The sequence below is a fragment of the Cornus florida genome, unplaced genomic scaffold (assembly GCF_030987335.1).
Source record: "Cornus florida cultivar Cherokee Brave unplaced genomic scaffold, ASM3098733v1 CherokeeBrave_3.0.0_Hap2_Chr06, whole genome shotgun sequence".
Lineage (NCBI taxonomy): Eukaryota > Viridiplantae > Streptophyta > Magnoliopsida > Cornales > Cornaceae > Cornus > Cornus florida.
This window is the reverse complement of record NW_026775576.1, coordinates 99,931,572-100,003,660: the sequence shown is the minus strand read 5'-3', so window position 1 is coordinate 100,003,660 and position 72,089 is coordinate 99,931,572. Positions and strand designations below refer to the sequence as shown.

At 35.6% G+C, this 72,089-nt stretch overlaps 3 protein-coding genes across 8 annotated transcripts in view; 1 reads left to right on the top strand and 2 right to left on the bottom strand.

The window, feature by feature from the left end:
* Positions 1–3,747, bottom strand: part of LOC132313318 (chlorophyll synthase, chloroplastic) — an 8,073-nt gene extending 4,326 nt beyond the window's left edge. For 2 of the 3 annotated variants that reach the window (XR_009483411.1, XM_059812032.1), the window contains exons 1-11: positions 3,579–3,747; positions 3,412–3,456; positions 2,996–3,087; positions 2,655–2,742; positions 2,055–2,140; positions 1,872–1,958; positions 1,705–1,770; positions 1,538–1,621; positions 1,373–1,434; positions 242–317; positions 94–156 (exon numbers count right to left, since the gene is read on the bottom strand). Coding sequence is in view for 2 of the 3 variants with exons in the window: in XM_059812032.1 (XP_059668015.1) it covers positions 94–156; positions 242–317; positions 1,373–1,434; positions 1,538–1,621; positions 1,705–1,770; positions 1,872–1,958; positions 2,055–2,140; positions 2,655–2,742; positions 2,996–3,087; positions 3,412–3,456; positions 3,579–3,681 (852 nt within the window). In the remaining variant the exon portion in view is untranslated. The remainder of the gene's footprint in view (positions 1–93; positions 157–241; positions 318–1,372; positions 1,435–1,537; positions 1,622–1,704; positions 1,771–1,871; positions 1,959–2,054; positions 2,141–2,654; positions 2,743–2,995; positions 3,088–3,411; positions 3,457–3,578) is intronic. The other variant, XM_059812033.1, reaches the window with a different exon arrangement.
* Positions 3,748–28,547: 24,800 nt separating this feature from the next.
* On the top strand, positions 28,548–43,209 carry LOC132313316 (AMP deaminase). 2 transcript variants are annotated; one of them, XR_009483410.1, is made up of 20 exons: positions 28,548–29,171; positions 31,498–31,679; positions 31,923–32,103; positions 33,536–33,714; positions 33,827–33,878; positions 33,985–34,112; positions 34,247–34,426; positions 34,686–34,753; positions 34,882–35,024; positions 35,733–35,794; positions 36,975–37,088; positions 38,684–38,824; positions 39,830–39,982; positions 40,665–40,718; positions 40,791–40,901; positions 40,983–41,156; positions 41,267–41,347; positions 42,081–42,179; positions 42,594–42,716; positions 42,810–43,209. XR_009483410.1 is itself a non-coding variant. In XM_059812027.1 (19 exons), exons 1-19 carry the CDS (start codon positions 28,805–28,807, stop codon positions 42,657–42,659), a joined length of 2,535 nt encoding a protein of 844 aa, XP_059668010.1. In that variant the 5' UTR covers positions 28,548–28,804; the 3' UTR covers positions 42,660–43,209. The 2 variants fall into 2 exon arrangements, 1 of the variants encoding a protein (XP_059668010.1); XM_059812027.1 differs by having other exon boundaries at positions 42,594–43,209.
* Positions 43,210–43,962: 753 nt separating this feature from the next.
* Positions 43,963–68,806, bottom strand: LOC132313317 (protein SCO1 homolog 1, mitochondrial). 3 transcript variants are annotated; one of them, XM_059812030.1, is made up of 9 exons: positions 68,679–68,806; positions 68,363–68,482; positions 49,582–49,781; positions 49,288–49,482; positions 48,929–49,019; positions 47,106–47,318; positions 45,729–45,818; positions 45,481–45,613; positions 43,963–44,431 (listed from the first exon to the last, which is right to left on the bottom strand). In XM_059812030.1, exons 3-9 carry the CDS (start codon positions 49,741–49,743, stop codon positions 44,314–44,316), a joined length of 1,002 nt encoding a protein of 333 aa, XP_059668013.1. In that variant the 5' UTR covers positions 49,744–49,781; positions 68,363–68,482; positions 68,679–68,806; the 3' UTR covers positions 43,963–44,313. The 3 variants fall into 3 exon arrangements, with proteins under 3 accessions (XP_059668013.1, XP_059668011.1, XP_059668014.1); XM_059812028.1 differs by having other exon boundaries at positions 49,582–49,776; XM_059812031.1 differs by lacking the exon at positions 49,582–49,781.
* Between the last annotated feature and the right edge of the window lie 3,283 nt (positions 68,807–72,089).

Sequence of the window (72,089 nt, the reverse complement as noted above, 5' to 3'; positions counted from 1 at the left end):
AGCAATATCATACAAAGGTTACAACAATTTACAGGGAAATTTACAGATGGTAAAAGATTCATATAGTATCCCAAAAAAATTAATGGAGAAAACCTGAAGTCCAAGTGCTCTATCCCCTTCAACACTTTTAAAGTCATTTACGATGGCGATACCCAGCTTAAATGTGAAAAAATATATATATAAATTAGTCTGGTTCATGTCATGTAAAATGTATGCAAAGATGCATGTCCAAAATGCATACCCCGGCTATGCTGTACAAGAGAGTGAGAACAATTATGTCAGGCGTAAGAGTCCCAAACAAAGCTTGACCAGCCCACCTATCATTAAAAATTGAAGCAGGACTTTTTACAACAGAGTGAAGAACCATTTAGAACTTCTTGCATTAAATAGCATAATGCAGCCAAAAAGAAGTACATTAAACCCATGAGATTTTCTTAGTACCCTCGGATTAATAGATAAAAAAGGCATCATCCACTACTGGTCCCACTAACGTAGGGTGCTGGAGACTGGGTATAGACCTATTTTGTGGTATGCCGCATTATTAGCATAAAGTGGTTCAAGTGGCAAACCTCAAACTTGAATCTGAACATTTATGCTTGATTGCTTGGCAGCTCAAGTTTTTGTTGTTGCAACAAGCAATGGCCCCAAAAGGCATACAGATACATAAATGGCATAATCTTGTGGAGTGGTGAACCCAACCGCTCATACTAAAGACTGAAACACTAGAAATTCAATCTGTAATATGTCCTAGAGGGCTTGTATGGAAATTAGTAGGGATATACGGCCCTGTTGTTGTAACGTCAACAAGTTAAAAAGCACTAGACATTCAACCTGTAGTATATCCAAGAGGGCTTGTATGGAAATTTAGTAGGGATATACGGCCCTGTTGTTGTAGCATCAACAACTAAAAAAGCAGCTCCTATTTGGTTGATAAAAGTACAGATGAAAAGGAAAGTAAATTATTAGAAAATGCTTGAGAAAAGTAGTCTTTCATAAGCATTTTTTTCCTTTCCCTTATTCTTTCTGGTCTCTCATATACCTTGTGGATTCAATTCCTAAAAACAAAATAAGGGTAGTGTAGTAGGGATTTGGATCCTCTCCACTAGTTTTTCTCTGCAAACCATCATCCAACGGTTATAAGCATGTCAGGTCATCACTTATTTAGGATTTAGTTGTGTATGCAACCATAACATAGTGGGTAGTTGCACAAGCAGATGAAAAGGAAAGGAAATTATTAGAAAATGCTTGAGAAAAGTAGTCTTTCACAAGCATTTTTGCTTTCCTTTCCCTCATTCTTTCTGGTCAATCATATTGTATTCAGTATCTCTTTTTATTAATTATATAAAGGACAGTAAATAAGAAGATACCACACCATGGCAAACTGATATAGCTTGCTCCTAGTGCAAAATTGCCAATCCATCCATTTTGTTTGAGCTGCAAGAATAAAAGGATTGAAGTCAGTCTTAAGGATATTCTCTTCTTCAACATTAAAGATATCAAATATATTGACTAAAATGAAAGGAAAGAAGGAGAAAACCTTTAAAGGTGGAGCCGAATATATGTAAGACAGTAAGGATCCGCCCAGAGCAAGGTAAAATATTACAGGAGAGTTATGCCCTGCCTGTAAGGGCAAGTATTCAGGATATGACATTCGTCCTAAAAAAAATTGCAGGTGAAAAATGGGCCTCACATATAAAAACCTACCCACACATCTAATAAGCCAGCCAACCCGAGGCCTGCTAAAAGCAGCACCCAGATTTGAGTAATCACCTGCAGGGAAAATATATATAAAAGAATTAATAATCAATCACAAATGAAGTAAATTTCAATGTTCGAATGCATATAATGCAACAAACAATTGCCTTGCATACCTCGTTCTCAGATATTGCCCCAGAAGGGATTGGACGATAAGGTTCGTTAATAGCGTCAATCTCTCTGTCATACCAATCATTGAGCGTCTACAAGAGTGAAAACACAAATGCTTACATAATTTGAATTTTGAAGCAGTCCATCAAGCAGGAACAAGCTCCAACTTCATGTCCATGAGAGTTAACCTGTGTATAGCCAGTTAGACATGGGCCAGACATCATCATGCAAACAATTGATTTGGCAACATCTTCCAAATTCCAGTGGAAGTTTCCTGCAACAGGAGCAAAATTTGGTCATAAGAGACTTTATAGACAGACAGTGTTACAGAATTTGTGCTTCTTTAACCATGTCTTTCAGGAAAGCCATTAATTAAGCATCCAGAAGTGAGTTTGTTCATAATCGACTTGGATAATATACTAAAAGCATATAAATGTACATACATCACAGAGTAACAGACATGCCCTCTCATCAACATATCAATCAATGTCTTGCTTAAATGCTTGAAAGCAGATTCTTCATATTAACAAGCTCAAATTAAATGCTTATATGAGAGATGGGGCAGACAAGAATTGCACTAATAATGTACCATAAAGTGTTAAACAAGATACTACAAGCATGTTAGATGACTGCATAGAAAACTGGTATGAGAAACTCTTGAAATACACTCCAGCAGAACTGCTAAGTGGCTATGAGGTCAACTTCTACAATAACATAAATATAGCAGCAAAAAGGTACAAACGTTATGCCAAAAATGCTTTAATCATCCTAGCATACAAAGGACATACCAGAAGCAGCAGCTCCACAGACCACTCCCCAAACCAATGGAGGCCAAGTAACAGGCTTTGTAAGTTGAAGACGAATCTTCCACTTATCCTGTACAAAAAAATAAATAAATAAATAAAAATAAAAAAGTCAACTAAATAACCATCATTTACATAGAAAATAGATCCCCCATTTTTATTTTTATTTTCAAATTCCTTTTGGATTTTTTTATTGAATCTCAAAAATCAAATAAATAAATACTATAAGCACACATGCAAATTCAGAATGAATATTGAGGAACTAACTATCAAACTTGTGTTAATTCATAAGAAATTAGAAACAAAATCGAGCATTGATGACTCACCGACTCTTGCTTGGCTCCTTTGATGCCAAGAAGCTGATTAAAGCTCGAACCACCCCCAACAGGGGCCTTATCTGGAGCTTGAGCGTTAACTGCTACACAAATCAAGAACTAGAAACCCTTTAGAGCCAGTCAACATCTACCACTCCATTCACTCTTATACATATTGAGAAAATAAATCAAGAAGATCAAATATTTGACTTTGTAATTTTCCTTTTACTGTATGCACGTATGTTTTTGTTTCCATTAATCATGTTAACTTCCATTTAATTCAAATTCCTTCTCCAATATAATCCTATAGTTGGGTTAGGTTGTATTTATTTCATTTTTTCCAATACAGTTCAGTCCAATCTCTTAATTTATATTTTGAATTTAATTGAAACAGAAAAGAAATCTTGTACCCACAAAGTTCAAAATACCTTCGTTAGCTTCTGTCTCTGTTGCCCTGACCGTAAGCCTCCGACCTGAGAAGGTTCAATACATATAAATACACATACATATATATACACACATATATTATTCCCAGTGTAAATGGGGGAATTAGAGGTTAGAAGCTAGAGAAATGAATGTGAAGAAATGAACTTACGAGTAGAGAGAGAAATTGGTGCGAGAATCGGCGGAATACGAAGTGGGTTTGTCTTGATATTCGATAATCTTATCGACGAGACTGTGTTCAGTACAGACGCCATTGACGGGGAAGGACTATGCTCGGTAGGCGGAGAGTGGGGGGGAGAGAGCTTTTTGGTTGGGTGTCTTGTGATAACTCTTTTAACTGCAAATACTATATTTGAAGGTGTGTGAGAGCTGGCATATGGTGTGTACCGGTCACACCAGAACTGTAGTATTACTGACACTTGGCACATTTTAATTGAAATTTGACCTTTGAGAGTGGACTCAAATTATTTTACACACATCGATGACCAATCAAAATTGAGTACACAGCGGTTCTCCTGCAACTTCAACCCAGCTTGTGAGTTTATAATAGGAATAAAATAAATAAAGAAAAACAAAAGACTCCACTGCGGGAATATAGGAGAAGATACAGTACTACTTAATTAATAAAAGTTTCAAAATATATCATCGAAATAGGGTTTTTTATTATTATTATTTATTTGGTGCAATTCATTGAATACAGAGTGCTAATAGTAATTTTTAGATTGAGACTTTTTTATTTTTTTTGCAATTCATTGAATATTATTGTAGTAGTAATTTACAGTGGACCAGATGTTAATCCTAGGTAAAAGGAATGTTGCAGACTTGCGGGACCTTTATGAGATAGACTCTTGTTTTTAGAATCAATCATCAACAATAATAAATTTTTAGAATTAATTCACATACGATATTATCTTAATTTAAAATATGCATCATTGCTATCGCTTCTGAAGAATGTTGGTCTCCGACATGTATTATCCGATAGAATTAGGCTTAGATATGGTCCTTGAAGTTTGTGACTGAATAAGTGTATTATGTAAGATTATTTATTTAATTATGCTCCACAGGATTTGGACATGTAACATATTATTTGGTTGCTAAATAAATAAATATCAATTAATATTATTTATTTTTGGTCAACGTATAATTACCTTTTTGGTAATTATTTATTGGAAAAGTATTTTCTTTTCTTATTCCTTATTTTGATGGAAAGTGGAACTAGGTTACTAATAAGGAAAACTAGTCATCCCTCTACCTTATAAAAGTGCATATACTCTATCAATTATGTACCATTAATGATACAACACATAAAAAATTTATGAATGCAAAAGGCCAAGAGAGAGAGAAACCAGTTTCCACCTTTGCTGTTGATCAGAGTTGCAACTTCGTTCGTGATTAAATGATTTGGACGTCGGACTTAATCTCAACAAGGTTTGATATCATGAATCGAAATATGTATATCTAACTATATATATTTATGCGTTATAAGGATGTGAAATTAATTGAAATTCTAAGATCTAAGGATTTATGATTATTTGTGATTAATGTTTAACACAAATTAATTAGAGTTTTTTACATGTGTTATCAAAGCCCGTAGTTTTGGAACTCACTATTTTTCCATTATACTTGCATAAATAATATGTTTAAGTTTAAATTAAAATTATATAATTATATAATTTTAATTTATTATATTCGAACACTGCTTTAATAGAGATCCGCCTGCCAGATCAAATTTTTCTAATTTGTGTACCCGTTTTTAAATTAGTGTCAAGAATCTGTATAATGATCAGATGTGTTATTTGTTATATGTTTGTTCAAACAATTATATACCTCGATTTCCGAACTTATGTGTGTTGATATATATTATGTTGATTTTGACGAACTTAAAATTTAAAAACTGGATTGTATATTTTATTTTTATGTATATATATATATATATATACATGTATATATGTGTATACATGTATGTATACATATATATATATATAATCATAATGAGACAAAAAAAACAAGTTAAAAAAGATTGTTTTTTTGCTTTATCCTGCATAATTTGTATACAGGATGAATTTTTTGTTTTGATTCCGCTGCGCAAATCGAGGTTCTTAAATTGTACTAATAATGTCTTTTTATTTTGTACATGATTAAATATATGCTTATTAATATACACTACAGTACATGTATCTATGAAATTTTTGGACACCTACTAGCAGTTTAATTAATTGACTTTATAAATTATGTGTACATAATGTGGTGGGTAACTTAATATTGAATTTATCACTAGATAATTTAATATTCATATTATAGAAAGGTTGGTAGCTACCAAAGTGGCCTAACCATAATGGTTAATGGATATTAATTTTAGTGGTAGACATAATTGCAATATTTCATGAATAATGATGCTTATAATTTTATAATATTCATAAATATTAGGTTTATTCAATTATTAGAAATAATTCTTCAAAAGGAATTAATTTTCAAGTGGTTAAATAAACATTAAGGGGTTGTATGTAATTTTTAATTAGATAGATATAGGATATCTAAAAGTAACTTGTTTATTTAATTAATTAGTGCATCACCAATGAAATAATATAAATTAATATATTTAAGCACCATTTTTTGTATTTTATGGTTACTACCCAAAGGGGTACCATAGTTGTACAATGTATTTATTTATTTTTATATGTGTTGTTGTCTCAAAGTATTAATGTTATGAGCATTTATCTTATTATGATTATTTTATTGCAACATCTCTACCTGTTTAAGTGAATTCGCATGCTTCGTCTATTCCAATTCTCAATGGACTAACTTCTCAAAATGGAATGACCAAGTTCAGTTCAATTCAGGTGTGCTAGATCTTGATTTAGCATTTCAAATTGATAAACCTACTGCTATTACTGGTGAAAGCAGTGAGGAAGAAAAAACTCTCCATAAAATTTGGGAGAAATCGAACAGATTGAGTATTATGTTTATGCGAATGACTATTGCAAACAATATTAAAAACAACTCTTCCCCATACTGATAGTGCTAAGGAATATTTGAAAATTATTGAAGAACGTTTCCGTACTGCAGATAAGTCTCTTGCAGGGAAATTAATGGCTGACATCACTACTATGCGTTTTGATGGTACTCGTAGTATGTATAAACACATTCTTGACATAACTAATCTTGTTGCGAAATTGAAAACTTTAGGGATGAATGTGGATGAGACTTTTCTCGTTCAATTTATTTTCAATTCCTTACCTACTCAGTATAGGTCATTTCAAATTCACTATAACACTATTAAGGACAAGTGGAATGTGAATGAATTGGCCAGTATGTTATTTTAGAAGAAATGAAGGCTTAAGCAACAAGATAATCATAATGTTCATCTCATGACTCAATAAGCTAGAAAGAAATTTGGGAAAAGGCCTGGAAAAGACATTAAGTGAGCAACACCATAAATAAAGGATTTTGATCAAGCTGCTCAAAAGAAGGAACGCAAGAATGATAAGTGTCATTTTTGTAACAAATCTGGACATTTTCATAAGATTGCATGAAACGTAAAGAATGGTTCGAAAAGAAGGGTAAGCCTTTGTGATACCCCTCAGATCTGAGACACGGGTTGATCAGGCCCAGGCCCAAATCCGAGGGAATATCAAACAATTAATATTTTTTAACGAACACAGATGACAAAATGAATTTAAGAAATAAAGTTTAAGTTGAAAGAACTAAAATAAAATCCTCAAATAATAAAGATTAAATAATCCAGCTCCAAAACCTCCAAGTGTACAACTCGGGAATCCATCTCTAGTGGACCCCTAATAGTAATCCAAACAGTAATAAAAATAACTGATACGACATCCAGAAGTAAGCTACGAAGAAAAGTCCTACATCGTCGGTAGAGTGAATAGAAACCTCTGCTCAGCACGAACATGTCTAAGTTTGGAACTGTCGTGTACCTGAAAAATAGAAGTGGGTCAGGCCCACGCGCAAGTTCTATACTACTATAATCCAAACAGAGGCCCGATACTCATATACATTCTAACCAATCCAACAATAACTAAATAGTTCGTAGATATATATATATATATATATATATATATATATATATATATATTCACACTACAGGACTCTCACTAGACTACAGGCCGGTCTCAACCTGAATAGAGGTAACATGCTAAAACGCACACGAAGTGGGCATGTGTACCTAACCTAAACAGGGTACACCTCCAACCATCGTAGCCAGCTATACATCCCAATGCATATATGCTCCCTAGCCAATGACTCTGAGACTCAGGCTCATATCGTGGCACCATAAAATATATTTAAAATCCATTCCAAACCAAGAGTGTCACTCAATTATTTAGTGATCTGACACAAAATACAGGTAGGACTTAACTTTTGTAGTTAATCCATCCCTTAATCCAGAGTAGGTAGGACTTAGCGGTTTTGAGCTAATCCCCCTAGTATGTCACCGTCCCATACCGGTGCATACAATTCATCCATCTAGTGTTAATAATATAAATGACAGTAAATATCAACATATCAAATATAAGCATTACAAGAATATATAAATAGCATGCTTGTTTAATACATCCAGTATATAATTCTCTACAATTTAAAACGCAGAAAAATAAATATAATCATTCTGTAACTCACAATAAGCATAATTGTAACAACAACAGTATATACATGCTTACTTGTGATTACTCCACAACATTCCATAAGTTGATATAAACAGTTATAGGTAAATATCAACTAGTTTCCTATTAAGCATTAACTGAATTTATATTAGTTAATAGGCTTAGTCTCATACCACTGTTATATGACTTTCAAGTCAAACTCCTATTTCAATTGCTAATTTAAAATTAATCAACTTGAATCGTTTACAAAATTTCAACCATGTAAACTTCCTTAAAAGTGTCTTACTGTCACTTATAAATATAATCATTCTGTAATCTAATATGCTTAATTTAAATTACAGCAACACGATTAAACAATATTTCCATTCCCAGATAAATTGCAACTCATAAGGTTATGTATTTAAAATCCTCTGCCTCCACAAACAGTCCACAAGTTCACTTGAAACTATAACGGTTTAAATCTACCGATTTCTTTGTAATATATTATGTATTATCACACCCTCAGAATTTTTAATATGACTTAGATGCTACTGAAACATCCCTGCACAGCTCCTAATAGCATCTGAAAACACCAAATTCTGAAACCCGTAGCCAAAACCATCACTGAAAAGGCGAAAAACTGAAAAATGTTGAAGAAGCCGACTCCCTAAACATTAGAGCCGCCTCCAATTGTGGTGGAGCCGCCTCTACCCATAGTGGAGCCGTCTCCATTGATCCTTGAGCCGGCTCCACACATGGTGGAGCCTGCTCTGCGTTTTGGTGAACTTGTTCCTCCCCTGTTCGTCGTCTCTTTCCACTCCGGCAGTATTCAGCTACTTTGTTCCTCCAAACCAACTTCCCTATTGGTTAAAACTAAGTCCCAAGGTGCTCTAAAGTTATTTAAATTCACTACTTGTTAATTAAATTCATCTAGAAAAAGAACATGCAACAGCAGTTTCAAAACGAACAGATTACACATACCAAAACACATACAGTTTTTAAAACCAATTAACGTGGAAACTAAGTTAAACCAAATTAATTTAAGTTTATTTCATCCTGAGATTGTATTAGAGATGTAAAGAACACAAGCCAAAGAAATTGCGTTAGATATAAAACTTGCCTTACACCGACGGTTCTTCCCAAGTTCTCCGGTAAAACTCTTTATTTGCTCTCTCCCTCCCTGTTTCCTCTATGCCTCCACAGAAACCTACGGTTTTGTTTTGTTTTTCTTTAAACCCTAAACCACCGTATAAGCCTATTTATAACCTTAAACATTAAACCCTAATCCATGTATACTTCGGCCCATAGGCAAACCTAGGTTATACAATATCGGCTGCTTATGAAAACTATAAACCCCATAAAACTATAGTCACGTTGCAAACTAACTAAATCCAATTAAATTTAATTTAACTTAAAACAATTAAATTATTAAATCACATTAATTCCTTATTAAATCCCATTAACTCAAATTAACATAATTAAAGAAATAAAATTAAAACAACCAATTACGACAACTAAGTAAAACAGAACAATTAAATAAAGTAAATCAAATAAATGAAAACAAGTAAACAAATGCAACTAAACAATTAAAACAAGTAAATCAAACCAAAGAAATAAACAAAAGCAATATTTAATAAATTAAATATCAGGACTATCCTTTTGAAATTAGGGGTATTACAGCCTTTGACTTTTGTATGTTTTGAATCAAACTTAATTGAAGTTCCTTATAATACTTGGTAGGTTGATTCAAGCTCTAATGTTCATATTTCCAATACAATATAAGGATTCCTTTCAACCCAAATCACAAATCCAAATAATGATTTATTGTTCACAGGGAATAGGAAGAAAATTCCAGTTGAAGCCATTGGGACATTTCGTTTAGTTTTAGATAGTGGATTTCATTTAGATTTGTTTAAAACTCTTTATGTTCCTTCAATTTCCCGTAATTTTATTTCTATGTCCAAACTTGATGTTGATATTTTTTCATTTAAATTTGGTAATGGATATTTCAGTTTGTTCAAAAAATCCCAATTTGTTAGTTCTCTTATTCTTGTTAATGGTTTATACAAGATAAAGTTTGATGATTTATTTTCTGAAACACTTTTGACCTTGCATCATAATATTAGAACCAAACGTAGCTCAATTAATGAAAATTCATCTTTCTTGTGGCATAAAAGATTGGGTTATATATTCAATGAAAGGTTAAAAAGATTAGTAAAAAATGAAATTCTTTGGAATCTAGATTTTACTAATTTTATTGTGTGTGTGGATTGTATTAAAGGTAAACAAACCAAAAAAAAAAAAAAAAAAGCCACAAGAAGTATAGAGCTTCTTGAAATTATTCATACAGACATTTGTGAACCTTTTGATTTTCCATCTTTTGGTGGAGAAAAATATTTGATCACCTTTATAGATGATTTTTCACATTATGGATATATCTATTTGTTGCATGAAAAATCTCAAGTAGTGAATACTCTTGAAGTATACATAAATGAGATTGAAAGACAACTAGATAAAAAAGTGAAAATAGTAAGGTCAGATAGAGGTGGTGAATATTATGGAAAGTATAATGAAATGGGTCAATGCCCTGGACCGTTTACTAAACTCCTTGAAAAACGTGGCATTTGTGCTCAATACATTGTGCCAGGCACGTCACAGCAGAATGGTGTAGTTGAAAGGCGTAATTGTACTTCTATGGAAATAGTTAGGAGTATGTTAAGTAATTCATCGTTACCCATGTCATTGTGAATGTATGCTCTTAGAACTGCTATATATGTATTAAACAGGGTTCCTAATAAGGTAGTTTCAAAAACTCCATTTGAACTGTGAACAGGAAGGAAACCTAGTTTAAGGCACCTGCATGTTTGGGTTGCCTAGAGGAAGTTAGGATTTATAATCCTCATGAAAAGAAATTGAATTTTAGAACAGTTAGTGGGTACTTTATTGGTTACCCAGAAAAATCCAAATGATACAGGTTTTACTGTCCTACACATACTACAATAATTATTGAAACCGGTAATGCTAGATTCATTGAAGATGGTGAAATCAGTGGGAGTGATAGAAATGAGAATGTGATCATTCAAGAAGTTAGGGTACAAATCCTTTTACCCACAACTTCTAAAGAAATAATTGTTTCTCCAATTGTTGAACTACATAACAACGAAGAACAATTAAATAATCAACAACTCCATAATGAAACTGTCACCAGTGAGGTTATAGAAGAACCACAAGGAATAACATTAAGACGGTCTCAAAGAGAAAAGAGACCTGCTATTCCGAATGATAATGTGGTATATCTATATGAATCTGATTTTGATATAGGGATATGTAAGGATCCAGTTACATATTCACAAGCCATTAATAGTAATAATTATACTAATTGGATTAATGCCATGAATGAAGAGTTGAAGTCAATGGAACAAAATAAAGCTTAGGAACTCATTGAATTGCCTGAAGGATTTAAACAAGTCGGGTGTAAATGGGTCTTTAAGACCAAACGCTACTCTAATGCCAATATTGAACGATATAAAGTCAAACTTGTAGCCAAGGACTTCACTCAGAAAGGAGGCATTGATTATAAAGAAACCTTCTCTCCTATATCTAAGAAGGATTCCTTCAGAATTATCCTGGCGGTTGTAGCTCATTATAATTTAGAATTGAATCAAATGGATGTGAAAACAACTTTCCTAAATGGGAGTTTAGAAGAAAAAGTCTATATGGATCAACCTGAAGATTTCACATTAGAGGGTAAAGAACACATGGTCTGTAAACTTAAAAATTCAATATATGGACTTAAACAAGCTTCCCGACAATGGTATATTAAGTGTAATGATACCATTACTTTTTTTAGTTTTAATGAAAATACTGTTGAACGGTGTATATACCAGAAGGTTAGTGGGAGTAAGTTTATATTTCTAATTCTATATATTGATGATATTTTGCTTGCTAGTAGTGATCTTGATTTATTGCATGAAACTAAAAATTATCTCTTTAAAAATTTTGAGATGAAAGATATGGGTGAGACATCCTACGTGATAGGAATAGAAATATTCCGTGACAAGTCACGTGGATTTTGGGATTGTCTCAGAAAACATATATTGAGAGAATTCTAGAGAGATTTGGTATGAAACATTGTTCAGCTAGTATTGTTCCAATACAGAAAGGGGATAAATTTAGTTTGATGCAATACCCAAAGAATGAATTAGAATATAAAGAAATGCAAAATATTTCTTATGCATCTATTGTGGGAAGTTTGATATATACATAGGTTTGCACTCGTCCAGATATTAGTTTTGCAGTTGGAATGCTAGCAGATACCAAAGCAATCCAGGAATGCATCACTGGAAAACTGCAAAGAAAGTCATGAGATACTTACAAGGAACAAAGAATTATATGCTCACATTTAGAAGGACTGGTGATTTAGAGGTATTGGTTACTCAGACTCAGATTTTGCTAGATGTGTGGATAGTAGAAGATTCACTTTTGGTTATTTGTTCCTTTTAGCTGGAGGGGCAATATCATGGAGAAACGCAAAACAGTTTATTATTGCTTCATCTACTATAAAGGCTGAGTTTGTAGCATGCTTTGAGGCTACAAATCATGGTTTGTGGTTACAGAACTTTATTTCGGGATTTGGTGTTATGGATTCAATTTCCAGACCGCTGAAAATTGATTGTGATAACACCACAGCTGTCTTATTTACTAAAAACGATAGGTATTCCAATGGCGTAAAGCATATGGAGTTGAAATATCTTACCGTTAAAGAAGAAGTTCAGAAATAACGAGTGTCTTTTGAAAATATAAGCACACAACTTATGGTTGCAGATCCTTTAACAAAAGGATTACCACCCAAGACATTCATAGGGCATGTTGAAAGAACGGGTCTTGAATGTAATCAAAGTTAATTATTATTTTTGTTGTGGATTGCTTAATAATGCTTATATATATTTGATATTTTGAGCTCGTTAAAATGTGTTTCTAATATTTCCTGTTAATTTGCGTATATACATGCATGTATTACTTTAAATGATGAAAATAGGAGTAGTCTTAGAAAAGACATTATTGCTAAACCTTTATTGATTCTTCTCACTTATAGATTATGTTAAATGGGTTACTAGTGTTGTGGTACATGGAAGGGATTATGTCATTTAGTGACTTACAACTGCCATAACTCACATTGGTAGTTTGTTTACCATGGTATTTATGATGACCAACTTAATATCTTTATTTGATTTATGGTGCACACTAATGACTATTTTACTAAACTACTACAAAAGTTATCATATGTGCCAAGTGGGAGAATGTAAGATTATTTATTTAATTGTGGCCCATATGATTTGGACATGTGACATATTACTTGGTGGCTAAATAAATAGATATCAATTAATGTTATTTATTCCTGATCAACTTATAATTACTTTTTTGGTAATTACTTATTGGACAAGTGTTTTTCTTTCTTGTTCCTTACTTTGATGGAAGATGGAATTAGGTTACTAATAAGGAAAATTGGTCATCTCTCTGCCTTTATAAAAGTGCTCCATTAATTATGTACAATTAATAATACAACACATAAAAGATTTATGTGTGCAAAAGGCCAAGAGAGAAACCAATTTCCACATTTGCTGTTGATCAGAGTTGCAGCTTCGTTTGTGGTTAAAAGATCTGGACGTTAAATTTAATCTCAACAAGGTTTGATATCATGAATCGAGATATGTATATCTAACTATATATATTTATGCGTTATAAGGATGTGAAATTAATTGAAGTTCTAAGATCTAGGGATTTATGATTATTTGTAATTAATGTTTAACACAAATTAATTAGAGTTTTTTACATATTAAGCTCTCCATACCACTAACTTAATAAAACGAAGATTGAATCAGAAGAATAAGTGAGGATGACGCCAAGTCATCATGCCCTGGGCGATACACGTGCTACAATGGCCAGGACAAAGGATCGCAATCCCGCGAGAGTGAGATAACTCCCAAAACCCATCCTTAATTCGAATTGGAGGCTGCAAATCACCTGAATAAAGTTAAAATCGGTAGTAATGCCAATCAACCATACGAAGATAAATTTGTTCTGGGCTAATTAGTTACATTTGAAGTTACAAAATATTAACAATAATAAAATTATATATATATAAAGTTAGTATACTTCCTTTAGGAACATGTATAAGAATATATATATATATATATATATATATATATATACACACCCTATAAAAATGTATTCAATTTATAATATTTATTTACATTTTAAAACACATAATTTAATTTAAAAAAATATTATTATGTGACTTGTGACGTTTTAGTTTACGTTTTATATTCCTAAACGTTACACTTTTTAAGATACTCCCAGATTCTCAGTCTAAAATAAATACGTAGTTTATATATTTTAAGTTACTTTCATTCATGAAGACTTTTCTATATTTTACATTTTCTAAGATTTCAACACTTTTAATTATTTAAAATTTTATTATTAAAAAAAAGAGACTTTTCATGTTTTATTAAAACATGTGTCTTAATTAATTCACTCGTTAGTTGTATTAGTAAAGAGGTGTATTTATCAAAGTTGTATTATTAAAGAGTTGCATCACTCTAAAACACCTTTAAAAGAGTTTCAAATCTAAAAGAGTCTCTTGATTTCCACAATCTCTCCATTGCGTGATCCCATAAGAAAAAAATGTTAGACTTTTTCCACAGACAACTTCGAATCATTTTAGAGGGAACACATCTTTGGTCTGTGTGCTGATCAAATCTCAAAATCCTACTTTTTGGAAAGGTATGTTTCAGTTCTTATAAATGCAGTGCCACACTCTGGGAATGATTTTTGAATTAATCTAAAAAATTATATATGTTCTTCATATTTAGTAGGATCAAATTTGCTGATGAATTATATTCCTTTACAACTGTACTTTTGCTGAACTTCTCAAAATTTTGTAGATTAAATTATTACATTTGCAGTATTTGATACGCAACATTATTAAATGATTCTTGTATTCATGATTTATAAAATCTCTAATGCTCCAAGTTCCTTTCTCATTTTTGTAAATCAATTCCAAAAAATTATACTCATCCAAAAGTCACATTATTTCTCTTTTTACGAGTCTATTTTTAAATTTCCAAAAGAGCTGACTCATCACAAAATAATTAAAATTTTAAAAGTCCAAGTAATTGAATTTTTAAAAGTCACTTTTCTCTATCTACGTAGTCCGTGTTTGAATGCTTTATCAGTGTTTAGATTGTAATTTTAGTTATTTTACATATGAAGATTTATGAGTTAGAGACCTTTTTCAATTTAAACACTTAATTTGTGTTTTACTTTGTTTGATAGTAGATGCATTGAAATTCAATATCATAAAATGTTAATAAATTATAATTTTCATAAATTTCTTATCCTAAAAATTTAAAATGATGGTTGTGACTTAAGTTAATGATTAATTTTAGATATGTTGTAACTATTCACTCATAAAATGGAAAAAACAAAAAAACAAAACAGACTGTTATAAACACTAAAATTATATCATAATTATAAAATTGTTACTTATAAATAATAAATAGCAACATTGACTATAATTATTCCCCTTCAGCAAGGATTTTTACTCTCTTATGACTACTTATTCTTAGAAAAATCTACTACTCTCTTCTATATTCACCTATTTGAGACCTATTTCAATTGTTTCGGAAACAAATTATAAGTGGTGGTCTCTGAAATTTAATCTATTGGTATGTATTTTAAAAAGTATGCATATATTTTGCTAGATGTTTTGATCAATTAAAATGGTTAGAAATTATTACTTATATGCTTATATACATTTATCAAAATATATACATTTATCAAAATACACGTCTATGAAGTATTTTGGTTTATTCATTGAAATAAACCAAATTCTTTGTTATTTTATTAAACTTCATATGGATATCTTATTTATTTTTTATTTCTTGTGGGGGAAAATTATTTTGTTTTCAAGTTGAAGTCATAGGGTGATACGAGATATTTGCAAAACACTTATCTTCTAGAATTCTCTCTAATATACAATTTTTCCATATCTAGCCTAAAATAGAATAGTATCTATCGTGTGAGTGCTGAGCTCTTGGATCCAAATTTAAGCCTTAGACTTCTCAGATGATGGTTCCGAGATTGTTGATAAGGCCACCAAACTTAATGAAGAAAAAACATGGGGAAAAATTATGTATTTGTGACCAAACTGTTTTCGATTTCATCAAGCATTATAAATAAAGATTGGGAATTTATAATGAAAATTATAATATGATGTAATCTCTTTAGAAATGATTGGACAATGTTTAACTCCAAGCATATGTCAAGAACATACAAACAAACACAAGTTTGGTAACTCATTTTTAAAATAGGCCATAATACATGAATTTTACTGATTCTGGTTAGACAATGTCTATCTCCAATCGTTTCCTTTCAACATCTTTCATAGGCAAAATATAAGCTTGGTAATAATGTATTTATTTCATTCGATTTTAATGTTGCAAACATGTCATAATACATGAATCATTGAATTTAAACCTTTCTTAAGCATAAGTTTTTTTGCAGCATGGAAGCAAAGAATGGTAGACTCGAGTCAATAATCTTTTACTACAAGTCTGCAACTAAAAGTTGAGGTCGCTTCCTAATTTAAATATATTTAATCCTAATATTTTAAGTGATTAAAACTTTCAACAAGTTACTTTTAATTAATTAAATTGTTCTCCAACAAGAGGTCAAGAGACTCAAAACCGTAACAATTCGATGGATTAATTATGAGTAGTGATATTTGTACCAAATCAATTTGTTGCCGTCAATATTAATATTTCTGATGGTTATTTATACACCATTCAAATAAGTACAAGCATCATTTTTCATTAATAAGAAATTAGTTGTCACCATTACTTGTAATTATAATAAAACCCAAAGGACAATACTTGGTCCTTTGATCCTCCTAACTGATGTGACCAATATAATTTAGAGACATGTTCAAATTTTAACTTTTTTTAATAATGGTTATTATCTCAGGTTAAACCCAAATCCATTTTTTTTTTTCTTTCCCTATTTAAAATTTTTAGAATCCCTTAAACCCAAACTCAAATTTTTTTTCTTTCCCAATTTAAAATTTTTAGAATCCCTTTTTTAGGAGGACTCTCTTCTCTCCTTTCCCCACTCTCTCGCTTCCCTCGCAATTCTCCATACCCAACCTCAATCTGAAATTCTAGTTTGTTTACATCAATCAAACTATCAACTTTTATTTAATATATAAAACAATATACAACCTAATAGAAGCTCATAAGTGACACAAAACTGTACTAATCAGAATTTGCAGTATTCACAAACTTTTAATCTTTTTTTTTTCTTCATATTTTCCACCAACTAGAGAAAGGGGGAAAAAAAAAAAAAAAAACCAATCTTTAACCCTATCAATTGAAGGTGTTGGAAACTTGTAAGGGATGCAAAAGATAAATTTAACTTTGACAAAAAATAGATCTACGAAAAAACTAACTTGACTAAAAAATAAAAAATATACAAGAAAAGTTCTATTCAAATTAACATCAATTTTTCATATAATATTTTAAGTTCCTATTCCTTCCATATTCAACACTTGATATAGCATATTCTTTAAATAAATTTAATAATTTTTCAATTTAGGTATTGAAACAATCGTATTCTTTTGGAAAGGAAAAAAAAAAAAAAAAAATTGGGATTCGATTTATCCGTAAAAAAATAGGTAATGATTATTTTTTAAAAATTTTAAATTTTAAATTTTAAATATATGTCTAAATTATATTAGACTATATTAAATGAGAAGATGAACTTTAACTTCGAGGGGAAGACCAAGTATTGTCCCCAGAGTGAAATACCCTTTGGTACTCAAAAGAAACAGGTACTCTATTAGAGTGTTTGCCTTTGGGCTACCCCTCTAGAGCTACGACCAGGTTAATAAAATTATCTTTCGAAAGTTTGGTATAGTTTTAACTTTTGACGTTATTGTAAAAGTGACAGTAACTATTATTCATAACTGTCTTTTTCAAGTTTGGGACACCCAAGGTTAATCATGGTTACAGGTACTGATCAGGTTGGAATTATGTTAGGATAGTGATTGATGAAATTGGATTAAAATTATGTATCTATTTTAGAGTCACTATCGTGAAATTTTCTGATGACTTTGTCGGTGAGTTAAATTTGAACGTGAAGAGAGTGTGAGTACAATAAAGTCAATCTCAAAAGGTACAAGTAAAATAGATAGAGGGGGTTTACGAGTTTGTAATATCCATATAATATTATAATGAATCTCATCATTTATTGACGTAATCTTAGGTGAATCATATAAATCTCGTGTTGTGATTTGGAATTATTTTTTTTCTTTTGGTTTAATTTAGTTTCACTTGTGCCTAACAAGTAGTATCAGAGTCAACGATTCGACTGAGATTGATGATCAAGATTAGAAGATCAGGAAAACACAAGAAGTCTCAACAAGTGCAACGGGGTCAATTGCACGTGGAGTCAATCAGTTAACTAACTCAATCACGATGGTCGTCAAAGGGATTTTACTCTCGGCCAAGGTTTGCTCCCAGCCTAAAGAAGAGTGGGTTCGTTCTCTCAGACTGAAAAGAGGATGGTGCTCCCCTTCTAAAAATTGCAATGAGGTACATGGCAAAGGTGGAGTCGTGAAGAACAACAAGAGTGAGTCGTCAAATTCAATTGCCGGTATCTATTTTAAAGTCGTATTGTAGAGTGAAATTTAATTTTATGATAATTTCTCAGTGAGTTAGGGTACGCCCATAAAGGAGTTTACGAGTTTGTAATATTTCTATATTATTATTACGGGAGTTTACGAGTTTGTAATATCTCTATAATATTATGAATAATCTCCTCATCTAACACCGTAGCCTGAATTTAAGTAAACCACTGTAAATCTTATATTGTGATTTGTAATTATTTTTCTTCTATTGGTTTTGTGTCCAACAAACTTCAAATGGATCCCCATCCATTAGCAATCTCCATCACTGGCATATACATGCAGATGATTCTCCAAATCACTTTCCCAAAACTAGATTTAACATGTGAACTCACAAAACACATAAAATAATCTCAGAGAATATAACCATTTTTTTCTTCATCCCCTTATTTAATGATTTATTTTGTCCATTATATATATATATTTATATATATATATAATTATTTTTTTTTTTTACGTGTAGTCAAAAATTTAGTTTTTATTTGCATGGGTTGTGAAATACGTAGTACTACTATTTTAAGATGTATAAAGATTTTTATGTAAGGCATGATGTAGTTTTCTCAATATTTTATTTTCATATTATTACCCCCTCCCCAAAGATAATAATAATTTATTTTATTTATTTATTTTTCACAAAACAAAAGAGGCAGCTGTAGACAGAGCCTTTGACTAAATTTAATAATAGTACCAACTTTACCAACTTTAATTGCTGTAAACTAAATTATAGAGCGGCCCACCTACCCAAAAAAACAACAATTATAGGGCAAATTACACAAAATACCCACGTGGTTTTCATCTTGCGATATGTTAGTCAACTATTCCTGTGGTCTTATTGACTTTGCACATAACACCCATCAGTTACAAGAGCATCAAATCAGTGTGGGGTAAAAAAATGTTTGGACAAAAATAACCTGAGAAGACTAAATTGTTCATTCATATCATGTCTTTAACCGGACAAAATTACCCTTCTATTTAGATTACTGTAACCTCCTTACTGTCAATGTCATGACCGGCCAGTCGAATGAATGTCAAATATATGGTGGTTGTCATCTCTCTGATTCATCGCAAAACGTTGTTGTTCTCTCCCTCTACTTCAGGAACTCTCTAATCATGAAAAATATTTTATTTTCATGTTTATATATATGAATTTAAAAGCCTCAGGGGCACTTTGTGTAATTTGCCCAAAATTATAATTACTCCCATAATTGAGTTGATGGAGCAATTAGGTTTTGTCTTAAATATAATAAAATAGTTGTTATATTTATTTCAAGGAATAGAGGTCCTCGAGGAGTAGCTAGGGACTTATATTATTTCAAAGGGATAGTGCATATAACGTAAATCGGCAAAACTAATATAATTTTTCATTATCTTTTATTTCTTCTGTTTTTTGTTTACAAACCAAATAAAAGAAGAATATGAAGAAGCAGTTGTGACTTGATAGAGGAGTTTTTTTTCTTCTTTGTTTTTGACCAGATATATTTAGTAAACTTGATTTAAAAAATAATAATATATAAATAAATAAAACAGGAGTCTAGGCGAGTGGACAAACAACACTGGTTCTGGTTTAACTCCCGAGAGAGAGAGAGAGAGCAAAAAAAAAAAAAATCTGATTGTGGTTCAACTTTTCTTGAAAAGGGTTAAATTGGGCTGGGCCCGATGCCCCAAGAGTAAGCCCAAGTGAGCTAGCTTCGATAAGATTTGCCCATAATTCACCATCATTGTTTCTATCTTTTGGACAAGACCTCAAAGCAAGAAAAATCACGCAAGTGATTAGTCTTTCCACTAAAACTCTTTACAAATCGGTAAAATCTTTGTTAAAAGAACTTTTGGATCTTGTGAATAATTAAATGATAAAAAATAAAAATAAAAAACAAAAGGAAAGAAGATGTGATATTAATGTTACATTATGCATTAAACAAGTAATATCTCCATGCTTTTGGCAGAGATGTGCAGAATAGAACAAGACCCAAAAAACCAACCAGCCTGTACGTTACAAATCTATCAAATCTTTGGTAAAAGGAATTTTGGATCTACTGATTATTAAAAGATCAATCGAAAAGGCTGAATATTACACTATGCATTAATTAAACCAAGTATACTTGTCTATATGCTATTTATTGACTATTGAGGACTCTAATGAGGTCCCCACTAATTATGCATGTTCTTAACATCCTCTTATCTTCTGTAAAAATAAACAATAAAAAATTAAAATTTCTCTATCTTCTTCCACATTGGCCTTGTAAAATTTATATCTGATGCCAAAAAAACCCTTCCAATTTTGAGTCATTTCAAATTTGTTGGATGAGGAGGTCTAGCATTATAATTATAGAGTTATATTTTTAAAATATCAAATGTCTTTTTTTTTTCTTTTTTTTTTTTTTTTTGGTTAAGGTTCAAACATGAAATGCAGCCTTACATACTATTTCATTGTATAAAAAAAGTTAATTTAGAACTCGAAACTCTTGTTATTATGAAATCTAAGAAAGCTCGGATTTGTGCATCTTACGTGCTCTTTCATTATATATTTAGATAAATACTAACAGGACACTCATGGGCATATGATATTTCGTTTCAACCATGTCCATAAGTTAGGCAGATGCCAAAACCAATATATCCATCCCAAACCCTATTTGAGCTTTGTATCTTCTCCTGCCTGAATTCCACAACGTACTCTTGGAAGCCTTGTTTTGCTGATCATTCCAAGGAAAACAAAAACAAAAAAACAAAAACAAAAATGCATGGATAATATTACAAGCTTAATTCAATGAAATTCCAAATCACAAACAAGCTGTGTCCAACAGTTTTACTTGAATCATTTGCAACAGGAATGACCTTTGTACAATAGTATTGTCATTGTTTGGTGCATGCAACATTAAGAGTTGAATTGACAAGTAGGTTCCAGTACGAAAGTAAATTTCTTTTCAATTTTCTCCTCTCCACACTCCACCCCCATATATAGGATCATTACTTTACAGCGGTCCGTTCATTATTTGGTGCAATGGTAAAACATTTATCAGACAAGTGCAAAAAATGTGATTTAAATTGTACCACAAAATAATATCAAAGTTAGATCTACTTTCAATCTGCCTCTATTTCCATTTAGGTAGAACTAGTGTGTGTGTGTGTGAAATTTTTTTTTTTTCTTGGTAATGAAAAATGTGCACAACATTAAAGTCTTGCTTAATTAGGGCTGTTTAGAAAGATGCTGCCCTAATCAATGCACATCAAAGTGGGATGATGATAGAGTAGTAGCCAATTAAGATTCTCCACCCATTTCACCTACAGATATTCCCTCTTTCTTCCCATTTTGCCCCCTTTTATAAACATGAAGCTGCAACTATGATGCGATTCATATGCTCCTTCACGAGAATGTGATTCCTGACTCCACCTAGCAAACTGCCTCTTGTCCTCCATTGATACCCCCTCCAAGATTACACTGATCCTAAAAGTGGGAATTTATGCGATTTTTCGGGTCAATTAATTTATGCGAATTTTCCTGCACGCTAAAATCCCAAGATACGCATATGTCAAGACTATTTGCCAACAAATCCATCCTTTTTTAAACATGTTCAGTTTCATCACAAGGAATCACGCAACGTAAGATACTATGATATCATATTATTATCCCCCACAAATATATATAAATTATCCAGGAGAAAAAGATAAATCCTATGAAAAATAAGAAAAACATGGTATGTCGTATAATTAAAAAAACTAAAAAAGCATATCCCAGGTGCTTGGTAAATGCAAGTGTACCAGGAAAGCAATCATTCTATATAATATATTGGAAGAACTTAAAAATATGCATCTCTTCATCTTTTTCAACACAGAGCCAAACGTTGATAATGACTTTTCACACAACTATTTAATTTATAACCAAACCACACCAGATAATAATAAGTGGTACTTCACTATCTCCTCTGTTTGTATTCACAAAAAGGGAGGAGGGGGACCAACTGAGGTGACCCAGCATATATATAGGACAGACTTGTCTTCGATCAGTATTCAGTAGACAGAATTGCAAGTATTTTATTCTTAGGAAACCACTCCATCTTACCATACTTTGGTCCTCAAAAGCTGTGCACATACATGCATGGATCCTTTTTCCTTTCTAATCAATTGTGGTTTATGAACATGGCAGTTTGCCAGTACTAACTTTATGCAAATATTGTCATATAAAATTATGCACTATATCTATCCTCCCCGTCATATCAATCTATTCATAATTTTTTTTAAATCTTGAAAAAAAAAATTTAATAATAATCTTATTATGTTGTTATGTTAGTTATAGCTCCATTAACTCCCATAAAGTTGTAAAAGCCTTTTGAAATCATAAAGCAGACTCCGAACTCCAATATGAACCTTCTACTAAATTCTTACTTTCTCATATATGGCACGCTTCTTCTAGAAATAATAGCAGAAATCCTTTGATAACGCAGGTTTATATTTCTCAATGATATTTCACGATCAAGACAATTGATTGAATCTCGTGAAATTATTTCATTGATTGATATCTTCTTTTTATAAAGTAAATCGACTTCGATTCTTGAATAATCCACATCACTTCTACTTCTATTGTAACAAAAAATTCTCTTTTTATGCTTATGAAGTATCTTATGCAACTAAGGGAAAAAGAAATAAAAAAGAAAAAGAGTAATGTCACACAAATTATATATTATTGTCAAACCAGCCTCACCTTGGTGTTTTGCAAATTAAAGGTAAAAGTTACACCATACTGCCATATTAGTTTAATAGAATGTATATGCTCTGTTTCGCAAATAAAAATAGCATTGTACCTTTTCGTTTTTTTAAAAAAAATGGAAATGAAAAAAAAAAAAAAAAAGGGTTGTGAAAAATTAAGAATTGAATAGCACGCATAGAAACAACCAAAATAAAAAAATAAAGAATCCATAAGCATCAATGAGATGATATTACCTTAAACCCACAATATCATTAGATTGGGGCTAACTGTTCACTAGTATGTCAACAATGAGAAAAAAAGGAAAGAAGCTTTTTTTCCTGAGCCCACTTAATTCACCACCAAAGAATAATAAAATCTCCCACTGTTAAAGCAACTGGAAAAAAACAAACTTTTAATGATTTATTTACCCAAAAAACACAAACTTTTATCCAGAAGCCATAATCTATATTATCCCTTTCCCTCCATTTAAAAAGAGGCTTGCATGCACAGTAAAAATGGGATATAAAGATGTGTGTATCTGATCTGATTACTTTTTTCTTTTCTTTTTTTCTTTTTCCCGGAATATAATTACCCATTCTCCTTCCAAAAAGATTGCACAAATTGCTTTTATGTTGGTGTTTGCCTTGAAATTTAGACATTTGTGGATATTCTTGCTTTCGTATAGGAAATCTGATGTCATGATCAATTGATGTGTGACATAACCGACTCACTCTATATCTGTATATATATATATATATTATATAGTTTCCAATTTTGAGGCACTCAATCAAAACGCATTTTCTAATCTGCTTCTCAAATAATTCTCCCTGTTTAATTCCGTTCTTATTGTTGAAGAATAATCTTATTATTTGGTAGAAAACAAAGTTACAGATAGCAACATAATCAATTGTTATGATGAACTTTGTACTCAATTTGGTTTTCTTAATAGTCAATTTATTTGTCTTTCTTTTTTGTTTTATCTGTCATGGTCAATTCTTTTGTACTAAATTTTGTTTTCTCAATTAATGATAAAAGGAACTTCAATTGGCTTGTTTAATTAAAGAAAAAATTATTTTTGCTAACTTGAGTCTGACAAGATATTCCTTTCTTGTTGGTCTTATCAATTGTGATGAACTCCCTTCTCGTTTGATTTACCAATTGTAATGAACTTCGCAAGAAAGCGTTTTATCTAATCAATTGAGTCAAAATCATCAACAAAAAAATAAGTAAATTATTTGATTAATTATTTTCGATTCACTTGCAGATTCTTAAAACTAAAAATATGGAATTCTCAATGTTTGAATAATTAGAATTAAATGACAAGATTATATAGGTTAGTTTAAAGTATGACATCTACCGTTGAGCATTTTGTGCATCAATTTGATAGATTCAACATTAATTACACACGGTGACTATTTAAAAATTAAATTGCCTACCACTCCGGCAAACAATTAATTGATGCGATAATAGAAATGACAACAAGAGATGTATTTCATAGGCACCAAATTATTCTTTATTCTATCAAATAATTGATAAATTCTTTCAATTTGGTGTAACCTGGACTTCAAAATGTTGGATTCTTCAAATAATTGATAAGTATGTTTGGGTTAGTTTGGGTCAAAGGCCTTTCTTTGTATTTTTTTTCCTTTATATATATATGAAAAAAAAAAAATTCAAAAAAAAAATAATAATAAAATAAAAAATTACCGGATGCATGATGACGAAGAAAATGCACGTGTCAAGTCATATGTTACACCATCTTCAAAGATACTCCACACTTTTATAAAAAAACAAGACTGTAAATTTTCACACTTGACCTAAACTTGTTTTTGTTTGTCAAAAGTGAAATTATTTTTGTTTCTTTGAATAAGGATTAGCATCAAACCTTTTCTTATCAAGCCTTTATCTAATAATACACCCTATAATATATACTAGGTAAAGTTACATCAAGTGTGTTGTCTAATTAACAGTGTTGTTGGTTTATGCTGTGGAATAAAAAGCACTGTTCAAAATGAAAAAGAAAAGAAAAGTTGAATATGATCCAAATCCATGTTTTCTTTTTCTTTTTTTCTTTTTTTTTGTTTGGGGTAAAAATAATCCATGTCCACGTTGGTTAACACTAAACAGGCTACTAACACGTGTTGCATATTATGAGCATATCTGGCAGCCCAGTGGATAACGAAAATGACTTCCCACCACATTCCAAATTACACGAACCTTAGCTGTCCCTCTCTCTATCCCCACTTTATATGAAACCTGGCCCACACTAATGGACAAGGGGCTCCACCCTCCCATACTCAGGAACGTAATTTACACAATTGAAAATTTTTAGTATCCATATCATACGTTAAAAAACAAACTATACTCAAAAAGCATATAAAATACTATACTCGGAATGAAGGTATTAAATTTGATAACATGGTTGTTATTTTAGATTCAAGGGGCCCTGTCAGTAACCAACTTAGAAAATTACGTGAGAGGTCGGTCATTTAATTTATAGCTCTATTATGGGTAAATGAGGACCCTGACAATGACTCTAAAATTCTTTAATCATTTACTTTCTCGCTGTAACTCTTTTATATAATTGATTTTTTTTTTTTTTTTAATTTTTAAGTTTTGTACACACAAATTTTATATCCGCAAATTAAAGAACCAGAGCTGAGACAAATAATTTAATTGATTTATAAAAATTAATTAGTACAATCCTCTAAGATATTCTTCACAAAAAAAAGATGTTATCATGTGATTCGATCTACTTTGTTGGTTGAATTAAAGTGATATTAGAACTTGATCTTGAATTGAGCTTTAGAAAGTCTTCTTTAAATACTTGATGTTTCATCAAGGATTTTTGATCGATGACGGATGAAGCTTGATCTCGAACAATGTTATTTTGTAATTCTTTAAAGTTGTTAAATCACGAGAAAGAACGGCACGATTTTGGATGTGCTCGTTGTTCTTTATCTTTATAAAATTTGTTGAATTTGAGAAAAAAGAACACAATTTTAGATATGCTTGTTGTTATTCGTCTTCAAAGCTTTAGTGTTGAGAGAATGTTTAGTTTAACAGAGTTTTTGTACTCTCTCCAGGATGCTCCCCCTCCCCCCACTCAATATCTATGTAGATTTGTTGGATAATTTAATTTGTCCAAATTATATTTGACATTAGGTAATTTCAGTATCTACAGGCTTGATTTTTTTGGTGTCTACAGGCTTGAACACAGGCTATTAGATACAGTGAACAACCCAACCACCCTGCAACACGGTACTTGCAATATAAACGTATTTAAAATTAGTATTTTATATGTTTAGGTAGTTATACCAATTTTGGATGGATAAGAAATCACAAGGAATGAGGGATGCTTCATCCTTACTTGTTTCCCCCTTTTTCCTTCCTTCTATCCAAACATGAGAAGGCTCGTTCATCCTTCCTCTCTTCCATCCTTCCTCAATCCATCCTTCCAACCAAACATAGCATAAGTATTAAAATAATTATTTCAAAATCTCCAATGCTTTTATTGAAAAATAAAACCAGTAATTTGGCTTATTTTTTTTACTATAATGTTGGGTGGTATGCAATTTAAAGTGGGAATGGTCAATTGGTCATTCTATTGGAAATAAATCAATTTCTAAAACATAAAAATCCATTCCACAATTAAATACCGTATGTAGAATGGCCATACGATTTCCAAGTATTTTAAAATTTATTTATTTATTTATTTATTTTTTAAGAAAATCTTAAAAAACCTTCATGTTTCAAGTCTAAAAACAGTCATTGCTATCGCTGCCACCACCACCTTCCACTATAACCACCGCCACCTTTCACTATCACCAACGCCACCTCCTCCATTGCCTTCCACCACTGTCATTGCAATCGCCTTCAACCATCATACCACCACTGTCTTCTACCACTACCACCTTCGACTACCGCCACCTTTATCACCTTTCCACCATCGTCAACATTATTGCCACCAATGTTGCAGCCATCACCATCACTATCACATTCCACCAACACCACCACCACCACCACCATTACCGTCTTCCACAACCACCACTGTCACCTCCTTCTATCATGACCATCTTCCACCACCACCACTTACACCACTGCCTTTCACCACCACCAAACCATTGTTGCCACCACTAGCTTCCACCACCATCACCTACACCACTGATGCCTTCCACTATTTCCACCACCGTCACCATTTTTCGCCACAAACTTCACCTTCCAACACTGCCACCATTTACCGTAATCACTGCCATCCACCATTGTTGCCATTTCATTTAAAAAATTTATAGAAGAATGTTATTTTGTTAATTTAATTTATTTGTCATTGGGACGGGTATTTTGGAGAATTCAATTTGAAAATTATTCTATTTTAAATTTTAAATTGGTCAAACCAAATATTAGAACAGTTATTATCTTTCACTCATATACATTTTATATTTGCAACTAAACAATAGAATAAGAATAACATTCCATTCCCATTCCCATTCCCATTTCCATTTCCATTTCCATTTCCATTTTCACTTCTACTCTATTCCATTCACACAACATAAATTCCTGTAAAGTTTTTGAAATTATTTAGCATTAATTTGGCAACATAAACATGTTTAAAATTAAAAGAAACTACTGTAACTCTAGTTGTATGACTTTATTAAATATTACAAAACAAAAGAATGACAATTATTTCAAAATCTCTAATGCTTTTGTTTAAAAAAAAAAAAAAGTGAAAAAAAAAGGACAATTATTTCTAAATCTCTGATGCTTTTATTGAATATTATTGAGTGAGTCTCTAGTGACCCTTCTGCTGTGGTGTACCAAGCTAACAAAAAGGGCCGACGTAAGAAATGATACTCTTTTGTTGAATATTGATTGAGTCTCTCTCTAATAAGTAATAACCCTTGTGTGGGTGTAGCAAGGTAACAAAAAGGGCCTACCTAAGAAATGATACTCTTTTCTTGTATGGATATATGGATACGATTTTCAAACTAAAATACAAATAATGATTAATAATTAAATATTTTTAAAAGAGGGATGATACGAAGACAGCACTCAAGTCGGTAATCCTTATGCATCCCACAACACACAGACAAAAAAAAAAAAAAAAAAGGTGGAGAGAGAAAGTAGTGAGAGAGAGGGACGAGAGGCCCCCAAATGCATAAAATAGAATATGTACTCTTTCACTCACCTCCCTATAAATACTCCAGCTAGCCTCACCTCTTCCGAATAAAAAGAGCTCTCTCAGTTCTCTGCAACTCTTCAGTAGTCTAACAGTGGTATATAGATATATATATATATATACTCCACATAAAATCTATACATATTATATAGACCAGATTATATTGTAGAGAGAGAAAGTCATGGATGCATATGCTGTTCATCTAGCGATGGCGGCTCTTTTCGGAGCATCGTTCGTGGCTGTTTCCGCCTACTACATGCATCGCAAAACCCTAAATCAGCTGCTGGAGTTCGCGAGGACTGTGGAGAGAGAGAGGGATAGAGAGGACGCGGAGGAAGGCGATTCGCCGCAGCATTTGAAGAAGTATGCAGAGAAGAGGCGAAACCACGGCCGCCGAAAGGGGAATGGCTATTACCGGCGTGCGTCGACGTCTTTGCCGGACGTCACGGCGATTTCTGCTGCTGTCGACGGAGATGGGAGGCCGAACGGTCCGGTTAAGGTCGATGGGATTCCGGCCGGGTTGCCAAGGCTGCACACACTTCCTGAAGGTATGCATTTGTCGGACTTTTCACCACCGGAGTGAGAAACATGTCCTAAATTGTTGTTTTTGATTATCTGAGAGGTGCAGTGAAGTGATATTGTTTATTTTAGAGAATTGATATTACAATTGCTCGAGTGCCAATCAAACATTTTCATACTTGTATATGATTATTATGCGAGCTTTTATAGAAATAAATTGGAGTCCCATACTTGATTCGCAGAAATTTTTCATGGAGTTGCAATTAGTATAGCATGGATAATTGTATTCAAGAACCAATTATCGTACAATTATTAATTTATAATTGGAATGAGCAGAGGGATTGATTTGCATATATATATTTAATTTCATTTCATTCGTACTGGGGATGGAATTAGTTGAAACAACTTGAATTGTGTGCAAGGCAGTTGAGAAGTGCCAAGGTTATGTTACATTATATCCAGTAACTGTAGGGCTGGGATAAGGTTTAGCTAGGTTAAGTTGAATACAAACTTCTATGCAGGGTGGTTCAAACATTTATTTTTACCATAACTCCAATTCTATCTACCGTATTGCCGTTGAGAGACCTTGAATTATTTCTGATTGAGATTTGGGGGACATTGTAGTGGAGACATGCTAGAATAAGAAAATGACATTTAAGTTACCAGCTAAAATTTTTTGTTGGATAAGTGTATTATTTGTTTTGTGCACACCATGTTATTTATTCTGTAGGGTTGGAGAACAGAAGTTAACTTGGGAAGCAAGGAGGAAAGTACCATAAACTTGTGGAAAACAAGAATAGAAGTCATAAAATGGAAGTAAAGGCATGAATTAGTGCATTACTGATACTGGAAATAAAAGAGAAGGAAAGTTCTGGCTGAGTTTTCTAAATTTTCCAATTTCAAAATATTTGGAATTGAAACAAAATGCATGATTTTGATTAACTGAAGAGCTTATTTGTAGTAGAAGGTAGGTTCTCATGCCCCACTTCTATTTGTATGAAAGAGAGAGACAGCCTGCCAAGATGGCTTGATTTTATGCAATGGAAACCTGTTCATTCATTCATTAACTGCTAAATAGGGGCTTGGCTCTTGGGGAAGTTCAGGATTGCAAGTGTATATATCATCTGGCCTATGTCTGCCTACAGATTTTGTTAAAAAATGACTAGTATTGTTGTGTAATGACTAGTATTGTTGCACATTTTAACTTCTCAATGGTCATGAGCTTGCATGCTTGGCAAGGCAACATTGAAGCCATTCCTGGATTGTAGTTGCCCTAATATCATTGTTGAGTCTAAGCAAATGTTTCTTTTGTGATATTTTTTAGTTGTGCTTTTCCTGTTGAAGTCTAAAAGGCTGGAGAAATAAAAAAGGCCATTACCCACTGTTGTTTTCATTAACTTAGGGTGTTGGTAGGAGGAATTCAATTCAGGGCATAACCTTCGGCAATTTGCAGAAAGTGGCTATCCTCAATCCTCATATTAGAACACATTTCACCAATGTTGATTGGAAACATTTTTCAGCTTGCATGCTTGGCAAGGAAACACTAAAGCAATTCCTGGATTGCAGTTGCACTATTATCAGTGTAGAGAATATGCAAATGTTTCTTATTTGCTATATTTGTTTAGTTGTGCTTTTAATGTTGAAGTCTAAAAGGCTGCACAAATAAAAGAAGTCCATTACCCCGTGCAGTCCATAGTAATTGATGGTGCTGGGAGAGTAACTAGATACAAGCCTAACCTTTGTCCTTATTTGTACAAATTGACTATCCTTGTATGATAACACATTTTCTCATGCTTGGCAGCTCGAGTTTTACCACCGAATCCAAAAGTTACTATGAAATAGTCTGATAACATTATGGTTGGGTTACTCTTCTTTCAATTTGAGACGTCTTACTAGTTACTGCCAATTTTTTCTCTTCTATTGTGAAATCAAAGACGGCTATCGTTATCATTTCATGTATTCTGAGATGTGGGTTACCAAGGAGTGTCTTGATAGTTGATTAATCCATGTAGACCCAAAGTGGCTGAGCAATGCAAGACAGTTGGATTTTTTAGCTGTTATACTATTTATCAATTAAAAAAACTTGTGTAGCAACTACACACACACACACATATATATCAGGAAAATTGCATATTATGGTTTCCACTTCCTCTTTTCTGTCAATTGTGTTATGTAAAATTAGCTGGGTTTATATCTGCGCCTACGTTACGAAGGATAAATATTATAATAAGATTGCGTATCCGTAACATGCTCCCGTGATTGGTTAGGTAAGTGCCGTTATACACTAAAATAAGTTGTTCGACATTTAGCTTGTTATTAACATTGCTCATTTGTAATAATGTTATTTTGTTTCAGGGAAATCTGCCGGCCATGCAAGTTCAACCAAAAGATCTGGGAGTCTACTTAGACCAACTTCTCCCAAGTCTCCTGTTGCTAGCGCCAGTGCCTTCGAAAGTGTGGAAGGATCAGATGAGGAAGATAATACGACTGACAATGCTAAACTTGATTCTACATATCTTCATACTAATGGAAATGTTGTAAGTTGTTGATGCACTTGATATTATTACTACTATTGAACTATTTGTATCTGTCTATCCCTCCCCACACAACAAAGGACATGGTCTTGTTGCATTAAACTACAATTGGATATTTTATATTTTTACTGAATTGGCATTGTGCTATTATAAGAATTTTTTTTTTTTTTTAAACATCAAGTTTGTTTACTGAACTATAGTTGAACCTCACATGAGCAGGGTGCTGACTGTAAAATTTTGTTTCAGAAAATACCAGACCACGTTAACGCCAATGGAGAGCAAATGCCTATAGTTGCATCAAGTATGATTCGTTCTCATAGTGTATCTGGTGACCTGCATGGAGTGCAGCCTGATCCTGTAGCAGCTGATATTCTTAGGAAAGAGCCAGAGCAAGAAACTTTTGTACGACTTAAAATTAGCCCAACTGGTATCAGCTCCCACTATTCTCTCCTTGGTCTATGTTGACTTGCATGATTCATATGCTTCTAGTACACTAACTTGTGTATATTTAAGAGTCTTATGATGGTTGCTTCTAAATATATATGAACATTGCGGTAGAGTACGCGGATGATAGCACTGGATAGCACTGAAGAGAATATGTTCAAACTGCATTGTGCTATTGAACTAGTCCCTAACCAAATGTCTCAATATGTTGATGAACTACTCATTGGGCTAGAGTGGAATTGGTGACTTCCATGTATGGTTGACTGAAAATCGACAAACTTGTGTATATGGCTTAAAGGAAAAGAAGGAAGCTGATCTCTTAATCTGCGCAGTTTAATTTCTTTTTGGAATAGGAAACAAATGGGTCCAAAAAGTTAAGTAGCTTTTAAAATGCAAGATAAAACATTTTTAAACATGTGGCCCTTAGGAAATTTCCATAATTTTATTTTTTAGGGGAGGCCTGAAGAATTTGAAAATTGTAAACAAAGCAAATAGTGCCTGTAGATACGTTTTTTGTGGTAAGAGACTAGATTTTAAGTGACCTCTTTGATTCTAAAGCACCTTTTAAAGTTTTAGGTACATTATTTCTGGGAAAAAAAGAAGGGGTCATTACCCAATGTAGTCCCGGGTAATAAAGGGCGCAGGGTGGAATAGTCTGGATATGGACCTCCTTTGACATTATTTGCACAAAGTTACTGATTTCAGCATTTGAACCCCGTTCTCATGCTTGGGAGCCTGAGCATTTTACCACTGCATTGCACCAGACAATGACTCCTAAGAAAATTGATTGGCCAAAGTAGTGAAATTGTGCTTGCATTGTGTGGGTGTGTTTTTCTTTGGTGTATCATGGATTGTACCATGCAACCAGAGTTTGTGTTTTTTGTATCCATACATATTATATGCAGTCCCGACAGGATTTGGAAAAGATTAGTTTTTGTTGGATAATGTATATACATAAATCACTTCTGAATATTAAATGGCACTATTTTATTTGAACATGTTCAACAAGAGACTATCATTAGTTATGTATAGATGATAATATTATGTCATATTTTGTTGTAAGAGGTAGCCAAGACTGCTGTCTGCAATCTGAATATGCACTCTTCGTGAATTATTGATAGTGGTGTCTGTCTGCCATTAATGATTTAAATTTCCTAGATCGTCACACAAGTATTAAAAGAATAATCAGCCTACATAACTACTATAAAAAGTACTGTATAGAAATTATGTTGCAGTATTGGCCTATATGACCAAATTTAGTGTCCTATATATTAATATAAATGTGCTGCTATTATACATGTTTCCAACTTATCAGGCAACATATAGAATATTGTTTGTTCTTTCCACCCTCTCTTCTCTCTCTTGCTCACAGCCAATATTATTTTAATTTTTGTTTTTCCTTTAATTTTTCTAAGAGGTACCAACACGTGATGAAGAGGAGGCCTACAAAGTTCTGCAGGATTGTCTTGAACTGCGAGATAGTTATGTATTCAAGGAAGTTGTTGCTCCATGGGAGAAAGAAGTAATTTCTGATCCTAGTACACCGAAGCCTAATCCAAATCCATTTGATTATGCTCCTGAGGGAAAAAGCAACGTGAGTTCGTACTTCCGACTTTTCCTTGCTAGTGCTTCCTTTAATTTTGGGCTAATAAAACTAAACGAGGCTTATAGTTTTCTGGCCAGTGACACATTTATTTTTCCTGCAGCATTATTTTCAGATGGAAGATGGAGTTGTTCATGTTTATGCAGATAAAGATTGTAAGATGCCAATAATGTTGCTTGCTGTACACTTATTTTATAGTATGATTCAGGAACTTCTGTTCCTCTGTGGAATGTTAATGTGTGAAATTCCAACTTTTTCCAGCAAAAGAGAAGCTTTTTCCAGTTGCTGATGCCACGACATTTTTCACCGATCTCCATTTCATCCTTAAAGTAATAGCGCTTGGGAATATGCGAACAATATGTCATCATAGGCTGGGTCTTTTGGAACAAGTATATTTTCTTTAGATGAGTATTGTGTATTGAGAAGTATTGTAATACACACACACACACACACACACACATATTTTATGTTGAGAAATGATAATGTGATGTTTGATATAATGCTCATGTGGACATTCATTCAGAAATTCAATCTTCATTTGATGCTTAATGCGGATAGGGAATTCCTAGCTCAGAAAAGTGCACCACATCGTGACTTTTATAATGTCAGGAAAGTTGACACACATGTTCATCACTCAGCATGCATGAACCAGAAGCATCTTTTGAGGTTTATAAAGTCAAAGTTAAGGAAGGAGCCTGATGAGGTAATAATTTGGATTTTTTGGCGATGCCTTCGTAATGCACTTCTATTACGTAGATGTTCTTGTTATGAGTTGAGCAGTGAATTTTGGATCGGTTACTTTTCTAAGTTAGTTCTTAGCCACACAGGCAGTATTAATCATTCAATCTTGATGCCTGTTAAATGTAGACAAACCGTTGATCAATTAATAAGCAGAATCTTTTTTAGAGATGAATTTGTTGCAATTTCCCTGAAGTCTTAGGATTTCTTCTGCTTGTAACCAGGTTGTGATATTTCGAGATGGAACATATCTGACCTTGAAAGAGGTTTTTGAGAGCTTGGATTTGACTGGGTAATGAAATTTTCTTTTTACCCAACAGGATATAATATCGTCATTCACAGTATTATCATTAACTTTGTTGTCTTTATACTTATCCTTTATTGATATTTTAATTTGATTGAAAATACATCTTTAAATAGGTATGACCTCAATGTGGACCTTTTAGATGTTCATGCTGACAAGAGCACCTTCCATCGTTTTGACAAATTCAACCTGAAGTATAATCCCTGTGGTCAAAGTAGACTGAGGGAGATTTTCTTAAAGCAAGATAACCTTATCCAGGGTATGTCCTATTCATTTTCTGATTTACAGGGTGAGATGCTCAGGTTGCAATGTTGAGGAAAGATTTATTTCATACTTCATATTTTTTTGCCAAAGGGGTGCTGATCGAATTGTACACTTTGAAGGTCAAAACCCTACCTACAGTTCATATCTACCAAGAAGTCAATATAAGAACTATGTAAAGGAAAAACATAGTTAATTTTACTGACATAACATTATCATGAAGAAAAAACCACCAAGAAATATGATGGCCAAATAGTTAATTTTACTGCCAAAACATTATCATGGAGAAAAAACCACCAAGAAATATGATAGCAAATTAGCAATTCTACTATTTGGCATTGCGTTTGATCTTACAATTCTATGGCTTTGTCTTGAAACTTTATCCATTTGTCATACTTTTTGTCTTTGTAGTATTGAACTCCATTTTTTTTTTTTAAAAAAAAGAATGTCTCAGTAAAGGTAATTTTATTCCAAAATTCCTCTAAATGTAGGAGATCCACTTTTTAGTTGAGCTTTACTACTTCATTCTGATTCTCACTTCACTTTTCTTCAATTGATATATGATTTTTCTAATTTCAATGTTATTGATGGGTGTTATTTTGATTGACCTCAGAGCTTCTTTTCTTTTCCTCATATATTTTCACTGCACTTGATTAAAGATATGTATTAATTCACTATGATTTAATTTTTGCTCATTGTTTAACAGGTCGTTTCCTTGCTGAGTTGACAAAGCAAGTGTTTTCAGATCTTGCTGCTAGTAAATATCAGGTTCATCCTTGATCTGTTCATTGATTTTTTATTTTTTTATTTTGGGTAGATAAGACACACCCACTATTATTCCATTCGGGCTTGAACCCTCAATCTCCCATGTGAGAGGAGGAGATACCATTAGGCTAGACCCTTGGTTGGTATCATTTACTTGAATAGTATGAAAACTTGCTTTCTGCTCAAGTTGTTTATTGCTGTAAGTTTCCCCATTTTCTATACCTTGTTGATTTTTTTGCCTTTCCAGATTTTTTATTTTATTATTTTTTCTTGAGGTGGATGGATACAGGGAGTCTTGGAAATTCCATTTCTTATAAACTGCAGATTTTCTCTTAGAACAAAATTATATCAGAGGAGGACACGAGAATAAGAAGTTTTGAATCTGTTTGTGTTTGCATAGCGTGTTATCATCTGTTTCCAAGCCTTTCATGATGAGTTCTTTATTTATTATTTAGTATGCATCTCTTTCTTAGTTCCTTTTGAATTTCGCATGATTTAAGTTCGATCTGCGAATCAAAATCAAAATGAGAGTCAAAGGTAAGGGTCATCTCACGTTCGATACAGAAATGTAAAATCATTTACTTTTGGAAAAACGTTTGAAGGGCATACACTAGTTTCCTATTTCTCCTGGTTAACCGTAAGGTTGAAAGACAATCATGCATCATATCCTGGGAGATTAAGGATTGTTAGGCATTTGATAGCACTAATTTATTGACTGTGTTCCAGGTTTTGTGGAGATCGAGCCTTTTACAAGAGAGATATTTTGCAATTGAATTTGTTTACTTTTTGGCAGAGATGGCATATTGTAGTATGATACTCAGCTATAATAGCTTTTCTAAAACTATGGAAGGGATGTCAAAAGCTTTTCTGTTATTTGCCAATCTGATATCCTAATTTGTTGGGCATACCGCACAATATTTGTTGAACTGCATTAAACCAATTAAAAGCATGTCTTTGTATATGCATAGCATTATTTGCATAAATTTTTAATTATCTCTATTGCCTTTGGGTCTTGTATGAATGTCTGTTTAGGCTTACATTTTGCACATCTCGTCTCACACCCAATTCTAAACCTAAGCACAGTTGCTACCCTCTTTGTTCCCTGGGGTGCTGTGTTTTTCATTTAATTGTTTAGTTTTTATGGGTTATCCATGTCTAATGTCCAATGTTGTTGCTGTTATAGATGGCTGAATACAGGGTATCGATATATGGTAGAAAGCAAAGTGAATGGGACCAGATGGCAAGTTGGATAGTGAATAATGACCTGTATAGTGGGAATGTTGTCTGGTTGATTCAGGTGCTTGTTTTTGGCCTTTTGTTTCTCTCTTTTTATTATTTATTTATTTATTTATTTTTGGGGGTGGGGGGCTTTGTGGAGTGTTACACATGTAACTGCTAGAGACCACAACCTCTTAAAGATAAGATAGTGTAGAATGTCTGTAGAAAATTCGAAATGGAGATACCTGTGGCTATTGTTTTCCTATTTAGTCTTTCAATTTAATGGTTAATTGCGATAAACAAAATACTCTAGGAATATGACGTAAAATCCCTTCACAATTTTAGAGTTGGATTTCCTCTCACATCAAACAATCTTCAATTCTCTAAACTTAAATACTTCGATTTGAAAGACTACATAATGTCATAACCATTGGCTTCTGAAGTTCTTCTAAAATTAGGACTCACTTTCACTAGTAACACTACCATCGTCGACAACAAAAGTAGGGCTGTGGAGATCACTACTCAAGGCCATGGTTGTTAAATCAGGAATTACCAGAAAACATAAGATAACATTAGTAGAAGTAAAGTGATGATATTGTTAACCTAAGATAAATATAGGGTAAGGGTCTAAGACAAATAATTAAAATTATTAGACAAGATCCGCAAGGGCCTCCAATGAGATCCCCAGTTGCTCCTTTTCTAATGCATGGCTTCATATGAACACCCTATCCATGTATTTCTGTTTGTGCATGCATAAACGTATTATGAATACTTTATGTGTTGATTTTCATTTTATTTCTTGCAATCTGGTTTGATCTTTTAGTCCAAATAATCCCGTACCACAACGTATCTAGAATAGTAGTAATTAGTGAAACAAAAATACTTGTACAAACCATCGAAGTAACCCCATCCCCAACGGTCCAAAGATGAAAATCTTTGTAATATTCTGAACCATTCATGAACATCACAGCAAATATGATTAAAATATTTATAGCTCCTACGTAAATAAGAAGCTGCGCAGCGGCTACAAAATGGGAATTAGAATATAGAATAAGGAGATACAAACAAGAACCATCCCAACGTAAAGGCAGAAAAAAATAGTAAACATTATCTTCTTTTTTTTTCTTTTCTTTTTTTTCCCTTTCTTCTGCTTTAGTGTTTATGTCACTTAGGTTATTTCTAAATGGTACATTAACTTTTTTTAACTTATACCACAAGGTTTTATGGCTTCGACCTTCTGGATGCTTCATCCTAAAGCCAAAGGGGTCAAAAAACTTCTGTTTCAAATGATCTGCATAAAGAAAAATGAGCTGATGAAAATATGAATACTTTACCTAACAATATCGGATGAAAGATAAAAACTAATGAGAGAAACAACCAGATATGGATTCTAGTTGGATCCTACAAAGACAAAAATTTAAAAGGACAGCCTCTAATTTTCGTTTGACGAAATGGTAGTGTCTGTACTTCAATTTGGTTGGTTTAGTCATAAAAGGGTCATTTGTTGTTATTTCAAACATGAGCTCTTGTTCTTTAAGCCCCGAATTTTGAGAAGGCGTGACATTACTGTAGCATTTAGAACTTTTGGATTCTGAAACTTCTTTAACAAATTGAAAAATATTTAATACTGTTTGAATATTTTATTACTCATTCTGGAATCTCTTATTTTTCCAGCTTCCACGATTGTACAATGTGTACAAGGAAATAGGAATTGTTACATCCTTTCAGAACATGCTTGACAATATCTTTCTTCCGCTGTTCGAGGTTACTGTTGATCCCGATTCACATCCTCAGTTGCATGTTTTCTTGAAACAGGTTTGCCAGCTCTCTCGCTTGTGTTATACTTTCTGTTGTACTAGTTTTTACAGTTGGTCTTTGTTTGTGGATGTCAAAAAGTGTTCTGAATGCAGAGTGGTGACTAACTTTTGAACTGAACAATAATTGTTTACTGTCTACTTTTACCTTTTAGCCCATTAAAAAATACATATTGTGGAATTATGGTCAAATTTTTAATTTCTTTTCCTTCTCAGTTACTAAGGATCTTATTGTATAATATCTTTCTTTTTTTCTATGCTTTTTCTCTATGATCTTTATTATTTTTGTGTTGTTATATTTTCCTATTTATAATACTAATAGCATAAAAGAATAATCCATTACATATTGAGAACTGCCTGATTTATTAGCTCACGATGAATAACATTTAGATCCCCAGTTACATTACTACGGTCCTTGAGGATTGTCTGCTTCTCAGAGGATGATAGCAGTGCTTCTTTGCCTTATGTGAAGCATTTAGAGCACGAAAGACATTTGTTCGAGGGGGTGAAAGAATCTGTTGGGAGTTGAAAACATCATTTTGGGGGCACTATATAATTGGTTGTCAAGAAAGTATACTATCTCTTTTGACTATTCCTTTGTTTTTTGATGGGTGGAGAAATGGAACTCATACTTTAATGTGTTGACGATGGCATAAAATTATGCCCTCTAGTTGATTTAATGCTTATTATCTATATCATGTTGTGTAAACACTCTTAAGGAATGGCAAAATAAAATATAAATAGATGAAGGTTTAGTCCGATTGCCATGTTCTAAGATACAAGGGTTGGACGAATTAGAAGCCGAGACTAATGCATACTCGCCCTGCATACCCAAGTCCATGCAATATTTGATCAAATTGCAATTGCTATTATTTTTGAAGGATTTGTGTAAAAGATGCTGTTACGTTCAGTCCAAGCTGTGGTTGCTTATGTTTTGGTTTCTTATATCCAAAGATCTGGACTACTGACAATTACATTTGACCTTGTCATCTTTTTAAAATTTCAGGTGGTTGGTTTGGATTTGGTGGACGATGAAAGCAAACCTGAAAGGCGCCCCACGAAGCATATGCCCACACCAGCTCAGTGGACGAATATATTTAATCCCGCATTCTCGTACTATGTGTATTACTGTTATGCTAACCTTTACACCCTAAACAAGGTATTTACCGTACCTTAATGAACAAACAGTCTTGTTTGCCTATTTACCAAATGCTAGAAAGTAGGAGTATAATTGTGGTCTCTCTGTGTCTGTGTGAAAAAAAAAAAATGAAACAAGAAAGGAAACAAAAAAAGAATCAGAGAGATTGTCCTGCCTTGTCATCATCAGTGATTCAGTATAGAACTTCCATATATTCATCACTAATGTAGACCTGTATTTACAGGGATCCACATTATCTCATTTATAGAACTTAGTACATTCATCACTGGTAATCTAATAAAGTTACACTTTTTTCTTCATACGATGTCGGATGTAGGAGCAGTAATAGGAGCAAGAACTGTAGCTTACTCATGTAGACCTTTCTTTTTAGCCTGATTCAGATATTTCATACCCACCAATATATTTGCTTCTTTTAACAGAACCTGCTAGATTGTGCCATAACATGACACAAATGGATGTTCCTCTCCACTGTTCCTGAAAGGAATGAAATGAAAGAAATGATTTGCTTAAGACGCTCAAGGAAGAAGCATTTTTTTATGAACTTCTTTGTCTTGCATTCTTTTAGAGAAAAAAGGAGGGATGTCCACAATGTTGCACTTTTCACCTTCTGTGCCCGTAATGAATTCATTTGTTTCTAGTTGCTTGTGCATTGAATTCTTAACTGTTAAATATTGTGTCTCAGCTCCGCGAGTCAAAAGGCATGACAACTATCAAGTTCCGACCACATTCTGGAGAGGTAGTCAATCATCTGTTTTTTATGATTATCTTAGATTTTTTATGAATTGGTGATGTTTATTATTACTTTCAGGCTGGTGACATTGACCATCTTGCTGCAACATTCCTTACGTCTCATAATATTGCACATGGAATTAATTTGAGAAAATCTCCCGTTCTTCAATATTTGTACTACCTGGCCCAGGTAAAAAGGAAACTCAGTTGATGGATATTTACTTCCTTATGTGGCAATTTTAATTTTCTTAGATGGCTTGTTGGTTATCAGATTGGTCTGGCTATGTCTCCTCTGAGCAACAACTCCTTATTTTTGGACTATCATCGTAACCCTTTCCCTATGTTTTTCCTACGTGGCCTCAATGTTTCCCTATCTACTGACGATCCATTGCAAATCCACTTAACGAAAGAACCTCTAGTGGAAGAATACAGTATAGCTGCTTCTGTAAGCTCTCTCTCTCTCTCTCTCTCTCTCTCTCTGTCTCTGTGTGTGTTTCGCACTAAATAAACATTATGCTATTATGGTTCAAATAGATTAACTCCTTTCTCTTACAGGTTTGGAAATTAAGTTCGTGTGACTTGTGTGAGATTGCCCGTAATTCAGTCTACCAGTCAGGTTTCTCACATGCACTGAAGGTACATATCCTTATCTGAAAATAACTAAATTTGCTGAAATCATAGGAAATTACAGTGATCTGGTGCATCCCCCTTCTAGGGACCATGGCCATGGCCTGTTAATCAAATGATAGAATGGATTGTACTGTCAAAATATCCTAATCTATATATCATGGCAATGCTAGAAAGGAATGTGATGGATATGTTATGTGCCAGAACAAACTGGCTTTGAGCATCATTAATTACAATCTACACTAATGTTTCACATTCTAAAATGTTCATTTGGAGCTTTCTGTATTGACTGTGTTGGTGGTTAATAGAAGCAACACTGAGCATGCATGTTCTCAAAAACCCAATCCAGCATGTTATATATGTGTATATATACACACACACGCACATATACATGTACATACATGCATATATGAATGTAATATGTTCTTTTTTCTTTCTTTTTTTCCTTTTTAAATTTTTTATATTTTTAATAATGCTTACAAAATTTGTAACTAACCTGTTGTGCACTGTGCATTCTTGGGAAGCAATATGACTTGAGCAGCAATGCATTTTTCTTTTAATTATTATGCAAAGAGTATTGAACGTGAGGCATTCATGTTCTCTCGTCCAGAATTGGCACAATGTCTTTTTAAGGTGTCTTAGGTTGAGAAATTCAGGTCTTTCAATGAATTTTTGTATTAAAGGTTATAATTATCTTAATGCTTTCAATTGTCACTGAGCTATTAATATTTTCCATTCTTAGTCGCACTGGATTGGGAAGGAGTACTACAGAAGAGGACCAGATGGAAATGATATTCACAAAACAAATGTGCCTCATATCCGGCTGGAATTCCGGGAGATGGTATGTGCTTGATTCTGGAATCTTTCATTATCATTTGCTATATGATTTTTCACTTCTTGGTGTACTTGTTTTTATTTTGTATTTTAGAGGACATTAGGGAAACCTAGATCGACAAATGATTTTTGGGAACGCTTGCTACCACATAAGAAGTCCTTAATGACAGTCCCTATAGGTGCAGAAAGAAATGAAAGCTAGATGATAAAAAGATTACCTAGTGTTCTGCTTCTTTTCATAGCTCATTCATCTAATCTCTCACAAATATTTCTATCTTAAGTACGTACTCAAATCAAAAGCTATTCAAGACATGAGCTGGCCAACAACATTGATATACTTCTCTTCCAAAATTTCATTTTCTATTTGAATGACTCGAGTCAAAGGCAGTAAGTAATTACCAACGTAATGTTATTGTTGCAGATCTGGAGAGAGGAGATGCAACAGGTTTATCTGGGAAAAGCCAAGTTTGCTAAATTTGTGGATTAGTTACGTGCGTGGATTATTATGTATTTTGTGGTCTTAAACATTCATTTGTTTCTGGAGGTAGCTATCAGAGTTCTTATGGCTCATTTATTCAGTTACTAAAGAATTTCTGCGAAGATGGATTCATCTGGACAATGTTCGATTTTTCATCAGTTGCGGGGAGTGAATGGCGCCTGTATTTCCACTTGCTTATCCACGGTGAGAAATCATACAACATCCTAGTGTTCCAGCTGAGAATTGGCTGAGCACAAGATAGAACTAAAAGCGGTCAAATGAGGTTCTGAGGAGACAAGTTTCTGATGTACATGAAATTGTAAGATTTGTATCCCCCAGCATCTTAGTAAGAGCTTCAGTTTAGATTACAGCCTCTAGCAGCGAGATCTGGTATCCAAACATATAACTCTAAATAACTTGAATGTTTGTAGTGAATCGAGTTTAGATATAGCTATATTTCAGTACTCATAAAATTTTCTGCTGTTGCAGTTGGTTTTGTAATATTTTAGACGACGCTTTACCCTTGGCGGGAGGAAAAAAATTTGCTTTTTTGCTTCAAGTCTCAACTTGTGCTTATATGTGTATATATTTTCTTGGTTGGGATTTACACACATTGCCTCCACTGAGGTTCGAACCCCTGACCTCCCTTTCGGAAGGAGGAGCCTTGTACTCTTAGGCCACATATATATATATATATATATATATATATATATATATAAGACTATTTATGTTGTTATTTATATTGGAATAAAGATTATGACACTCCCTAGGACAGAACTGTGTACTGCATTTAGCATTGGGGTAATTTTAGATATCTAGTAAAAAGAATCGGAACATTTCAATATTGTGTAGAACCAAAGTGGATAGTGACTGTTCAAGGTCATGCGCCAATTTCCAATTTCCAATTTCTAGACGGCATTCCGTGCTTACAAGGTATCATCATTATGTCGAGTAAAATGGGAAAATGGATTCCAGCTTCAAGTTGCCAAAGTGTGATGATAAGGGTAGACAGCTGCTTTCATGGATTAAAAGGTGAACTGAAGTTGGCCAGACTAGAGAAGATAAATGGACAAGTGACTTTTATGACAGGTTGCTTGATCCCCCCTCATTAGCTCTGTAATTCCCTTTCCCTTGGTATTTCCAAAAATTCAACGCTTATAGAGTTGAAAATTTCTTCACTAGAAAACTTGAATCAATTTTTCTTGTCAGTTCTTCGTCTGCTTCAGTAACATTTTCTTATACACTCCCTCCATGTACTATTGCTACAAAAGTGACGTACATGTGTGGCACTGCCTTCCAACATCCCGGAAAATGGTATAAAAATGAATCATGTAAAGAACATGAGCATCAATATCAATTTCTGAGAACTACACCGAATCAGTATCTCATTTTGTCCACATTCATCAACTCCATTACCATGCTTTAATAAAATGTGTAAATTCTCATATCGTAAAGCAACAGATAATACAAATAGACTCTCAATTTGATTATAATTTAGAACATTTGATGCTTATATTCCTCTCCAAATAAAGAGCAACCCTTATCGAACTATTTTATCTAACCTGCATATCTCATCAAGTAATTGTCGGAGAATAAAAGAAGCCACTGGGAAACTTGAAACCATTATATGCCAAAAACGTTACGGTAATGCAGAACTTAAAAATCATGCCTTCACTTTTTTATACTGCTTTATTTCTTTAATTATGCCATCAGAAAGAGTATCAACATCATTGTTCTTCCCGAAAAACTTTACGAATTCCATGTTAGGATCCATCAAGTACCTGCATAAGATAAACATTAATATAGAAAGGATAATTAACAACTTTATTTCTTTCGGTAAAAAATTAACAATTTCTTTGTTTTATGATTCCGACAAGTTTCCTTTTTATTTTTCTTTTTTGATAATAGAAAGATTTTCATTGAGGTCATGCAAGTCGAGCAGCCATACTTCTTTTTCTATGATTGACAGTGCAGGGATTTGACAAGCAACTATCAGAACTCACTTTGAGGCACAACATAAGAAAACATGGATAGAACATAACAAGCACTGAAATATGAAGAAAGTAACAATGAACTCCCGAAAATTTCAATGACACCCACCATTTTAAGAAAACAATGAGTATGCCCAAAAGGTGCAGAAGCACTAAGGTTAGTATTTGACATGGTCCACATTGAGAGTAATATTTGGGAAAGCAAAAGACTAAAATTTCCGTGGCTTGAGACGGTTAAAAAACAAAAAAAGATATGTTAGCATATTTTTTCTGTGTAATTATGGCCTCAGGAAAACATTTCATTGATGGCGTTCGCGGGGTGCCATTTAAGTTTAGTCTCTGATTCCTTTTCGTTTCTTTCAGAGTACCAAGAAGGCAAGAAACCCAGCAGCATCTCAATGTTTCCTTTTGAAATTAGCATGTTTAAAAATTAAAATATGCAGTAGTTTAGTCAAATTTGTCCTTACTATGAACAATTTCTATTTTCTTCTATTGGATCACTCATCAAAGGCAGCTAGCTTACATTTTAGTTTTATCCACAAGCCTGACAAATTTCTGTTTGACTTGGGTCATAAAACACCCCACGGATTTCAGATTTGAAAAATCAGTCAAAACTGTATTGATGGACAAAAAACATATACCACACTATAATAATTGGTGAGCAGAGGGAAAGAGAGAGACTCATGGTCTGTAACACCCAATAAGGACATTTAACAAGGTGCCGATAGGTTATCAAGCGGCACCCAACAAACATGAATATGACCCACCTCAAAGATGAAGATGATAGCACAGATAACACACCATTCAGCTAATATATACACGAGAGTAGTAACACATACATGATTATCGAGTGATCAACAAGGTAGTCTGAGCCCTCCTCTTCTGTCTTCATATAGTAAACTCGATATGCACGAGCAGTTTTCTGTACCTCATCCTTGTTACCAGTTAGCCCAATTAATTTCGGGTGAAATTCTGGGACATTAAAGCATAAAATAAAACAATTTAAAATACTCTTTAAACAAAATTTCATTTGCAACTAATTCTATATAAATGCATTTGAGTGCTGTTTGCTGATATTAAAAGGCACCTTTGACGTATTCACTAACTTGCTCAACCGTATCTCTTTCAGGATCAACTGAGATGAATACAGGTACTATTTCAAAACCAGATTTTTCTTCTGCATGCACGAAAAACAAGAAAGTTATAATCTGGTAACTATTAAAATATCATTATGCTTTTAAATGAAATAATAGGTCAAACAAAGGGGAATCAATCAGTTGCCAGGCAATTGAAAATATTTGGGTAAATTTTGGATTACTACTGTCATCTAGCATGCATCTCGCACAGCTTGTAACTACTGGTCTGGCCTATATTCTAACACCATATCAATGGAAAACCGCCAACACTTTCTACCAAAATGATCAACTGTTGCTTAGTAAATCATTCGATAGGTACCATGGAAAGATATGTTAATATTTTAAATGCAACCATAAATATTTTAATTTTTCACGAAGCCCTTTACATCAAATTGTATTTTAAACTCACAAAAGAACTCACTCCATGTTCTGAGAAATATTTACCATCCGGACATAAGAGAAAAGAGTCTGTCCAAAGAAATGCATTGAGAAAGGACAGATGTATAGAACTGCGCTTTGACCGTTAAGATTAGGTAACCCATTCCCTGTGCTTGATTCTTTTGCATTCTATCTCATCGTATCACATTCTGTGAATCCTTGGGCTTAGCTTAGGGTTTTTATTGAATCATCGTGGTTTTAGTATGAATCTGAATCAGAAATGTCACAAAATCCCCCACTCTTCGGGGATGCCTTTTTTCCAGTAACAATGATGAGTACCATTCCCTACCTACAAATAAAAAATCTATCATATTCCGCTATTGTGTATGATATTTATGGTTCCCATTGGTGCAAATCCAAACACCTCATTTTTAGATGAGAAGCAATCAAATCATTTGTACCACAACGTCATTAGCAAGCAGTACTGCATATATTGCAATGAGTCACCGGCCATGACATAAAATATGTTGTTTTTGCAAGGTTTGGCACTAGGCACATAAGCCCTAATACAGGACCCCAAAAAAAAAACAGCTAATTACTAGGGTAGTTTCTAGTCCATACGTATTTTGACCCAATCTTCTGCATGTGCCATTGTATTTTACAATTGAATGCTATTTATTTCTGTACTAATGGGATTGGTGCATGAACTACATGGCTAAAAGAACAGCACTCTTCTGGGTGTGCCAATATATTTTACAATTGAATGCATTTCATCTCTGTACTAAATGGGATTGGAGCAAGAAAGAATGTCAACATGTCATTGTAATTAATTACAAGTCACTACAAGTACCACAGACATATTGTGCTCTACCAGATTACCTCAGCATGACCATTTTTTGTAATCTCATATCAACTAAAGGCTCATCAATTGAAACAATAAAAAAACTTACTTATTTTATCAATTGCAGCAGCAAGCTTTTGTAGCTCATCTGGGCAGATATCAGGGCAGTGAGTGAAGCCAAAATATATCAACGTCCATTTCCCCAAAAAGTCTCTTTCAGTTACAGATTTTCCATCATGGTTTACAAGGTTGAATGGACCCCCAATAGCTGCTTTCCCTACAGAAGGTCCTTGTTTTACTGCATTTGAAGCACCACTTATTTCTGCAGTAGCAAAATTTTCAATTAGTAAAAGAAAATTAATCAAAATGCAATAAATCTTTTCAAAGAAATATAAATATAATGGATGATGGAGAGAGGAAACAATTGGCGCTTCATTTAACAGGCTATGGATCAGTAATTAAAAGGAAGAGATAAAAGGGCCTGGAGAATGCAATCGAAGGCAACAATAACCTAATGAGAATGAGAAGTTAACCACTTTTATTCTTTTCCTCTATCTGACAAGTAGCATCTTCATTGAAAATGAAAGAAAAATCAGGATACGAGAATGCAACTGTATGCATCAATAATCAGATTAGAACTGTGTGATCCGGTTTCCTCTTCCATGTACTAACAGTAGCTATAAAATTTAACCAGATCCCAACAATATCTCAACATGTTATACAAAAAGGCTAGTGAAGGATTTGGAGTGTTGCATGCCTGGCCTCAGTTTCAGTTTTTCACATACGCAGCATGGCACACTTGTTGCATTTAAGAAGTATATACTATAATAAAGATTAAGTTAGTGTGTTAGGTGTCTTCACTCAGTTAGTATGGATGGGAAACATATATTTCTTTGTTGGTTTTTTACTTATATTTTTTTGGACGGGAAACATATATTTCTTTGTTGGTTTTTTACTTATATTTTTTTAACAAGGCATCCATGTGTGAAGGAAGGGATATCACTTGGGCTAGGCGGCTAGTAATGTTTTCATAATAAGGTCATCGTCCCTTCAGAATTTTCACCCTTGTTTTTTTACAAGAATTTTATTGAACAGTGCTAATGGCAGTGCATTCCATGACACGACCATTGCCTTTGAGAAGTATACTATCATGAAAATTAAATTAGCGTTTAATGCTTTCACACAATAAATATGGACACATGAAGAATACATTGCTTGCTGGGTTTTATAACCGGTACTTCTCATAGTAAACACCATTCCCTTCCCTCTTAGAGATATGCTGCTTGCATAATCCTTAAAATATGAAATTGTAGATGCTAGTAGCATTGCAAGTGAAATATATGCACGACATGTGAAAGTTGTAGTATGATTAGATTTCATGTTGTTATATATGTAAAGAGATTAAATATCGGATTGGATAAGAAAACATCATTGCTTAGAGTGTTTGATACCTCCAAAGATATAACAAGTTACAGAAAACATTTATTGTGTCAAATTAACATGATATCTTATTTCTTATATTTAAGAAATAAGATATAACAAGGTTGAATCATAGGCTGGGTAAAATACAGAAGCCAAACAAAGGCAATGAAACATTTCTAATCACAAAATTAAGGAATCATGTTAATCTACGAGTGCCACGAATGCAAAAAAAGGATGACAACTATTTTATCCTTTTAACCCTGCCAGCACTCATCTACTTGGTCATTGCTACATACATAGATATATGAAGCCAGACATACCTTCTTTATAAACCAACAACCAATTTGATTCCTTAATACATTACAGGATTCAAAAGTAGAATATATCCAAGTCCCCATATTGGATATTGACTACAGAAGAAAAATCAAGAGGATAAATTCAAAAGGTCCATCGCATGATAACAATTCCGCAGTTAAACTTAAAAGTATCCTACTGACCATAGTTATCTACCTTCAATATGTCGTTTCTTTTCTCTGTCATAATAGAAAATCAGTCCTGCTCCAGTGGCAACCAGCAAAAGAAAGCTCAACCATGAAACTGGCTGCAAAGGGAAATTTCACATTTAAGCTTAATACATTGATGTGATTATTCATGTGAGAGTGAGACCAACATAATGAATGTGTATCTACTTCCTACTTAATTTTCTTGTTGTTTAGTGGCCCTATTTTGTCGGTTTGAGTAACCTTATTATGAAAATAAAACTAATTAGGGAAGATTTTAAAAAATAAAAAATAAAAAAAATTCATGCAATTAAATCATTATAAATATAAGTATAAAGTGCATTATATATATATGCCTGTAGAAATTACCCCTCCTCGAACAGGTTTGCCTTGCTCGCCAGTCTGCTTCGATTGCTCAGACTTTTTGCCTTTCCCAGAACCAGCATCGGAATTCCCATCTGATGCTGTATTCGATTGATTAACAGTAGTACTAGTCGCAGTACTACTGCATAGATACCTATGATATATCGCCATATATCGCAATTCATGACCTAGACGAATATCCTGGAAATGATAAAGAACACAAAACATTTAACTACATAGATAAAATTCAAAGACAAACACACAGATATGTGTGTGTGTGTATAGAGAGAGAGGACTAACCGGCTGAGAAAATGGAAGAGGTTGGTGGTGTAGAGTCTCTATAACTCCATGAATAAGTCGAGATGATGTGATCGTCGATTTCAATTGGTTCAAAGTAGAAAAAGGAGAGAGAGCGCGATAAATGTAGCGAAGGTTTGAGTTTCTTGAGATTGCAATCGCCATAGCTGAGCTGTGTGTGTCTCTACGTCGTTGAGTCTGCGCTAAACCATGAAGTCTCGTGATTTTTGAAACCCTATATAAGACTCTCTCTGCACTGGGCAGCTAAAAAATGGGCTCGAGGATCAGCCTAATCCATGTTGTGATCTAGATATGTGAGCCCAAATTAAATGAAAAGGGGTCCAGGTCAATCACCAAGTTCAGGGGCCGTAAATGAATCTAGATATATCGACAATTTCAGGAATGTTAGGGATGGGGGTGCATTCATATTATATATTGTTCATCTTTTTATTTTGGGTTGTCTCACAATATTTGTTCACTTAATTAATTACTTATTTCTTTAAAAAAAAGAACATTAATATGGGATAGAAGCCCTTCGCTCCATATTAATAGTCCATCTTTTCATTTTCAGTTATCCCGCAATAGTTATCCTATTTGAAATATCAATGCACTATATTTTCTAACTTCCCAATTTACCCTTATTGTATGAAAAAAATAAAAACCAAACAAAAAGGTAGATTTGGAAACATATACATGTCAATGCAATAAAATAATACTTAACTCAAACTCTTAACAATATACTCTCTCTGTCCCAAAATAAACGTCTACCTTTTTAATTTTATTTTTTGGTTCCAAAATAAATGTTCAATTTGAAAAGTCAAAATATATGTGTGTGTATATTGTGTATATATTGCCCATGATGACTCCAGAGGCCTGTACCGATTACGGATATGATCGCATTAATTAACATCTAAGGGGCTAAGGCTTAATTTTAATCTTTGACAAATGACCTAGGTGGAGTTTTGGATTCAGGGTGTGGATTTGTTTAGTACTTCCACCTTGCTTGGTTCTAGTCTCGTGTTATTCTCTTGGTTTTTGGTTTTTTGTTTTTGTCTTACTTTTCCTCTCTGTTTGAATTAAAATTTTGTTAGAATATAGCGATGCGTCATAGTCTTGATCTATTCAGTACACCCTAATTGATTAGTTCAAGCTATGGTATTGTCCAAAGTGAAGTATGCTCCCTCGATATCCACTGCAGCCATTATGCTGCAATGGGACGTTTGGGAGAAACATGTTTTTGTAATTCGTTTCACATCAGCCTCTTTTTCTTGTATTTTGTAGCTCAGCTGTCTCCGATAGCATGTCTTGTGACTACTTAACTGTCACATTTTACTTATTTAAAGACAAAATTATTTGTTTAAAAACAACCCAAAAATTGTTCGTTTATTAGTTTGAATGGTATCTACTCGGAAGAGTTGTAAGTTCAAGTCTGATTTTGACAGGAATGGAGGTGTTCTTTGAAAAGGAACTTTTTTGTTCCTTTTTTGGTTATGGGATTAAAAATCATTCATTGTGTTGATTCATTCTTCTGATTGAGCTCTTGAGCAATTGATTTAGCCATAAGGTCATATCATGTATCTGCGATTTTCAGCCCTACATTCCAGAGATTCGATGTGAGATCATCAAAGGGAATGGAGGATCTTTCTAACATGGGTATATATATATATATATATATATAGATATATATATATATTTTTTTTTTCCTTTCCATATTTTTTTTTCAATTCAACAAATAGTTTGTTGTACGCTAGACTCCTTTGCATTGAGGCTGACGATGTTATTGGTAATTGTTTGTTGCCTGCCACTGCAAAGAAGAAGCAAGAACTTGCCAAGCAGATGAAGGATCTGTCAAAGAATTTTGACGTAGAATGCTCTTGATCTTGTATTTTTTCATAAAACAGTTTGGTATAATAAGCTCTCTGTCTAACTATACAACATCTTGTATTTGCTAGTCCTTTAAAAACCAGCAGTGATGATTGGCTACACAACCATGGTGCGCAGCAGATGTAGTTGTCCTCATGACGGAGAGGATGATGTGATTTTGTTTTTGCTTCCCATGAAACCTAGTATTGTAAATTTGGAAGATGCGGGTTATTGAATAATCGTTCTGGTATTGTTCATGACCTTAAAGACTCGTAGGTTTAAGGTCCATATAATCGTTTTATATGGACCTTAACTTCTGCTTGACAATTTTGGGAATAAAATTTTCCAAAGTTCAATATGACCCTAGACTGAGAAAGTTTGCTGTGACTGAGATGCGGCCGGAGCCTACTACTCCGATCAGTCACCGGAGTCATTAACTCCGGTGAAATCCACCGTCACTTTTCGTTTTCGCGTTTTCTCTTTCTCAGTTGGGTGTGAGGTTTTGTGCTTTTTGTGTTCACCATCTTTTGTTATGCACACATTCTTGGAAGTTGCTAGGTTGCCTAGTTTGTTTCAAGGTGGGGCTGCGAGATAGGCTAACACGTATAGAGGGCCTTCGATTTTCTTGGATGATGATTCGGTTGGAAGGAGACGAGAAGATCTTCGTTCGTGTTTGGTGGGTAAGTTTGATAAGAAAGTGGGAGATAGGGCTCAAATCGTTGCTTGGGCGACTCGTGTTTGGAAGATCTCATCTGGAGTTGTGGTGTCTCCTCTGTTGGATTCCTTGCTGTTGTTTCACTTTCCATCCTCAGCGGAAGCTTCAAGGGTACTCAAAGAGGGGCGCCGTGATTGGGGGTCGGCTACCTTACGGGTGGATAATTGGAGTTTCGGAGTTGGGTGTTCTGGGGTGTTGAAAGGCAAGGGGCTGAAGATTGTGACACTTTATGGGCTCCCTCTTCATCTCTGGAGTCATGCCTTGTTCGTGACGGTTGGGGATTTATGTGGTGGTTTTATTTGGGTGGATGCCGACGAAGCCGTGGATGCTAAACGGGTTCGTATCACAGTTTCGGATGGAAGGGTTTGTCCCTCTTTTGTCTTCATCCACAATGATCGGTTTTGTTATAAGGTTGCAGTGTGGGACAAGAAGCCGCCGGAACTTGTGCCGACAACGAATAGCCTTGAAGGAGGGGATGGTTCGCACTTGCTCAAGGAGGCCGAATGGTTGAGGTGGGATGCTATGGGAAAGAAGGGACTGACAGAGATTCAATGATGGAAGGAGTGGAGGGACGCCCTCTGGATTCGCAACTCTAACTGCTTTTGACGGATTTTCACTCAAAAAAGGAATGAAGGTTTAGCGGGTGTGTCTAATCGTTGCCGACAGATGGGCTTCCGGGAAACTCAAAGGGGTGGATCTTCCACCAAGATTGACCGTCCGGCGTTCTTGCAGATGTGGGATCGAGGAAGACAGAGAGGTGATTTTCACGCGATGCAAGCGCGTGGAAAGAGGAGTCTTGCTGACCATAAACGTGGATGGCGCACAGGGAGTGGCCGTTTTAAGTGGAATACAGCTGGTTCCCATTTTGTTTCAAATGATTGGGCTCCAAAGGCGAGGATGCAAGCTTGTGGAGATGGGCCTAAGGATGGGCCATTGACCAAGTCTTTGGGAGTTAGTGTTCATTCCCAATGTGGGCCGGCCCAGCCTTCGGTCTTGACCTGTACTTCTAGTGGACCTGCTGAAGGTGGGAAAGCCCTGAAGCATGATTTTGATGCAGTTGGGCCTGTTGGTCTGGGTCGCGATTTGAAGGGCAGGCCGGGGTCATTAAAGGACGTTCCCGGGCCATTTTTGGGCAATCGTTTTGAGCCCTTATCTAAAGTCGTGATTAACAATGATGCTCTTCCGGCTGGCATTTTTTCTGACGGGTCTAGAGGAGGAAGATGAGCTAAGGGATTTGTTCAGGGTCACCGTATGAAGAAGGTGTCTCTTCCTTCTTTTGGTAGAAGATGGTCAAGGAAAGAGAAACAAAAGTGGGTTTCGAGAACACCGGTTGACTCTGTTCCAGGTAAGTCAAGTATTACACATGGACTACCGTCTTTTCAACCTTTTTCTCCCTCTTCCTCTTAGTCACGAAGGTGTTTAGGGTTGAATAAAGCCGTGGGGGAGTCGAGTTCTCAATGTTTGTCCCCAGTTCTTGAGGGAGAGCCGGCGGTTGATTGTCATGGTGAAGGTTGTGATCTTGGGCTTGGCTCCTCTCGGCTGTGTGATTTTAGTAGCGAGGGAGTTACTGTTTGCGTGGGAATAGATGTGAAAATTAAGCTGGATGATGTAACAGCCAACGTTTTTTTGAAGGAATTGCGGGGCCATTTAACATTGAAAGACTTGCAGAGCATCTCAGGAAGTTCTTTGTTTGATGAGGAGGCTAGGACGCCTTTGACTTGCGGTTCCCATTCCTTTTCTGATGCTTGGGAGGGAGGCTCAGGTTCCTTCTTTGAAGAGGATTTGGGCTTGGTTCAGTGGGAAGGGGGTGGTGATGATTTTGACTGTGTTGTCCCTTGGGCTATGATGGGGCTGGAGGGGGACTGCATGGAAGTTTCAGCTGTTGGTGGGGGTAAGGGGAGTTTGGAAGAGGAGTGGTTGAGAGAGAAGGGTGGAGAGGTGGGTTCTCTTTTGGGTGTGTCATTTCAAGGTAGGTTGGATGAGGCGATGAGATTGTTTAATGAGGTTATTGATGCTCAGATTTTGGAGTGGGGGGGTAGAAGGGATGGGTTGCAGGTTGAGGTGGGGGAGAGGGAGGAGAGGAGTCCCATTGATGTCATCACTTATGAAAGGAGGAACAGGTGTCCAGGGAGAGGTGGAAGGAGGAGTGGGAGTGATTTTTCATTTGTTTCCTTATGAAGCTACGCCTTTTTTCATGGAACGTCCGAGGTCTCAATGACCCGAATAGAAGAAAAGTTGTGAAGTCGATGATTCGGAAAGAGGGTGGGCATGTTGTGTGTTTACAAGAAACTAAGATTGCATTGATGACGGAGGACTTGATCCTGAGAAGCTTTTTGGGGCCGCTTGGGGGGGGGGGGGGGGGATTTGTGGAGTGGATTGCTTTGGATGCGATTGGTTCTGCAGGTGGCGTTCTTATCATGTGGGATAACTGTTGGGTTTCTTTGGGAGACTCTCAGGTGGGGCTCTTCTCTGTTTCCTATGTTCTCTCTTTGTTGAAGGATAGTTTTTGTTGGGTCTTCTCTGGTGTTTATGGCCCTACAGAAGACAGTGTACGACATTTGTTTTGGGAGGAGTTGGGTGAGGTCCGTAGACGATGGGAGATGCCTTGGTGTGTAGGAGGGGACTTTAACGTTGTTCGTTCTCCTTTTGAGAGGTCCACAAGGGGAAGATGGACATTTGAAATGGAGTCATTCTCAGAGTTCATTGATGAGTGGAGATTGATTGATTTGCCTTTGGTGGGTGGTCCTTTTACGTGGTCTAGTGGTCGTTCTCCTCCTACTTTCTCTCGTCTTGACAGGTTCCTTGTGTCGAGCGATTGGGAGGAGAAGTTCTCGGATGTTGTTCAGGCCACTTTGGCTCGCCCTTTATCTGATCATGTTCCGTTGATGTTGGATTGTGGTGGGTTGCGTAGTAGCCTTTCAGATTTGAGAATATGTGGCTTCGAGCTGAAAGTTTTCTGGAGAGGGTTTGATCCTGGTGGGAGGGGTATTGTGTGAGTGGCTCTCCTAGTCATTTTCTCGCAAGTAAGCTTCGTTTGTTGAAGAACGATCTTAAAGTTTGGAATAAGGAGGTTTTTGGTAATCTAGTTTGGTGGAAGAATAGGGTCTTTTCAGAGATTGCTGATATTGATCGGATTGAGGGTCAGGGATCTTTGTCGGACTCCTTGAGACGTAGGAGAGTGAAGTGTCAAGCGGAGTTTGCTGAGATTGCTATTTTGGAGGAGATTTCGTGGAGGCAAAAGTCTAGAGCTTTGTGGCTCAAGGAAGGGGTTAAGAACGCAAAAAAATTTCATAGACTTGCTAATGATGCTCATAGAAGGGGCAATCATATTGGGAGAATCCGAGTGGATGGGGAGGTGTTATGTAAGGAGGAGGAGATTTGCAAGGGTATTGCAGATTTCTATTCAAGATTGCTCACAGAATCAGCTAGTTGGAGACCTTTGCTCGTAGGGCTTCATTTTGACTCTCTATCGGGTGAAGAAAGTTCTGTTCTGGAGGAGCCGTTTTCTGAGGAGGAAGTGTTGTCCGCATTGAAGAGCTGTAATGGGGTTAAAGCCCCAGGTAGAGAAGTTGGCACAGATTCTTGGTTGTCGCACTGGCTTTTTTCCTATTTCCTACTAAGGGTTGCCCCTGGGTGCCCCTTCGAGATGTGTGGGAAGTTGGGATCCTGTTGTGGATAGATTTGAGAAAAGATTGGCGGGTTGGAAGAAGCAGTATCTCTCTAAGGGGGGTCGGGTCACTCTGATTAAGAGTACCATTTCTTGTCTCCCCACTTATTTCATCTCTCTTTCAATTTTCTTTTTCTTTTTCTTTTTTTTGGGGGGGAGTTCAAGTTTCACTTGGTTCGTTGGGAGCAAGTTTGTTGTCCTAATCGGAGGGGTGGCTTAGGGATTAATAGGTTGTTGCCTTTCAACAAGGCTCTCCTTGGGAAATGGCTTTGGAGGTTTGGGGTGGAGAGGCATTAGCTCTAGAGGAGGGTTATTGCTCATAAATTTGGGGAGAGCAGTGGAGGGTGGTGTTCTCTCGTGGGTCGTGGTCCTAGGGGAGTGGGGGTTTGGATTGGCATTTGAAAGGGGTGGGATGATTTCTGTAAGCATGTTCGTTTTCGAATCAGGGATGGTAGGAGGATCAGATTTTGGGAGGATCTTTGGTGTGGGGATCTTCCTCTTGCACTCGCTTTCCCACGGCTTTATAGCTTCTAGGCCTTGGTGGTTGACTGTTATCATCTTGATAATGGGAGGCTAACTTGGGATGTTCAATTTAAGAGGCACTTCCAGGATTGGGAGATTGAAGAGATCACCCGGTTTTGGCCTTTCTGTACCGTCAGACGAAAACTGCTGGGGATCCTGATTGTTGGCTTTGGATACCCAACCCTCAAGGGCGTTTCGAAGTGAGGTCCTTTTTCAAGTGTCTTACGGTTGGCGTTGGAGGCTTTTTCCCTTGGAAGTCTATCTGGCGATCCAAAGCCCCCCTTAAGATGGCCTTCTTCGTGTGAACTTCTGTCTTGGGTAGGATTTTAACCCAGGATAATTTGAGGAGGAGGAACCAGGTGGTGATTAATAGATGTTATTTGTGTTTGCATGATGAGGAGACTGTTGATCACCTTCTGCTGCATTGTAGCATGGCTAGGGGCTGTTGGGACTTGATGATTGGGTTGTTTAGGATCCCGTGGGTGATGCCTAGCTCCACTAGAGGGTTGATTGAAGCTTGGAGAGGATTTTCAGTGGGGGCTCTCATTTGGGACACGCTTGGAGGGCTACGCCTCTGTGTTTGGTGGTGTATTTGGCTTGAGAGAAATAGGAGATACTTCGATGGAAAGGAAAAGCCTATCGCTATGCTTAAGTTCTCTATTCTTTCCACTCTTTTTGTTGGGTTTCAAGGAGGGATTTTCGATCTGTAGAGGAGTTGGTTGTTTTTTTGGGCCTCTTTGAAGGCTTAAGGTGTTTTGGCCTTGTTTTTTGTTCTTGGGTCCAACTCCCCTTTTGAGCGGTTCTTCAATAAATTTTACTTATCAAAAAAAAAAAAAAAAATGTTGAATTGGCATTCTATTTTACCCTTATGAAATAGAATATATCTTTCTACCAACCGTACTTCAAAAATTGGGACATTTTGGAACCGAGGCATGTTATAGATGGTTGATGCAGAGCAAGAATGATAGGACCAACAAGTGAAGGATATGAGAGCCAACAACTGAAAATGTTCACGTCTTAAATAGGTGGTGTTTTTTTCCAGAGCAAAGTCTACTTATTGTAGAGGCAATATCACTGTGAGGGTCCGGTTAGCTTCTCTCTCAAAGAAGCTTTTGTTTTTGGTGTCTAAATTCAATTTGGAGTGTTGATTGTAAATCAATATTGATCTTCAAATGTTTTACAGTGGGTAGTTATGGACTGGAAAATGGCGCCTGGTAATGTTTCTATTTTCTGTTTTTTTGAACACAAAGTTTAGGGGTTGTTTGGTAACGTTTCTGTTTATGTATTCCTCATTTCTTATTTATATTTCTTGCCGTTTCTATTTTTTGAAGTTTCTTTCTAAACAAAATCAGCATTTGGAAGAAACATGTTTGGTTTGCACATAGTAACCAAGATCCAATCCAATGTTCTGAATTTTTTCAAGCCTTTAAGTAGAAAAAATAAAAAATAAAAAAAAATTGAGCATATTCTAAAAAAGTTATATTATATTTATTGCCCAATTTCTAAGCTATCAATTAGTCATATATCTATGGTTCGATTTGGTCAATTTCTAGGTTTAAATCATAATAAGAAAGAGAGAATCAGGTATGATTAAGAGACAGAAGGTGAGAGTGAGATACTGGCCAAATATCAAGGGTTTGATTCCGGGAGAGTAAGCATCAAGCACGATGAGAATGATAGAGGTTAACTTCTTCGAAAAAAAAAAAAAAAAAGGGAAAGGAAGATTGAGGAAGAAGAATTAGTAGTTGCCATATTCTTTGTTGCCGGCGAGAGTGAAGAGAGAACATGGCGTGAATATTAAGAGAGAATATGAAGTAAGTTTAAAAGGTTTAGGAGAGATATAAATAAGGTGTTAGTAATAGACGTATAAATTTGGAATATATTCCCGTATATTAGTCAGGAACAAATAGAAGCAACTTTCTTTTGTTTCATAAAATGGGAACTTTTGAGAACATGTTTCCAAAAATTAAAATTAAAAATAAAATTACCAAACATGTTTATCAGACTTATTTTTATTTTCTAGCATTTTGGAAACAAGAAACATGAAATAGAAACATTACCAAATGATCCCATGGTAATCTTATTTCTATTTTTAAAAATTGGAAATATGTTCACAAAAGGTTCAACTTTTAGAGGAAAAATAATATATTTGTTTTTCTACTTGTTTCTCATTAACATAGGAAATATATTTCCAGATTATTTCCAACTTATATGCATCTTCCTTTATATCTCTCTACTCACCCATTTTAACTCACCCATTCTCTCTTTTATTCATCATCATGATCTATTCGCTCTCACTCACTATGTACAGATTGCAATTGAAAAAATTTATAAAGGCAGCCCAGCCACAATTTAGTTTGCGTCTAATTTCTGTCCCAGTTTAAATGTCCGCTCTCAAAATTCTATTCTCTTGGTCTTAAAATAAATGTGGGAATTTTTTATTTTTCTCCCTTCCAAAATAAGTCTCATTGAAAAGTTGATATACTATTTTTTATAACATTACACATTTAATCTACTTGTATTGAGCCTATAAAAAGTAAACCATCACCATGGACCCACTAGGATAAATTTGATAATTCAATCACTATTAATACAATAAAAAAGTAATAAAAATTATTCTCTTATTTTTGGGACGGAGGGAAAACTTTTATTGGTAGTGAATGAATTACCAAATCTATGAATTGGCAAATCTATCCATGGTTTACTATTTATAAATCAAGATTAAATTGGTAATGTTATCGAAAAATAAGTACTTTGACTTTTCAAATTGGACATTTATTTTGGAACAACAAAACATGAAAATGTAGACATTTATTTTGGGACAAAGAGAGTAACATTTTAGGAGTTTGAGTTTAATATTATTTTGGGTAAAGTACAAGACACCCCATGAGGTTTGCCATATGGACATCTACATAGTAGTTGGCTATTTTTTGGACAATGACGTCCCCTGTCAGAATTGTCATCCAAACAAGGCGTTAAATGGTTTGAAAAGACAAAATTGCTCCTTAATATTTAAATCAATTTTATTATAAAATATAAAACATGTTGAAATGTCAAAATTACCCTTGAGTTAATATGAGCCACAAAATGGCGCCAATTTATTGTGCTAAAATTCAATATTTTCTCCAAGGTAATATTCCGATTGCTATAAATTTTTACCAAAAGTTTCTCTACATGTCTAGTTACTCTCTAAGAAATTTCATAATTTTTGGTCAAACAAATATTTTTATAAAATTTCGATAACAGCTACTTTCTGGAATTTTTCACTATTTGAAATCAGGTTTTAAATTTATTTATTTGACAACTTTATGGACATCGGATCATCATCACAATTTCTAGTTTTATACTTCCATGAGTTACTTTCCAAAACATTCTCGTTTGCTCCGTTTTGACTTCAAACGAATTTTCTATGAATTTTTATTCACTGTTGTGCTTCAACTTTTTTGCATCAAATGTTAATGAGGGGTAGATTGGTCCAATTCATTAACTTGTAAAGTTAAAAGGTCCACTAAAAGGCCAAAGCGCAAGTTGGTGTGGCATGTGGCTACAAGGGGTGTCTTTGCCAACATTTTCAAACTTTAAGGCTGTCATTGTTCAAAAAACAACCAACTTGTATATGACTATCAATATGACAAACCTCAGGGGTTGTCAATGTACTTTACCCTATTATTTTATTGCAATGGCATGTATATGTTTCCAAATCTACCCTTTTGTTTAGCTTTTATCTTTTTCATACAATAAGGGTAAATTAGAAAGTTAGAAAATATAGTGCATTGATATTTCAAATAGGATAACTATTGTGGGATAACTAAAAATGAAAAAATAGACTATTAATAGGGGGCGAAGGGTTTCTGTCCCATAATAATGTTCCTTTTTCCTAAGGAAATATATAATTATTTAAGTGAACAAGTATTTTGAGACCACCCAAAATAAAAAGATGGACAATGAACAATATGAATGCAACCCATCCCTACAATTGTTGATATATCTGGATCCATTTACGGCACCTGAACTTGGTGATTGGACTCGGGGCCCTTTTCATTTAATTTGGGATCCTCATGCCCATTTTTTAGCAGCCCAGTGCAAAGTCTTATATAAGATTCCAAAGATCACAAGACTTCATGGTTCAGCGCAGACTCAATGACACAATGACACAGAAAAGAAACGACATAGTGAAGGTAGATAACTGTGGTGAGTAGGATACTTATAAGTTTAACTGCGGAATTGTTATCACGCAATGGACCTTTTGAATTTATCCTCTTGATTTTTCTTCTGTAGTCGATATCCAATATGAGGACTTGGATATATTCTAAATTTGAATCCTATAATGTATTAAGGAATCAAAGTGGTTGGTTTATAAAGAAGGTATGTCTGGCTTCATGTATCTATGGATGTAGCAATGTCAGAGTGCTAGCAGGGTTAAAAGGATTAAACAGTTGTCATCCTTTTTTTGCATTAGATTAACATGATTCCTTAATTTTGTGATTAGAAATGTTTCATGGACTTTGTTTTGATTTTGTATTTTGCCCAGCCTATGGTTCAGCCTTGTTATATCTTATTTCTTTTTCTTTTTTTGATAAGTAAAATTGTATTAGAAAGTGTTCAAAAGGGGAACGCATCCCAAGAGTTGTACAAAAATCAAGATAAAAAAGAAAGCCTAAGGATCCAAAGATCCCAAAAAGTCCAAAAACTCCTCAACAGAAGAACAATCTCTCCCCATACCCTAACTAAAAAGAGAACAAATAATAGAATACTTAAGAGCCCCTGGGTAACTCCTCCCCAACAAAGAATCTTCTATTGCGTTCTTTCCATAGACACTACCAAATGCAGAGGGGAGTCGCCCTCCAGAAGTCGCGAACTCGAGCCCCCACCCTCTGTCCCCTCCAAATATCGATAAGACCTTGTGAGGTCTGAGGCATAACCCACTGAACGCCCAAAAAACCCAACATAAGGCTCCAACAGTCATGGGCCACTGGTCAGTGCAAGAGAAGGTGATCCACAGACTCTCCATTGGTCATACACAGAAATCACCGATTAACAATGACATGTCTCTTCTTCCTCAAATTGTTCAGAGTCAGGATCTTGCCCCAAGCAGCAGTCCAAGCAAAAAAAGCCACCCTAAGAGGAGCCTTTGAATGCCCGACCGTTTTACATGGATAAGAGGGGGCCTAAAAACTGGAAAGACAGAAGAAGAAAGACCGGACATGAAAAGTCCCCTGCGAAGAAGGCACCCAAGTCAAAAGGTCCGCCCCAGTGCCCTTCACCTCCTGTCGATACAAAAGGTCCAAAAAAGCAATGACATCATCCAGCTCCCAATCCTAAAAAGCTCGCCGGAACTGAACATAACAAGACAACCTAGCGCTATCAAGGCGATAGCAGTCAGCAACCATAGCATGGCAATCCACATCAATCCTAAACAACCTTGGAAACCTTTGACACAGGGGACGTTCCTCGCACCAAGGATCCTCCCAAAACCGGACACTCCGACCTTCCCGGACTCTAAACCTAATATGCTTAGAAAACTTATCCCAACCGTTCCCCATAGACTACCACACACCCACGCCAATAGCAAATCTAGCCTGTCTAGCAGACCAACCTCCTTTATCCTCCCCAAACCGGCAAGCAACGATCTTCCGTCTTTCACTGCCAAACCTCCAAAGCCATTTGCCAAGAAGGGCCCTGTTGAATGGGACCAACCTCCGAATCCCAATGCCTCCTAACTTAAAAGACTTGTAGACCTGCTCCCACCGAACAAGATGATACTTAAACTCCTCCCCCCTACCACCCCAAAGGAAGTTGCGTTGAATCATCTCAAGTCTCCTGACAACAGAAGAGGGAATCTGGAACAGCGAAAAGAAATATGTTTTAGAGGCTGGACAGGACACTCTTCACTAGCGTAACTTTTCCTCCCTTCGAAAGATATTGTTTTTTCCATCCAGCCAACCTTCTCTTCTTGAGGAGACCCCCAAGGGCAAACCCAGATAAGAAATAGGGAAGGAACCCGTCCTACATCCAAGAACAGCCGCCAGGGAATCCACCTCCTGAACCTCCCCCACAGGGACAAGAACTCTCTTGCCCACGTTGATTCTCAAACTAGAAACAGCCTGAAAACAAACCAAGACACATCTCAAGTATCTCAATTGGGACACCTCTGCCTCACAAAAAACCAATGTATCATCCACTAACAGCAAGTGAGAAATCTTCAATTGATGAACTGCCTCAGGACCAATCTTGGAGTCCCGAAAAAGCCCCAAGGTAACAGCCCTCCTCATCAACCTGCTAAGAGCCTCCATAATAATAATGAACAAGAAAAGGGAGAGAGGGTCCCCTTGCCTCAAACCACGAGCACTACCAAAAAAAACCCTGAAGGGGAACCATTAACCAGCACTAAGAATTTAACAGACGAAACGCAAGTAACAATCCATTTCCTCCATCTCTCAATGAAACCCATCCTCTCAAGCAAATATAACAAGAAATTCCAACAAACATGATCATAGGCTTTCTCAATATCCAGCTTACACAAAACTCCGGGAACGCCGCTACAAAGCCTGAAGTCCACACATTCACTGGCAATAAGAGCGGAATCCAGAATCTGTCTGCCCAATAAACGCAACTCCATCCAAAACCCCTCTCAATCTTGAGGCCAAGACTTTGGCGATGAGCTTATACAAACACCCAATCAAACTGATAGGTCGAAAGTCCTTAATATCATAAGCTCCCCCCTTCTTAGGAATCAAAGCAATAAGAGAAGCATTCAACGACTTTTCGAACTTCCCAGTGGAATGAAACTTATGCAAAGTGCCCATAATCACCTGTCTGACCACCTACCAGCTTTCCAGGAGCAAGCTCATAGTGAAACCATCCGGGCCTGGAGCTTTATCACCATTACAACTCTTTAAAGCCGTCAGGACCTCCTCCTCCGTAAAATATCTCTCCAACCCATCCCTATCCTCCACTGAAATAGAGTCAAAATGAAGACAATCAAGTCTTGGCCTCTAGCGAAGAGGCTCAGTATATAACCTCTGATAAAATAAAAAATAAAAAAAATCCCCGTTCGCACCTCCTCATCAGAAGTCAACAGCGAACCATCCACCCGAATCTGACCAATATGATTGCCCCTCCTATGTGCATTGGCCGTTCGGTGAAAAAACTTAATATTACGGTCACCTTCTTTAGGCCACAAAGCCAGAGATTTCTGCCGCCACGAGATCTCCTCCATCACCGCAATCTCAGCACATTCAGCCTGATAGGCAGCTCTCCTAAACCGTTGAGACTCCTCAAGGCCTCCCGCCGCACCCAATCTATCAAACTCTGTAATATCAGTGAGAGCCCTATTTTTCCTCCACTCCAGATTCCCGAACACCTCCTTATTCCATATTTTAATTTTATCCTTCAAAATACGAAGCTTTCTTGCAAGGATAAAACTCGAAGTACCCACCACCATGTCCTCCTCCCACCAAGTCCGCACCAAACCCCGAAAATCCGCCGCTCTAAGCCACATATTTTCAAATATAAACGGAGTGCGACAAGGGCTCAAACCTCCACAATCCAAAACCAAAAGGAATGTGATCTGACGTCACCCTAGCCAACGCAGCCTGAACTGCATCCGGAAACTACTCATCCCACTCTCCGTAGTTCAAAAATCTATCGAGGCGTTAAAAGGTAGGCATGAAAAGGTAGGCATCTCCCTACCACAAGACCAAGTGAAACCAGCTCCCTCCAAAGGGAGATCAATAAGCTGATGACCATTGATAAACTCCAAGAAAAGCCTCATAACCGGAGTCCATGACCCACCTGTAGACCTCTCCATCGGGGATCTTACCACATTAAAGTCACCTGCCACACACCAAGGATGAGGCCACATCTCCTGAACCGCATTAAACTCCTCCCACAACACAGGCCTCTCACAGTCAGCCACCGGCCCATAGACACTTGGAAAAGCGCAAGGGAAGCCATCCTCTTCCACGCAAAGGCACAAGACAGAGAGAACCACCCCCTACACACATCCACCTTATCCATCTATCTCCTATCCCACATCAAAAGAATACCTCCAGAAGTCCCAACTGAATCAAGCGCTTCCCACTCAACGAACCTACTACCCCAAAGGCTCTTGACAACTCTATCAGTCATAGAATCAATCTTCTTTTCTTGGAGACACACCAAATGAACCCCCCATTTCCTCATAGCCATCTTCACCACCTTCTCTTGCCCGGGTCATTGAGGCCACGGACATTCCAGGATAGAAATCGTAGCTTCATGGAAAAACAACAGCGCCCTCCACCCCCTACCCCTCCCTCCCTTCTTAACACCCCCCTTCACCTTCTCCCCCACAAAAGCCCCATCAAAATTCACATCACAGCAGAGATTATGCAGCTCCCTCTCCACTTTCCAAGAGGGTTGAGTCTTCTTCCTCCTCCTAGAAAACTGAATCATCTCCCCTTCTTTCCCCTCAACTGTAGCCTGAAGAATAGCTAAAGCCTGCTCCCGATTACCTTTGCAAGAAACACCCAACAAATCACTCGTAGGCCCTATGTTGTTCAAAACCCAGTCCTTGCCAAGATCATCACACTCCTTCCTAACAAGGTCACCGGCCATCCCCTCCGGATGAACAACTGCCAGAGGGTCAACCAACCCCAAATCCGAGAAGCTCTCCTCCTCCCACAAGACCATATCCAAGGATCGACACTGATCCTGCCATTTCCTGTCAGCCTCCCCTTTCACGCCATCCTCAATCACATCCACACAGGTCTCCCATTCAGCACCACTATCCACCCCACTATCATGAACCACATAAAAGGATGCTGAATAACACGAAGGCACATCAGTCAGGCGCCTATGTTTCTGTAGTTCCTTCACCAACAAAGAGGCTGATTCCTCATTGAGAACGATACGGGTATCCTTTCCCACGCAAACAGTCATCAAGTCTGGCTCACAAACTGACTGAGATGGCACCAATTCATCCCCCTTAGGAAGACACAAGCTGAGGCTTCCCCATCCCCCCCCCCCCCCCCCCCCCACACAAATGTCAAACCCAGACATAACCATTTGATGAGAAGAAAAGGAAAAATCCGAACAAGAATCCTCCGGCCCTTTGCTAACACGATCCGAACCCCCATCCACAAACAAACCGACCGTCCCATCCCTTTCTAACGGTCCAACAAACCCACACCCCAAATCAGCCGTATCCACAATCACATTGCCCACCTCAACCACTGGTGAAAGCCTCCGTGACATACCAACAAAACCATTCCCCACCTCCTTCCTCCTCAACCCACAAGAAGCAGAAGAGAGAGAAGAATAGAAAAGGAGGAGTTACAAGAACAAGAAGGGGGGGGACTTACCCAGTTCATGAGTGTTGCGGGCTACCCATTTTTGCTTGTCCTTTCGGGTCCATCTTCTACTAGACTTATTAGACCAACTCGACACATCCTTCTTGAGGGAGTCATAGTTGCGAGTCTCATCCTCACAAAAGGAGCTTGACTGGAGCAACCCAAAACTGTTACCAAATAGCAGATTCTGACAACACACACCATGCCTGAACGTCGTCAATCTCAGACCAGATCCCTTAATCGCATTTGAACGAACGAACTCACAGAGACCCAATTCTCCTTTTCCGCCTAAGACCAGTGTCTCACATCATCCTTCGGTTGCTTCGGAGCAACTGATTTGTGAGAATCGCCTTTAGAAGCTGTTTCAGAAGGTGGCTTGGGCTGCAGCCCATTAATGGAAATAGAGAGGCTTCTATTTCGGCCCCAGGCAACTTCTCTAGGCAACTTCTCTAGAACTAGAATGATTGGGCTTGGCAAGAAAATACTGAGAAGAAGAGAGAGGCTTAAGAATGGACCTGACCTGTCCAGCCCAGTTCATGGCCTGCGAACCTTCAAGTCCAGATTCAGAAGAAAATGAACACCCAACCGAATTGGGCCCAAGATGCCCAGCCCTGCCATCAGCCTTCAAAGCAACTTTCCTAGGCCCACGTTGGTTAGGACCTTTCCAAGTAAGCCCATCAGAAGAGGAATTCCCGACCGCCTCACGTGCTAAGGCAGGTGTGCCCTTAGCTGGATTCCACTCACAACCGGGCCGGGGGGGGGGGGGGAACCGTCCTCCAACCACGTGTCCCACAAACCAGGTGTTCCATCCCACTCATCTCCGGTGCGTGGAAATGCACTCGCCCTTTTCCCTGCTTCTGGCAACTTTACAGAGCCTTTCTATGAGTCACCGGTTCACGCCCACCACCGAAAACTGATATGTGAGACGAACAAGCCCCCCTATCCGTCACCTCCAAAGGATTGAAAACCTCAGATCTAGCACAAAACTTGGAGATCGGCTCGAGAGAAGGGGCGATTTCCTCTTTGAGAGAGATGCAAAAAGCTCGCTGACTATCCTCCACGATAATAGACTCCGGGATCACACCACCTTCATCCACAGTGATGACGATCCTCTCCGTATCGCTCATCTCAAACGCCTCGACGTCCCGGAATCCACCACACAGGTCCCCACATCAACGAAAAGTTTCTGACACCAAAGGTGAAGAGGAAGACCAAACACAATGACTCTCCCACATTTAAACTTCTTTCTCAACCCAGAACACCCAACCTTGTAGAACCAGTAGTCAATAAACAACTGAGCCTCACCCCATGTCTTCTTTCCGTAATCAAGAACCTTCACAGCCTCCGTGACCAACGGGAAGCGAAACAGCAAAAGCCCATCAGGCAAAGTAGAAACCCTAATGCTAGCCGATATCGACCAAACCCTCGTAGCCCAATCTTCAATGTTCTCGAGAGACCCCACCTCCCTATCAAATCTCCCAACAAGACATGCCCTAAGCGTACGCTCGCGAGAAGACGTGCTGCGATTATCCACTGAAAATACGAAATCACCAAAGGAAGAGAAGCACTCCACTTCGCCCTTCAAATCCAGACGAGGAAGACTAGCGACCTCCAAAAAAGACGGCCTTTGACCATCGAGAGCTCTCATGAAATCAACAAAAAACCACCCCAAACCACCGCAAACACCGACACCAATAGAATTTCTTATATTGTTGTTAATTTGACACATAAGAGCCTTTACCGAATGCTTAGAGGACAATAAATGTTTTTTTGTTACTTGTTATATCTTTGGAGGTATCAAACAATCTAAGCAATGATGTTTTCTTATCCAATCCGATATTTAATCTCTTTACATATATAACAACAATGAAATCTGATCATACTACAACTTTCACATGTCGTGCATACATTTCACTTGCAATATTACTGGTATCTACAATATCATATTTTAAGGATTATGAAGCGGCATAACTCTAAAAGGGAAGGGAATGGTATTTACTATCAGAAGCACTAGTTATAAAACCCAGTAAGCAATGTATTCTTCATGTGTCCGTATTTATTGTGTGAAAGCATTAAACACTAATTTAATTTTCATCTTAGTATACTTCTCAAAGGCGGTGGTCATGTCATGGAATGCACTGCCATTAGCACGATTTGCGTTAGGTATAATAATCATACTAATGTGAAGCTCATATCCACAATCAGGTCTATGGAGTCATCATTAGCAATATATATACACAATATACACACGCACATACACAAACTACTGTAAATTGACACAATTTACTTTAGGTATAATAATCATATCAATGTGCCAGTCATACCCACGGTCGGTACAGGCCTATGGAGTCATCGTCGGCAATATATACACACACAAATGTATACAAACTACTAACACGACTTAGTTTAGGTATAATAATCATATTAATGTGGAAGAAAATTTAAAATTGGTAACTACATTTGCAGAGAAATTTCTCAACCTTTCAGAGCTGCGGCTAAAAACATGTAGCCACGCAGATGAAAATATATGTAAGTTTGAAATCATTGTCGCTTCAAGGGAACGAGCCTGTAAGGAATTGATTTATCCCAACGGCCAGATAAAGAAGCTTTGATCGAAAAGCAAACCCATTTCGTAAACAGAAACATAAAACTATAAATTTTAGCACGAAATCAAAAGCATGTGCGTACCTGTTTGCAAGACCACTGACAACGAACTCAGAACCTGTGCACGAAATTTCCTCCGCCCGCCATGATACAATCTTCGAGCGCTTCTTGTAGACTAATCGCAACAATTAAAAAGACAAGAAACTACAAAGATCCGAGAAATAGCATATTAAGATCTCGAATTAGCCGACGAAATATACATACATATATATATATATATATATATATATAATATTGCATTAATTCGACGAGGTAAGGGTCGAGTCATTTGATTTTGAACCATATATTGGATTAGAGAGAGAACATCAGGAAATGAAAGGGGGAGATCAAATGATTTTACCTGAGAAAAATATGGCGGAACGAAAACCCTAGTTTTCTCTAGAAGGTTTTGAGGTCGCACCAAATACGCGTGCACTGATAGAAAGGGATTACTTATACATGGAAGACGAGGCGAACTGTGTGGCGAAGAGGTCGGGCCCACCTGTTTGACGGCTGAGATGCTTTGGGTCTGTAAGGACTGTTTGGATGCTTTCGGCTTTTATAGGTAGTTAAATTAAGTTTTATGATCCGAAAAAAGAAAATTATAAAAGGATACATAACTTACCTTTCATTTTGAAAAGAGATGGGAGGGAGGTATTGTGTAGTTGATTGTGGGAACTGAAATGAATTTTTTTAAGTGATAATTAAAATATTAGTTTGAATGAATTTTAATTGGTGAAATATTTTTTAAGTGATAACTAAAATATTAAATTTTTTTATTTTTTTTATTTTTAGCCAGAATTCCATGATAAATTATGTCACTGTTTAGGTATTGTTTCATAATTCAATTCAACATTTACATTTGAACTGATTCATCTCTTATTCAATAAAGTGTGTTAGATAACGTAATTCGAATATAAGCCTCTTATCAACGGATCAGTGGTCTAGTGGTATCAGTTTCTTACCCCCCAAAAGGAGGTCGAGAGTTCAAGTCTCAAAAGAAACAAGTGTGTATAAAAAATAATAATAATAATAATAAAAAACGTAATTCGAATATCACTCAAAACTATAAGTGATACTTAAAATGGTGTAAAGTTTTAAGTAACGAAGATATAACACTTATTATTGAAGGCTGAAGAGTAAAAATTCAAATATATTTAAAAATATTTATTTTTTAATTATATTTAAAAAACTTCAGCATTTAAAATTAAATTATTAAAATTTTTAGTTTTATCAAACAACGCCTTACTGGCTCCAACTTATTCTACACCTCTTAATTCATTTCACACAAAGTCGGACTAGAGTCAAGCTCAACATGGTCTTCTTTTCTCGCTATATAAAATTTTCAATACTTACAATTTTACTCCATTTTAAGTAGCACTTACCTTTTTAATTAATATTCAACTTGTGTATCAAACGCATTTAATTAGACAAACGTTTTATCACCTGAATTAAATGATCAAATAACACCAAATCTTAACTTGGGGTGCATGAAAGAACCGTGGAACCGGAATCAGAACCGTGAGAACCGGACCAATTCCGGTTCCTAAAATAAGGAACCGTTGAGATTCGGTTCGGTTCTGGTTCCGATTCCGATCGCACGATTCGGCTTCGGAACTGAACTGAACCGTAATATATATATTATATATATTTGATTATATTATTAATATTAATAACTCTAATTTATAAACCTTTATAACAAAATATTTTTAGGGCAAATCATTTCAACCTCCTCAAGCGCCTCCATCTCTATTCTCGTTCTCAACTCTAAACTTGCCCCTCCCCTCTCTCTCTCTCTCTCCGTCTCTCTCAGCAACTGCAATCTCTCTCTTTCTCTCTACAACTGCAAATTACAAAATCTACAAGAATCAGAAGTTCAAAACCCATATATTTTAGATCTACAAAATCTACAAGAATCAAAAGTTCAAAACCGATATATTTCAGATCTGTCTGCAAGAATCAAAAGTTCAAAACCCATATCGGCATATCATTTCAAGATTGCTCAAAAAATCAAAACCCGTATCTTTCAATTTCCATCGCCCGCTGTTCCAGTTCGGGTTCGCCGTTTGCAAGCTTCAGCCGCTGTTTCTCAACTCTCAAGCTTGCCCCCCCTCTCTGTGTGCAACTATTAACTCGTATGTATGGGTTTTCTTTTAATTTGTTTTCTAAATCAAGGTCTGTAACTAAAATAAAGTGTAATCTTATTTTTGTGTACGCATATATATATATATATATATGTATATATATATATATATATATATATATATCAAGGTCTGTTATTCTTGATTTCTTGTTTTGTAATCAAAACCCATATATTTTTTTTTTTTTTGCGAATGACCTTTCATATCAAGCCTTGGAGAGAAAGAGGGGTGGACCGTGGCTGGAGATTTGCGAAGCACTTGTTAAGGATTTAGCCGCTGTCTCAGCAAAAGTCTTCTCAGATCTGGTCTCAGTTTAGTCAACGGTTCCACTGCTCACGATTCCGGTTCCATTTGTTAGGAACCATTCAAATCAGTTCCAGTTCTAGCAGGAACCATACCGAACCGAACCGTGTGCACCCCTAATCTTAATTTTTATTAAATAAGTTTTATATATTTTAATCAAATGCAGACTCTTTTTATTTTGGCTTAAAAGTGTTAGACGTTCCTGAGAAGACTTACTATTTATCTTTCGGAAGAGGAAGTACCACTAAATCCATAAAATAAAATGAGGTATATGACTTTTGTGTTTGGTATAAAATTTTGGAAGAAAAAAAAAAGGAAATGGAAGGACAAGGAAATAAGTTTGATAAGTAAGTTTTGTTATCTTCCCGAAAATGGGAGGAAATATTAACATTTTTAATATTAAATTTGTCCTTAATTCATAAAGACAAATTTGAGCCTATTTGGCTGGGCTTTTTGTAGCCTCAAAATGGGTTTCTAAGCTCAAAAAGTCCTTTGTCAATAATAAATTGCGTTTGGTAAATTTTTTTAAAACGGACTTTTAAAAAATCTCAGTGGTTTAGAAGTCCAATCAATCTAATAAAACATGTTTCCTCATCGACTTCCCGCAAGTTAAATACAAAATTTATATATTGTCCACTATTTAACTTATTTCCATTTCTAAATTTCATTGTAAACTTTTATCAACGATTTAATAAAGGAAGAACAAAGAGATTGAGGAGTTGGAGGAAAAATTACTATTGACTCATATTTGATTTCAAAGTCTAAAGAATTCCAAAATTTATGAATTCTCATTCAAAATTCAACCCTATGTATATATAATTTTTTTTTTTCTTTTTTTGAAGGCTACCCGTTCAGCTGTTAAAGTGATTTATAGTTATAATTAAAAAGGTAAAATACACTAACACCCCATAAGGTTTGGCATAAAGACAGAGAGATGAAAATTATTCTACTTTTGGACAATTAACTCCCTCAAGTTTGATAAAATGGACAAAGACACCCTGACAATAATGAATTGACTTTGACTTAAATACAATTAACAAATACAGTTGAACAAATAAGTTTAAATGGACTTAAATACCCTCTTCAGCTCTGTCACCAACCCAAACACACCCTTCTGCAACACATTTCTCATAAATCTATTAAAGTTCGGTGAATTCGAGAAAACCCTTTTGGTATACCAAGAAATGTTATTGAAATCAATGTACCCAGATGAATATAGATACCCTTTTGGTTTGTTTGCCGTTAACGAAAGAGTGCAGGCAGCTGAATCAAACTACAAAACAAACATATGCTCAAAGAGGCTTTTTCGGCTAAAAAGGGCCAGAAAC

Coding starts and splice junctions, on each gene's coding strand:
- LOC132313316 (XM_059812027.1), top strand. CDS start 28,805: ATGGATGCATATGCTGTTCATCTAGCGATGGCGGCTCTTTTCGGAGCA. Junction 31,680..31,922: donor TTCATACTAATGGAAATGTT/GTAAGTTGTTGA, acceptor ATTTTGTTTCAG/AAAATACCAGACCACGTTAA. Junction 34,754..34,881: donor GAGAGCTTGGATTTGACTGG/GTAATGAAATTT, acceptor ATCTTTAAATAG/GTATGACCTCAATGTGGACC.
- LOC132313317 (XM_059812030.1), bottom strand. CDS start 49,743: ATGGCGATTGCAATCTCAAGAAACTCAAACCTTCGCTACATTTATCGC. Junction 47,319..48,928: donor AAAGAAACGACATATTGAAG/GTAGATAACTAT, acceptor TTGCTACTGCAG/AAATAAGTGGTGCTTCAAAT. Junction 45,819..47,105: donor TGCTGCAATTGATAAAATAA/GTAAGTTTTTTT, acceptor TCGTGCATGCAG/AAGAAAAATCTGGTTTTGAA.